The sequence below is a fragment of the Prionailurus bengalensis genome, chromosome A3, assembly GCF_016509475.1.
Source record: "Prionailurus bengalensis isolate Pbe53 chromosome A3, Fcat_Pben_1.1_paternal_pri, whole genome shotgun sequence".
NCBI classification, from domain to species: Eukaryota; Metazoa; Chordata; class Mammalia; order Carnivora; family Felidae; genus Prionailurus; species Prionailurus bengalensis.
Window position 1 is genome coordinate 26136236 of NC_057354.1, and position 58888 is coordinate 26195123.

At 48.6% G+C, this 58888-nt stretch overlaps 1 protein-coding gene across 7 annotated transcripts; it reads right to left on the reverse strand.

Annotated features, from left to right (window-relative positions):
- Nucleotides 1-257: 257 nt before the first annotated feature.
- On the reverse strand, nucleotides 258-42037 carry DNMT3B (DNA methyltransferase 3 beta). Of its 7 annotated transcripts, XM_043602596.1 has the most exons (23): nucleotides 27053-27231; nucleotides 26697-26859; nucleotides 25658-25719; nucleotides 23564-23671; nucleotides 22481-22606; nucleotides 21612-21821; nucleotides 20292-20450; nucleotides 17674-17781; nucleotides 16644-16788; nucleotides 15778-15837; nucleotides 14474-14599; nucleotides 14268-14312; nucleotides 12784-12863; nucleotides 12370-12482; nucleotides 11561-11744; nucleotides 10916-11000; nucleotides 9775-9920; nucleotides 8839-8929; nucleotides 8376-8524; nucleotides 7215-7300; nucleotides 4326-4395; nucleotides 3448-3566; nucleotides 258-1861 (listed from the first exon to the last, which is right to left on the reverse strand). In XM_043602596.1, the coding sequence occupies exons 1-23, from the start codon at nucleotides 27080-27082 to the stop codon at nucleotides 1720-1722; spliced, it is 2607 nt and encodes an 868-aa protein (XP_043458531.1). In that variant the 5' UTR covers nucleotides 27083-27231; the 3' UTR covers nucleotides 258-1719. The 7 variants fall into 7 exon arrangements, with proteins under 7 accessions (XP_043458531.1, XP_043458526.1, XP_043458525.1 ...); XM_043602591.1 differs by lacking the exons at nucleotides 15778-15837; nucleotides 27053-27231 and adding an exon at nucleotides 41864-42037; XM_043602590.1 differs by lacking the exon at nucleotides 15778-15837 and having other exon boundaries at nucleotides 27053-27225.
- Nucleotides 42038-58888: the final 16851 nt, after the last annotated feature.

Sequence of the window (58888 nt, forward strand, 5' to 3'; positions counted from 1 at the left end):
TCCTTTGAGTGTGACTGTTGACTTTGGCTCGGGTCATGATCCCAGAGTACTGGGACTGGGCCCGGCATCAGCAACAGGCTTGAGTGTGGAGCCTGCTTAGGATTCTCTCTCCCACTCTCCCCGGCCTGCATTCACTCTCACTTCTACACTGTGCTTGCTGCGTGAACCAAGGGCCTATTTCGACTCCCACCTATTCCACTGGAATCAGGCCCTCCCACGTCCCACCCATCTGACCTGCAAAAGAAGGGACACCAGACTGTTAGAGAAATACTGATTTTAATTCAACATAAGGTAAACTCTAGGCATCTGTCATTTTTCAGCCTAAAAATTAGCAAGACTGTTGAAACAAGGCACAATTTTCCCCCATACTTGTTACGTGGCTCCAGTTACAAAAAAAAAAACTTTTTATGAAAATGTTAAAACATAAAAATAGAAGTCTGTGATTTAAAAAAAAAAAAGTGTATAAAAAAATTCCCACAAAACCTGTCAACGTTGTTCCTTATTCTACAAAATAGCACCAGTAAGAAGAGTAAAAGGTGTTAAAAACCATTACGACAGCATTTCTGAAATGCAGCTTTCCCGACCTCCCATTCCCCCTAAAAACAACTTCTCATGGAATACAAAAGGACTTTAAAATCTCTGGAAGGAGGGTCGAGCTTTTATTGCAGTTTCCCCCTGCAATCTCTTAGATGAGGGGAGAGTGCAGGGAATGTGCTTGTGCCCCGGCTGTCATTGCTTCTCAGTTTAGAAAAAGGCTGAGGAATTGGGGTATCCTACTTCTAATGTGGAGACCTGTGCCTGCAGAGTAGTCTGGAAGGGTGCATTTTGGGGGTGGGCAGGGATGTCTTACCTAAGCCTACTCCTTTGTTCCCTTCTAGTGGGGAAGAGGGAGATAGCGAGAAGCCATACCTGTCCGCATAATATATGGCAATTTATACCCAGCCCACCCCTTCCTGAGCTCCCCAGAGGGTTCTATTGCAGTCACTGGGAGGGATATCGCTAACGGTGGTCCTCCCTGTGGGTCTGTGGGGGGGAAAATAGCCCTGAATGTGATGATGAGGTCATCCCTGCTGAAATCATCATCATTACAGAAAATACTCTACACGGGCCCTGACAGCAGGTCCCAGCCCTTTATACTGAGGCCAGGGGAATGTGCTAGGGAAAATTCAAGAATGACATAGACGTCATCTCCTCTTCTGCTAGCCCTAGGAAGAAAAACATCCAGGGCCCTTAAAATGTCCCTTAGCTACATGTCTACCACTGCAGTCCTGGGAAACAAGGAGCCGCAGATGTTTTTTTAAAAATCATAGTCTTGGGATAACTGTCTTGGGTGATTTTTCAGCATTAACCTGAGTATTGGAGGGCTGTTGGCACTGTGGTTTTGGTATCTTAGCCATTGTTTCTCTGAGCGGTAAACCCGGGAGGGGAAAAAAAAAAAAAAAACCATCTTACTACCTACTTCAAGTTTTAAAAATTTTAGAAGACAAAACGAGCACCGTGTTTGGCCACTCCTAGCAGCCAGGTCTGAATTGTGCACAAGGAGGCAGCACCTCAGGCTTTCCCTGCCAGGAGGGGGGTCGCATGGCTCTGCTCCTGCCAAGGATAGGTGGCGCAACCCCACAACGCGGAGCAGAGGAAGGGCAGAGCTGAGGCTGTACCTCCTGGGTCCTGGCTCTGCCCCACATGCCCCAGTGCTCCTGGGCTCTGGGTGCCTGGGGGCTATTCACAGGCAAAGTAGTCCTTCAGGGGGGCGAAGAGGTGTCGGATGACAGGCACACTCCAGGACCTCCCAAGCAGCTTCTGGCGGGCACCACGGCCCATGTTGGACACATCCGTGTAGTGTACAGGAAAGCCGAAGATCCTGGCGGGAGGCACCAGAGTACAAAGACAGGGAGTCAGAAGCGCCCCCCTCCACCACGCTTAGCACCTCTGGAAGATCTTAAATGTGAACAGTATGGCACTGTTCTTTCTGCCCTTTATCCCATCAGGCCAACCAGGCCTGCACACGAGCCCTCTCTTGACCCCCAGAGGTCAGGCCCACCGGTTCTTCAGCACATGAGGGCAGGGTTCCTCTATGAGGATGTCTGTTTTGTGCATACCCAAGCCTTAGCACTGTGCTCCTGGCACACAGCTGGTGCTCAGTGGACCTTTCCCATAAGAATGAGTGAATAAATGAATGGATGGATGAGTGAATGCATGCCAAGAAAGCCAGACAGCAAGCAAAGAGACATGTATCTGCCTTCAGACCACAAGATGAGAAAAGTTAGGCAATCTCCCTAATAAGAAATAAGGACACTTCCAGAAATGGATCAGCATGTGCTCAAATAATTAACCGTGACTACATTGACTTATCCTGCATTTTCTTTCTCTCTTCAAAGTCAGTTGTTAGATCAGGGTCCAAGCTGGACGTAACGCAGGTGGCAACCAAATATACCAAGAGCTTCCTCTATGGGATTCTACCAGGCCTGGTGAGAGGCTACAGAAACACTGGACCTCAGTCTTTCCTGGCTTTACAAACTAACCCCTTTAGTGTGCACACCAATGGGCCAATGGCTGAATGGGTTTGAAGAAACCTGCCAGAGATGTAACACCTTAGGCTTCTGTCTTCTTTAGCCTATAAACGACAGCCATCTGCACCAGCCCCCGTATCACAGAGCCAGCCCAGCATGTTAGGTTTAGGTCTCAAAATACAGAATAACCCACGAGATGAATGGCAAGAATACCTACCAGTTTCTTTCTACAAATCAGAACTTAACTTTAAAACTAAGAAAACTATTGTTAAATCAAATTAGAAATAAAACCAGCTGTAGGACCGAACTAACTGGAATACAAGTACTCTTATCAAATCCTTGAGACACAGCCAAAAATGTAAAAAGGAATATTCATAGCCCTTCCTACATTTTGAACAATAAGGGAAAACAAAAGAAAAAAAATTGAAACCATAATAGGAGAATTGAAACCCAAGAGCTAGTTTTTTGAATCAAAATAGTTTAACTACCAACTTAGCCAAGTAAATGGAAGAAGATGACAGACTGTGGCTAAGTAGGAATCAGCTTTAGAACCAACAACTTGGCCGAAGGGATCTTCTCAGAAAGACCAATGGCGAGTCAATGGGGTTTTCTTTAGCTGGTTCCTCATACATTCTGGAACCCCAACATGTTGGGGGAGGCAAATGCCAGGGCAGCACAGCCAGAACACAGAGAGATGGTGCCATCTAATGACCTCATGTTTCAGATTCCTCACCACCACCACCCTTCTGTCATTTCTACCAGGAAAATCAGCACTAACTCTGAAAAGGTATTATTCCCAGCCCCAGGAACATAGGTCAGGGAGACCATGCAGAATTAAGGCAAGCACCTGGCCATTTGTCCTGCCATCCTTAACCACGTATTCTTCCCCTTTCTCTCTGCCTGTGGGATTTCCCTCTTCACGTGCAGCTCTGCTCACCTTTCTAGCTCAGTGCACCACAAAACATCTTCTTTGCCATTCATGACAACAGGGAAAAGTTGGTTTTTCCCCTGTCTGATCGAGTTCGACTTGGTGGTTATTGTCTGTACTTTCTTTAACTGGAGAACAAAACGACATCATGGAGTGAGCACAGAATGAAGGATTGGGGTCAAGTCAAGGCTCAAAAGCACCTAGGGAAGATGCAGGAGGGAAGGCAGGTGTGGGAGATTGGGGGGCAGGGATGGGCTCACAGAGGGAATGAGAAAAGGAGAGCTGGAAGGGCAAGAACATTTTGTGTTTCCCACAAACACCAAGAAGTTAATGAACATGAAGGACCAGCCTCACAGAGAACAGCAGATAAACAAAACAGTGACCATGAATGAGATCACATGGGGGCCATGAAAACAGAGTTATTGACCAAGCAGGATTAAGCAAAAGTAAAAAAACCCACCCAGATTGTAGAGAATGGCCCACTGGGTTTTGAAGGAATGAAACTTAGCTTGATATAAACATTACATTTATGGAGGTCTTGTAATTAACTATGACTTAACAGCAGACATTTTTTTTTTTTTGGCAAAGGTAGAATTACTTGTTTGTTACCAGGAGGACGAGCTGAAATAATCTGTGTCTCTATTCACAATTGGAAAGTCTAGTTGCCTTTTCTCATGGTGATTATTTGTTTATCAAGAACCTCTCCTACCGTTGTGCTTAAAGAGGGGAGGGAGAGAGCAATGACGTGGTGAAAGAGGCCCAGCACCAGGGAGTCATGTGGGGGGCGGGAGGGGAGGGGTGGCAGGAACAAACTGGACACCACGGTCAAGTCCTCGCTTGGAGGTCACCAAGTGTGTTTCCAGAGACCATTTGTTAGAACATCTTACCTTTGCTGTCCTATTGAACTCCAAGCAGTCCTGCAGCTCGAGTTTATCATTCTTTGATGCTATCACGGGCCTGGGAACATCCAAAACCCATTACTTTCTACCAACTACAAAGGGGCCTCGGCTAGGCGCTCCCCAAGGTGGGAGTGAGGGCCAAAGACTGCAAAATGAGCTCTGGCAGTGAACTTGCTACAAATTCCTGATAAAAAAATGAGCCTCGCAAGAGCACATGACTGTGCAACAAAGCTATGGACAGACTAGCCCCTTGAAGAGGCCGCCCAATGTCCCAGAGCAAATGCTCCCCATTTCCAAATTCTAATATTAGGCAGAGCTCTCCCCTGAGAGCAGGATGAGGGAAAGCACACTGGAAAAAGTCAGGAAACCCTTCCAGTCCAGCCTCAACTGTTCACTGGCTGAGTGACCTTGAGCAAGTTAGGCCCCCTGTCTGGGCTTCATCAGGATCTTGGGTTAGGTCTTTGTGGGTCTACTCGTTACAACTAGCACATCAAACCCATGATTTGGTGGCTTACACTGGGGGGTGGATGGGGCCTCCAGAAGCTTTCATGGCTAAAAGGAAGTACAAGTAAGAGAGACAGGAGGTGGGTTCACAATACTACCAATCACTCTTTTAACTTTTACCATTGAAACCTGCAAATGGAGAAAGGCAGACAGATGCCTGAGAAGGGGAAGGGCTAGAAATTGAGGAACCAAGGGGTTAAGCAGTTCCAGAGCAGAAAACCAGCAGAAGGTCTGAATGCACAGAGTTCACGAACACCACAGCAACCCCTGTGTTAGGAACTTCAAGGCCAAAAGGCAATCAGATGTAAGAATGAATATGGTGCCCATAGGAGGGGCCTCTGAATCACACAAAACATTCCCCTAGATTCTGTCAGAGATTCCCTTGACCTCACCTTCCAAGCTTCAAAATGCCTGCCTACCCGAATCTTGAGTCTTCCATGAACCCAAGGGAGTGAAGGCAGCTTGGACTCTACACAACCAAGGTGTGTAGACTAATGGCTGGATTTGGGTCTGTGATCACCAGGTGATGGCTGGGTCACCCCTCCTACAGCCCTGCACAGCACAGCTGTAGCCATTCAGTTCTCACAATTGGGCAGAAAGCTGTGGAGACTGCAGACTCCTTTCATCTGATACCCTACACCCAACGGGTCGGCAAATTCTGTTAGTCCTACCCTCACGTTACCCACAATCTGATCCATCCGTCCTGCCGAATTCCACAGGACTCCACCACCACCCCCCACCCAGAGCCGTACTCACATTGTGTTGAGCATGTATGGGTGGTGCCTCCTGGGGCCCTCCTCTGAACATCCACCCTTACTGGTCTCCCCATTGCTGCCCTCATCCTGCTATTGTCTATCCTTCTATGAGCAAGTACCATGAACATGAGATCCAACTCTCACCTGCTTACAACGGTTCACGAATTTCTATGCGATGACCCAGAAGGGCCACATAACTTGGCCCATACTTATGAGTCCTTTGCCTTACTGCCCCAGCCACTCTGGACCCTGGAACAGTTCTTGAGCCGGTCTTCCAATGCATTCTTCAACATCGCCCCTTCCCCTATTCCTTCTTCCCGGAATGTTTGTCTTTCCCTCTAATAGCCGTGTGGCTCTATTCTTTCATTTAACGCCCTGCCAGAAGGAGAAGCATCCCCACTGGTTCCTACGATGCCCCCACCTCCAGCCATGACTGCAAAATTATTTACTGTCTTCTCTACCCATCTGCCATGAGCACGTCAACTCCATAAGAGCTGCGACTGACATCTAATGTGCATACCACTAAGCTGGCAGCACATACAGCAGTGGCTGGCACAGAGGGCTCAAGTGTTGAGTGAAAGAGCCCACTTAAGGGGCTCCTGGGGGGCTCAGTCGGTTAAGTGTCCGACTTCAGCTCAGGTCATGATCTCGCGGTTGAGTTCAAGCCCCGCGTCAGGCTGTGTGCTGACAGCTCGGAGCCTGGAGCCTGTTTCAGATTCTGTGTCTCCCTCTCTCTCTCTGACCCTCCCCCGTTCATGCTCTGTCTGTCTCTGTCTCAAAAATAAATAAACGTTAAAAAAAAAAAAAAGAAAGAAAGAAAAAGCCCACTTCATCCAGACATGGACATTTTCCATTTCACTGGCTGATCAGCCAAATAAAAACACAGCCTACCCAACAGAAATCCTACAAGCTATTCCAGCACCTTCTCCCCTCTGTTCACACTTTGCTAAATGCCTGAAAGTTATTATGCTTTCAGTCCTTCTTTCTAAAGGAGAAATTTCTTTAAGCTCAACTCATTTGCAAGTCTGGGATGTCACATTAACCATCACATTGTGTATCTTAATCAGCAGGTTGTTCTCCTGGAAACCACACATAGGAGATAACGAATCCTCAGCAATGCCGTTTACTTTGTGGCTTTGAACACGAAAAGATTGATAAAAAGTTGTGAAAACTCTTGATTAAGAAAATCCAAGGGAGACAGGTTAGCACGGTTCTGCCACCTGGCGGGTCACCACAGGCCTCATCCAGGGGTCACTTCATCTAACAATTTACTTTTATTTCCCAATTGGATACCAACTGGGAGAACAGGTGGGGCATTAGCACTCTGCTCTATCCCAGCTCCAGGCACTTTTAAGAACCTGCCCCATGGGCAGAGTGGGAACAAGTCAGAGAAGACTAAGGAATCCTGGCCTCCGATTTCCATGTAGTTGCTGTACTTCCCAACAGGCATCAACCACAACGCCAGTCTGAATCCCAGCTGGGGCCATTTCTCAGCAGATTCGGTGCTTTCTAGAAGGTTTGAATGATTCTCTGGGTCACAAGACTTCACAGTTAGGGCTCACACCATTAGTTACATTTAACTCGGCCGTTACCTGACCCAGCTTGAGCCCCTTGTTACCTGTTCATTCCAGGCAGGTTGCCCCAGAAGTAGCGGGCCCTGTGAGCAGCAGACACTTTGATGGCATCGATCATCACTGGGTTACACTGCAGAGAGAAGGGCAGCAGCTGGGAGCTCATGTCAGTATTCAGGTGTAAGCCAGGGTGGGGCTTGACCGGGGCAGGTGACAGGGCAGCCTCTGCTACAGAAGAGGCATGGTTCCCCTCAGCAAGAGCAAAGACCAATTCCCATCAAGAATCTAGCTGGGTGCGCCTGGGTGGTTCAGTCTATTAAAAGTCTGATTCTTGATTTCAGCTCAGGTCTTGATCTCACAGTTGTGGGATCGAGCCCTGCATCAGGCTCCATGCTGATAGCATGGAGTCTGCTTGGGATTCCTTCTCTCCCTCTCTCCGTCCCTCCCCTGCTCGCGCTCTCTCTCTCTCAAGATAAATAAACTTTAAAAAAATGGTAAGAATCTGGCTGGAAGACAGAAGTGCCCAGATATTAATGGCAAGAGACACCCGACCGGACCTGCAGGTTCTAAGAGAGGATATACCCTCGGACAAGCCAGATAATTACAGAATGTGCTATATGTACAGAGAGTAAAAGTAGCTCAAAACTGAAATCTGTCAAGTTGGAAGGTGGGTGCAGGAATACAGTTTTGGCAAAATATGGCTTCCGTCAGCCCTCTGCCAAGTTCACACACCATGAAGGAACTAAGGAGCCAGTTCTATAACCTCTCTAGCTGACCACAAGCTATAAAGTTTGGAGAAAAGGAATTAAATGCATAAAAAGCATTTACTATAATGCTTGATGATATTGTGTCAATGGACTGCTGGCAGCCCCTTAAAACAGCAGTTCTCAGAACGGTGAGAAGAAAAATGACCCCAGAGTGAAAAACAAAGTTTAGTCAAATCCCCTGAGGCTTCCAAAAGTAGGGAGATGAGGATTTCATCATCAGACTTCAGGGGGATTCAGGGTGAGGTCGAGATCAAACTGTCTTCCATGTACTAAAAAGAATCAACCCACCTGACTCCGTTAGTTTTAGATTTTTGGATTTAGCCATGTCCTCCATCTAGAACCCAAAGTCATTCCCCAAAGCAGAAACACCCAACAACCCCCAATGCCAGCAGGACTCACCCACCCATGCACTCTGGATACTCAGGACCCCAGGTCCCTTACCTCTAGGAAACGAGAGATGTCCCTCTTGTCACCGACCTTCATGGCTACCACATTCTCAAACATCCAGAAGAAGGGCCGGTCGTCACCCTCCTTGGGGCGTGTGTAATTCAGCAGGTGGTAGAACTCAAAGAAGAGCCGGCCGGTGCCCTCTGAGCCCACAAAACAAGATGGCAGAGCCAGGTTCAAATCCTTCAGCCCACCCCTCCATAGTGAGACCAATGGGTTCCCCAGGGATCACCTGACTACAGCTGATACCCTACAGTCTTCCTACCTGCAGTCTTTTGGAATGACTAAGGACATGGGCATCAGCAGTGCAGTATTTACTGGTATCTCTGGGGGACAGGATTTACTATGGACAAGGAAAGAGCCAAGAGGTAAGGTTGGCCAGAAACAAATAGTTCTTTCTTAGACCACTCCTCCTGGACCAGCACTCAGGTGACATAGGGTCAGCTGGGATACTCACCGTACAGGCCTTTCCTGGCTGGGTTCACATTGGAGAGATCATTGCATGGGCTTCCACCAATCACCAAGTCAAAGGGGCCCCATTCTTCAATCTGTGAAAGAAAAACACTCTTAGGGGAGGGATGGAGGTGACGATGGAAGGATGCAGCCTAGGTTCCAAGCAACTATCAAGAAAACCCATTTTTTTTAAGTTTATTTATTTTGATAAAGACAGAAAAGGGCAGAGAGAAAGAAGTAGAGACAGAATTCTAAGCAGACTCCCTGCTGTCAGCACAGACCTGATTTGGGACTCAAACTCATAAACCATGAGATCATGATGTGAGCCACGATCAAGGGTCAGATGCTTAACTGACAGCATCACCCAGGTGCCCTGAGAAAACCCACTTCTAGGGGCACCAGGCTGGCTCAGTCAGTGGAATATGCGATTCTTGATCTCAGGCTTGTGGGTTAAAGCCCCACAAAGGGTGTGGAGCCAGAAAGAAAGAAAGAAAGAAAGAAAGAAAGAAAGAAAGAAAGAAAGAAAGAAAGAAAGGAAGGAAGGAAGGAAGGAAGGAAGGAAGGAAGGAAGGAAGGAAGGAAGGAAGGAAGGAAGGAAGGAAGAAAGAAAGAAAGAAAGAAAGAAAGAAAGAAAGAAAGAAAGAAAGAAAGAACGAACGAACCCACTACTAGAATCTTGTTTGGTCATTTATTTCCCCCAACTCCATTAATGACCCAGGAAGACCTAATGCTCCAGACACACTAAGATCTAAATCTTTATGAATAATTTCCAACTTGTGGATATTGGTACTAGAGCTTGACGTAAGCCCAGGTCCTCTCTTCTACCATAGCCCTGAGCATGGAGAAGGGGACCACATAGCCATAAGGACTTGTGGGGCTCAGTGCTGAAGGAGGAAGAGGGGGTGGGGCAGAGCCCAGCAGGGGTGCAGGCAGCCCTCACGTTTCTCTTTGTGATGTTCCTGACGTCATTCACATATTTGATGTTGCCCTCATGCTTGACAGTTCCAACAGCGATGGATTCTTCACACACTTCGGAGGCGACGTACTTCTCCACTTTGATGCCCAATTCTTTCAGGACCAAGTACCCTACAGGGCGTCAGGGACAGAAACTGCATTAGGGTTGTCCTTCATGGGGCCCTCCCTGCAGTTGATTCTAAGCCATCTCTAGAGCTCAGACCAGACCCGGCAAGGACATGGCTGTCCTCGAGAACTCGGGCGGATGGCACAGAAACCACACACTGGCCACACCGGGCTCCCTGGTTTGTGGAGTTTCATGAAGAAAATGTATGGATAACTGGTGTAACCCACCGGCAGGATCTAGCCAAGACTCCAGTACCTACCACCCAGCACAGTCAAACACAGACACACGGACAGGAATCCTCACCAAAACCATGTTCAGAAAACTCTTAAGGTCTGGTGGCATGGCCAAGGCTCAGTCCTACTATGGGTTATCTGTGCCGACACAAACAAGTCTTTATAAGGCCCAACAGAGTGGAGAAAAGCTACCAGTAATGACCGGACCCAGTCATTAAAAGCTGTCGCTGAGTGAGGAATCTGGACACCAATGTACACACATTAAGTTACAAATGATGCAAACTGCACAGCAGCTCATTTCTACTTCTTCCTGCTCTGGTAATATGGAGATGTTCCTAACAATGCATCACAGGGTGGCTTTGAGGATTAAATGAGTTAAATTGGGCCAACTTTCCAGGACCAACACGCACGTTGGCTTGTGCTTATTCTACACTTGGGCAACCTGGGGATGTGGAAGGGAACCAAGACTACAGATACTCAGAACTGCCTAATTCACCTCCAACAGATCTATGCTTATGGAATGGAAAATCACTGTCCAAGATACTTGTGCATAATACAAAATACAACACAGCTAAGATACACTTGTCTTTGAAAGGCCCAAAGGAGGGCCAGGTAGGTGAAATGGTGGGAGAGGTTTGAGGAGAGAAACAAAGAGTCAGTGGCTTTCTGAGAACAAGTGACCAACAGGTCATCCCAGGGGGTTTTCTTAGCATTGATGACGGGACACCTGGAGCAGGTGAGCATCCCTAGGTGAACTCCAAACTCACCTGTTGCAATTCCATCAAACAGGGATAAGACTCGAATGGGCCGCCTTCGGGCTGCGGGAATCGCAGGGTATAACTTGGGGGCTTCCTGCCAGGTTAAAGAAGGAGGTCATGGAGGTCAAGGTGCAGGGGGAAGACTCAACCTCTGGTGGAGGGGAGGGCTGACCTTCCTCTGAGAGTCACAAGCCCTGTGCTCTGTCTGCAGCTTCTTAGCTGGGATCCCCTCGGGAGCTCTGGCACAGAATGGCCACTCTACCCTTAGACATGAACACAGATGCGACTTTGGTACAGATACACACACACACAGAAACACGTTACCCTATCCAGGAATGACCTGGAGCCTCCCTCCATGGACTGCAGAAAGGAGCCCAGTTCCACTTAGACTTAAGAGTAAGTCACAGGCTTCCCTTCCTTCTTCAGTTCCACTAAGTCTAAGGCTTGGTTAGTTCTATAACCATTCCTTCAATCAATGAGAGGCCACAGAGGAGGGGAGAGAGAGCCCTAGAGAAGCTCGAGAACTGTGCAGAGGATGTGGTCTGAGGCTCTCAAACGCTCGTCCGGACAACGCATCTTTTCCATTAACTCTTGCCGACAGACTTCCAGAGCGCGCTTGGGGTGGGTTGGTGCTGGGGGAAGAAGCCGGCTTACGTATTCGAGCCCCGTGTCGCTGGTGAAGAAGGCCTGCAGGCGCATGTTCCAGTCCTTCCGGCGCCGCAGGACACCGTGACAGCGCTGTGGGAGGCACATGTAGCAGCTCCAGGGCTCCTGCAGCTTCGCATCTGCTGCCGTGCCTGTGCCCACCAGCACCTCCAGGCACTCCACACAGAAGCACCTGTGCCAGGTAGCCAAGGGGGGGCCGCCTTAGCCACCGGGCAGCCCTCCTACATACCCCAACTTCCCTAGAGAGAGCAACGGACTGCCTGAAACCTTCCTGGGGCCCCAGTTGTGCCTCCCTGTGGGTTAGAAGGCACAGGGTCATGATCTGGGCTGCGCTAACCTCTTCCTTGGATGCCCATGCAACCTCAGCCCACAGGTTCTTTGCACAGAAAACCTCCCCACCAGAAATGGCCCATCTCCAGGGGGCCACGCCCACCCTCACAGACCTATGTTTCTTTTCTTTTTAAGGTTTGTTTATATTTGAGGAAGAGACAGCACATGAGTGGGGGTGGAGGAGGGGCAGAGAGAGGGAGACCCAGAATCCGAAGCAGACTCACTACACGGGGCTTGAACTCGCGAGCTGTGGGATCATGACCTGAGCCAAAGATAGACGCCCAACTGACTGAGCCACCCAGGCGCCCCCTCACAGATCTATGTTTCTAAAGCCCATCCCTACATCCCAGTTCTACTTCCAGGACACGATGACCACGGCCCTGTGGGATACCGGCTTGGGCCCAGCACCATGGCCTCAGATCCCTCAGGGCCACAGACCAGGCCCGCAGCCCATGGCCCATGCTCACCGGCAGCAGCTCGTGTTGCTGCACAGAAGCAGCTCACGGCCCTCACAGCACACAGTGCAGTAGGACTGATAGCCATCATCGTCGTACATGTAGAACAGCTCGAGGAACCGGTCCTGGCGGCCAGAGAGAAACGCCCATGAATTCAGAGATCAGGGACCACCAGGTCCTGCTGGCTCACTGGCTGAGGCCCTAGGACGCAGCCACAGAACAGATGACGGGTGGCTTGGTGTCCTGTCCAGGGACCCCAGCAGGGGTCTGCGTGCCGCTGCAGGATGGCCTCCCTCTGCAGCACCTAGCTCAGAGCAGGGGTTGCACCAGAGGCTTCTCTATTGCCAACACGTGGGTGCTTTCCTCTGGGCCAGTACAGGGAAGTGCAGTGGGGAAGGGGCAGGAAAGCCCCAGGTTAGGACTTACCCGGCATGTCTGGCAGAGCCCACCCTCAAAGAGAGGGTGAAAGGACACAGGGTTTTTCCTACCGCAGGACAGACAGCTATCTGTAAGAAAGACAGGGATGCAGCTTTTGGCAAGTAGGGTCACAACAGCACAGTGGAAGCCTGGAGTCTAACCACTCTTGTTACGTACTCCATGCTGGCTAAGTAACTCCTCACGCTTTGTTCCTTTCGGCAACATTTCAAAGTCACAGCGCCCACAGTCCCCGTTCCAGAGATGGGGAGAGGCCAGAACCATAGCCCCAGGCAGGAAGTCCCGTGAGGCGGGCAGAGGCAAGGCCCAAATGGAAGACCTGAGGCAGGACACCGAGCAGGGGCCACTCTAGCAGTGGGATGTTCTTGGGAGGGCCTGGCCTGAAAACTCCCAAGACTCTTTAAAGAGGAACGTGAGGGGCTCTTGGGTGGCTCAATCGGTTAAGCATCTTTTGATTTGGGCTTAGGTCATTATCTCATGGTTTGTGAGATCGACTCTGCGTTGGGGTCAGGCTGGGCACCAACAGCATGGAGTCTGCTTGGGATTCTCCCTCTCCCCTCTGATCCCCTCTCTCAGTTGTGCACGCTTTCTCTGCCCTCTCTCTGCCCTCTCTCTGCCCTCTCTCTGCCCTCTCTCTCTCTCAAAATGAATAATCTTTAAAAAAAAAAAAATGCCCATCGCTTGTCATCTGGTCATGATTTCAGGACATTGGTCCCTTCCCATTAGGATATTCTGCCTTCCCCTCATTTTAGCAGGTCAGGAATGGCCCACATCACTGACCATGTGGGCAGCGTCATGGAAGTCCCTGAGACCAAGCATCCCCAGCCAGGAAGCACAGATGGGTGACAGAGTGTTGGGGGATAGGAGGATGACGGGTCAAGGTTTCCGGGACTGTCAGGGACTGCTCCAAACCTGAGCTCTCCCCAGAGCGCTGTGGGTCAGGAGCGATTGTTTTCCTACCCAGCACTGAGGGAACCACTCAAAAAGTTATTTGCTGACTAACGGACGTCAGGCTGAGGAAGCAAGAGAGAATCCATCCATCCTCACACATTCTGAATTCCTTCAGATACATTCTGGGCAATTCCAGGGGCTCGTTCCCAGCCAGGACAAATGGACCAGAGTTAGCCTGAGAGAGTGATGGCGGTGAAGTCTGTCTGCCTTTTACCTCGAATCCCATTCTGGCTCTTCGCTGAGAAAGACCAAAGATGTCATACGTCATGGTTTCCTTTGGAGTTCCCTGAGGACAAACTGCCAACCCTCCCCTTCCTACATACTCAAGGGGGTAGGAATCAGTCTCTGTGAAAGTCAGACAATTCACTGCATTAAATGTAGCAACTTAAGATGTCCGCACCCCAGCCCAAGGTCAAGGCACAGAGCACTGGGTTAAACTCCCACAGGGCAGATAAACAGGCCAGGGTACATCCTAGCACTACTCAGGGCAAGAAGGAAGACCACTACAAAGGAGAGTACATTACCTTCCAGGCTACCCTTGTTGTTGCTAACATCCAAAGCCATTTGTTCTGTTGAGAAAAAAACAGATGGGACATGGCGTCAGGTAGCCTGTTACTCATCAGCTAAGCCACACTCGCTTGCTGAACGGCCCTCCGTACTGTCCCCACCCCCCCCACCCCCCCAAGTGGGTGAGCTCAGGCCGCCAGCCTCCTCACCGCCCCACAGTCACCTCGACTCTGGTCCTCCTCTCCTCGGTCTTTTCCATTGTTATAGCAGTTTGTCTTGAGGCGCTTGGGTGGGGGGCAGTAGTCCGAGGTGGCCGAGTCATCGGCTGTGCGTCTTCGGGTCTTGTTCTCTGGGAAAGGTGAGGAGATGGCAGCCGTGGCTGGGATGTGGGGGCGAAGGGGGGTGCGGGGAAACCGTGACCCCAGGACAGGACCATGCCTGGGTGCCAGCCGCACCTGGGCCATGACATGGGTCCACACTGCGTGCCCGACCGCCCCTCTATGGACAAGTCAGAGGAATTCAAAATCCCTCACTCTGTATTTATTTACAGGGGTTTAAACAGCCAGGAGTATAAGAGAATACATCCCCATAGACCCAGCACCGGGAACATCAGACAAAGCCTGGCCTCTGATGTGCAGCACGCTGGCTAACAGCCACAGGTAGTGACTGAGCACTTGAGATGTGACTTGTGCTGACTCAGCAAAGGCATTTTATACTTAATTTTGATGTAAATTTAACAACTGCCCATTGAAAAAGCCTGGCTGGCTCAGTAAGAAGGGCACTCTTGATCTCGGGGTCATGGAATCAAGTCCCACACGGGGTGAGAATACTTACATAACTTAAAAGAAAAAAAAAAAACCTGCCCAATTAAGCCAACCAAACAGCTCATTTGGAACTCGGACATCTCTAAAAAATATATCACTTATTTCTAATGAAAAATTCAGCATGCAAATTGAGATATCATAAGACATGTAAAAATATAGATTTAGAAAAATCCAAACTCATAATTTTTATATTGACTTAGAAATGCCAAAATGTTGGAAATATTAGATTAAGTACATGATTTATATTAATTTCACCTGTTTCTTGTATTCTCTCCAACGTTGCTACCAGAACAAATTTAAATTATATTATATGGCCATTGTTTCTGTTTCTATACATTCCTTTTATATTTTTATTCAACCTGTAAATATCTATAAGGAGCATGGTAAAGGAAAATTATAGTCATCAGAAATCGTAAGAACCCTTTAGTGACAAAATTACATTTGACGGTGCACATACCATTAGAGTTGAGAAATTAAGGGAAAGCAGGAATCCAACTAGTGTATAGAAAAGTCTGGGAGGGTGTGCACACCCAACAACGTTAACCTGGAGGGCAGTTGTGAGGGATGGGAGTGAAGGGGTAGGTGTGAGCTCAGGTTGACTTTTTAACAGATTGGATTCGTTCCCAGTGACCACTGTATATGCAAGAAATTGAAAGAAAGTGCAGAGAAAACAGTGCATAGTCAAAATACGGGAAGGGAGTACCGTGTTTCCTCGATTCTAACTTCCCACTGCCTGCACGACGCACCTTCGACTTATTAACCACTTATTTGTGGGGAGAGGGAAACAAAACAAAACAGAAAATACTATGTTAAACGTATGGATTGTTAAGACAAATAAAATCCTGGATTTCAGACATCTGGGATTCCTGGGAGTGACAATGTGAAACCACACCTAGAGAGGAAATACGGTGCCGGTCAAACCTTTAGCATGGATGATGCTGCTTTCTGAATGGAGGTGGCCTGTGGGGTTTGGGGAAGGGTTAGTCTTCCCAAGTTTTCTCCAGTAAGCACAGCTTAATTATTGTTTTCCTTTTTAAACAAAAGGGCACTAATGGGGCAGCTAGGTGGCTCAAATAGTTAAACACCCATTTTGGTATCAGCTCAGGTCATGATCTCAGTTTGTGACATGAAGCCCCAAATGGCGCTCTGTGCTGCCGACAGAGCGGAGCCTGCTTGGGATTCTCTCTCCCTCTCTCTCTGCCCCTCTCACTCTCGCAAGTGTGCTCTCTCTCTCTCAAAATAAATATGCAAAAACTTGTAAGAGAAATTTATAAAAGGGCATCAGTGACAATTCCGTCTTGGCCTTCTATTTACTCAAGTTTCTGCAACAGACTCAATCCCAATTACGCATACTTGACCTTTAGCAAGAAGGGTAACCAGGGAAGCTGGAAAAGGCTGGCCTATTCACTTTTTCAGCTTCCCTGGCGGTTCACAGGGTGAAAATGCTCCAGGGCTGCCAGCTTGCTGGGAAGCCGGGGTAGGGTAGGTGGCAGCAAGGGGTGACTGCATTTCCCAAGACTGTCCCCGCCAGCAGCTGATGGTGGGTGCTGCCCAGGGACCCAATCCCACCTGGTTGCTTGTTGTTGGGTTTGAGGCCCTCAATCCCGGTGGGCTTAAAACCCCCGTGGGCCCACTCCAACATGGGCTTCAGCTGGTCCTCCAAGGAGTCACCAGGATTGCTGGGGAAGGTTTTGCCAGCCCGCACCCTGGCTTTCTGTGGAGATAAAGAAGCGGGATGAACAGGAGGGGTGGATGCTTGCCAGGCCACACCCAGGGATTCACCCAGCGGGGGCCTGCATTCCTCTTCACACTGGCCCCTTTCATAGCCTAGCAGCTGTCCTGGGCTATGGTATGTGACTGGGGTTAGGGCGGGGGGGGGGGGGGGGTGCCTGTGTACGGAGACAGGCAGGAGGCCATGCAGAGAATGAAGTCTCTCCATGCAGGCACCAAAGAGCATCTCTTCCCCATTGGGCTTTGAGTGGTCAGCTCCCTCTCAGAGGCCAGAGGATCAGAATTAGCTCTGTCACTTAGATATAGGAGAGGCATCAGCCACAGCACAGTCTCATTGCCTCTAAGAAAGCTCCAGATTTCCTGTGGTTTTTTTCCCCAAAAGCTGGGGAGACATCAAGTGTTAAGTCCTATTACAGAAGCACTATGATGTTTTACAGGTCATATAAGCACAAAGCCTGGCTCACAAATGCTGGACCGAGGCCACTGGCCATTTTCTTTCCACGTCAAGGTAAAGGGAATGACAGCCTGATGGATCCCCCACAGACAAGGGGAAGAGGCCTCAGCTGCTCTCCAGCAGCTTTTGAGGCTCTGGAAAAGCTCGACAGATAGGAATATGGTCTCCCACCTCCCAGTGCTCTTCCCCCCTCTAGCAGTACACGGAGAAGGGGGCATAGAGCCGGGAAGGCATGGAAGTCTCAAATCCCTTCCTTTTCTTCTCAAGCATCAGGCTACTGTCATATTTGCACGCACTTCATGTGTCCCCTCCGTGCTAGCACTGGCTATGCTGTGGCCTGAGCTGGCTTTCTGTACGTCACTTGCTTTAACTCTGCTCTTGGGTCCAGACCCCCACCACCCACCACCATGTTACCTCCAGAGCATGGTACATGGCCTTCCTGTAAGACACCAGCTTATTGAAGGTCGCCAGGTTAAAGTGCTGGCTGAACAGCCCCAGGGCCACTAGCTTATCTGCAGACACCTGAAAGAGAAAGCCATCATCAACACCCGTCTGCAGCCTGTATCTCTCCCAGGCTTATTCCTGGGGATCATGTTCACAGACTGAAAAGGAGGTTAGAGAAAGTAGAAAACAGAACTGGTACACAGCCTCTGACACACCCTCTTGCCAGAAGCACAGTGAACATGACACTCCAAATGGGAGAAAGTAGGATTCTCCAAATGGAGGATGCGCCCTGTATTTGTGTTATGTTCTGAGACCAAATGACCCACAGGTCCCTTGTGTGGGCCCCATCTCAGTGTTGACATGCACAGTGGACGTTCCAATATTGGTGCTTTTGTACATGTCCTTCCCTCCTTCATGAGCATGACAAATGACAGCTGAGATTAACTATTTAGCCTTTTATTAAGGGAATTTAATGTACATGTTTAGAGAATAGTGTGGCAAAAGTAAGTACTTTCTAGTTATGTTGATTTGTTGATATGTGCCTTCCACTGGGGCTAAATACCCATATATTCCCCAAGTCTCCAGGGCCTGCATGAACTAATCAGGCCGCCAAAAGGAGGGGATGAAACTCCTGTCCTGGGATGCTGATTAGCACTGAAAGACAGGTGATGTCTGGTTCCCCACAGCGCATGCTCTGTCATGCCAACTTCCGTTTTGTGCTTATACCTCTAATCCTGACCTTCCATGGCAGGGAATTGCCACCACGTATAAAAAACTGGCCGGGGGGCGGGGACCGGGGAGGGGGGGGGGAGGCTGCTGAGTGGATCAGTCACCTAAGCGTCCTATTCTTGATTTGGGCTCAGGTCACGATGTCAGTTTTTGAGTTGAGTTCCCCGTCAGGCTCTGTGCTTACACTGCAGAACCTGCCTATGATTCTCTCGCCATCTCTCTTTCTGCCCCTCCCCACTTGAGTTCTCTCTGTCTCAAAATAAGCTTTCAAAAAAAAGCATTTAAAAGAAATTAGGGGTCGGTGTGATTGTACATTGAAAACACCAGTGCTGTTCCCAGTCCTGAACTGCTCTATTGCATGCAATGTGTACCCCAAACACCACGACCTGCACTGCAACCCTATCCTATAATGCTAGTAGCCCCCCCACATCATCTTACTAACATCAGACCAGCCTTGCAAAGCTCAATTTGTGTCTCACTGGGCCAAAGCAGTTACAAACAATCCTTGCTGCTTCATTTCACAGAACTCATAGCCCACATCCTTCAGTTAGAGGCTTCAGGGAGAGCCCAAGCCCAGGACATTTGTTGACCTGCTCCCTCTGCTGGTCAAACAGAGTATCTACGTGTATTCTGCCTACCAGGGGGACTCAAATCCTCCTTGTCCTGCCTATTGGGAATTTCAATGTGTTTATGGCAAATGATCCCGAGGAAGCCCAAATCGTGGGAAAAAACAGAACCTCAACTTGATGCTGAATCACACAGACGTACTGAATGGCCCTCCATTACCACATCTGCCTCCATCCCAGCCCAGTTTGTTGTTCCTCATCTAACCTCTGGACGTGCTGAAGGTTGGACTAACATTTTGAAAAGAGACCATCCCAGGCAAAGTATTGCCTACACTATTCTCATCAAAACCTGAGATCTCATAGTGTGCTTTGGACAGGTAAGAAATCAAAAGTGGCTGATTCATGCCCAACACAGCTATTGTCCCACAGACTCTCATCAAGAAAGAACATAAAGTGGTTAATGTCAGCAACAACAGAGGCGTCTGTGTGGCTCCATAGGTTAAGCATCCGAGTTCCGCTCAGGTCGTGATCTCGCGGTTCGTGGGTTCGAGCCCGTGTCAAGTTCTGCGCTGACAGCTCAGAACCTGGAGCCTGCTTCAGAATCTGCGTCTCCCTCTCTCTCTGCCCCTCCCCTGTTCCCACTCTATCTCTCAAAAATAAAATAAACATTAGATATATATATCAGCAACAAAAAGAACATAATCATGTTAATCATACCAAAATTAGATATATATAATCTATATATATATAACATTAGATGATATATATATCATCAGCAACAAAAAGAACATAATCAACAAACTCTGAAGTCGGTACTCTGAGTTGAACTTTTTCAGAACTGTCACCAGGTGACCCTAGGCCCAGCCAGACATGCTCCTCCCCACATGCCTCCAGGGCTAAATGATACTCAGAGGCAGAGACCACCCTTCCTGTCTCTTCTAAGCTTCTCCAAAGATCTTTGAGGGTGCTTACCCAAGTGTCCATTCCCAATTCCATAGGAATCCACAGAAAGTAAAAAAGAGAGCACAAGTGGCCACAACTGGATTCAGAGAACATTCCAGCTTTTTGTCTCCTAGAAGAGCAGACAGAGCTCTAAGCCCCATGAGACCCTAAATATGTGTTTATGTTATTTAACAAGAAATTTTTATCTTTCCTAGACATACTGAGTCAAATAGCCTCATCCATCTGGAGAAAGCAATCACGGGCCTTTTATCGTAAAACATCAAGCGTACAAGGAAGGGAGGAAAACTCTGCAGGTCTGTGGCCCGGGAGCCTCCCTTGCACCGGACTCACCTCGGAGAATTTGCCGTCACCAAACCACTGGACCCACCGCATGCCGGACATGGCCTGTCGCTTAGAGGTGGCCTTCCATGACACCACCATAGCAGGCCACCAGGAGAAGCCCTTGATCTTTCCCCACACAAGGTCCCCTATTCCAAACTCCTTCCCATCCTAGAAGGAAGAACCATAAGAAAGAATCCCAATGAGACAGATTGCCTGGGCCAAGGAAAAGTCCTGCCCACCCCACTGACCCCAATGGCCACTGCTGAGGGACCAACTTGGGGCTCCCTCCAAAGTGCCCAGCATGGGGGCCCCTGGGAGCCTAGGTACAACCTCAGCTCAGGTCATGATCTCCATCTCCTGGTGACTTGGAGCCCCGCAGGCTCTCTGCTGTCAGCGTGGAACCCACTTTAGATCCTCTGTCCCCCTCTCCCTGACTCTTCCCCCATGCTCTCATGGGGTCTCTCTCAAAAATAAATATTAAAAAACAAGTGCCCAGCTGAGGGGTGCTTGATCTTGAGGCTGTGAGTTTGAACCCCACATTGGGTGCAAGGATTACTTTAAAAAAATTAAAACTGAGTTTGAACCCCTTGAAAATAAGGGACCAGTTTGGTTATGATAGGAACATGGGATTATATTAGATTTACAACATTTCACAAATACATTTAACCTAGTATCTAGGAATGAAAGTTGTCGACTGAAAACTCACAGAACATAACATTAGAGTAAATAATGACAATCACTGGGTATTCCCACCACAGGCCATTACACAGATTATTACAAAGGCATTGAAATGCAAAAAAAAAAAAAAAATATGGACGTTTGCACATAAAAAGCTTATCATAAAATGTGAGATGCCCATGAAAACAAGTTATGGAAATATATCTATAGTCTGATATACATAAGAAAAAAAGGTTATCTACATGATATATGCAGACACGTATGCATACATGCAGCAATGCTGGAGTGAAATAATTGAGCCCAACTGGTTAATTATGAACTATATACCTGATGGGTTATAGACAAGAAAGAAAGTGAGACAACTCCAGTTCCTAATAAGTGAAAATGGCTGGTCTCCAATTGTACGTAAAACAGGACGAACAGAAGCATGTACAAACAGGGTACACTTATTTGGGGGTACAAATGTGATGTTCGGGAAATCAATTAGATGTTTGAATTATGTCTGGCAGATAAGTAGGGTGAAGGAAGGACTGGTGCATATGGAAAAGAAATTTAAATATTAGAATAGATGTGACCAAAAAAAGACGTGGGAGTAGGCTCCTCTGGGTGAGTGGCTGCCCTTCCCTACTACATAGGCCTTCCCAGTGGTACCTGATACTCGGTGTTGTCGGCATCTGTCCCCTCCGCGTCCACCTGCGGGGACTCCAAGCTCTCCTGCTGGCTGTCCTGGGCCAGGCGGGCATAGGGGGTACTGCTGCTCTGGGGCATCACATCATCATCTGTGAGGTCAATGGTGAGGTAGGGGCTGGCGGGGGATGGCCACGGTGTGCCTGCCAAGGATACTGTCCGCCGCCTCAGGGACTGTGGACAGAAGGACACAGATCTTGGGCCACAGCAAACCAGGCAGGTGACCGGAGACTGGTGGTCCCCCCAGTTGGATCCTGGGCAAGCCTGAAGCGTGAAGGTGTGAGTTGAGAACAGACACCACCAAGGACGGTTTTCCAGGAACGAGTGAGCACCCCTTGAGTGGTGGGAAAAAGCAACCTCCATCAGAACAGGGACAGAATCATGACAGATAGGACAAAGGCAGAGTAAGCATGAGTGATGTCTAGAGACTCCAGAGCCAAGCTCAGAGAGGGCCACTGGTTTCCTTAAATGCTTATTGTGTGCCCAGCCTTGCAACAGGAGTGGAGAATTGTTGTGACCACTGGGGTTGCCTCAAGACAGTCAGTGAAGATACTAGCGAGACAAAACAGTTCTGGAGTCAGTGGAGTTGAACTCATTCCCAAGGAGGAGCAAGAACCCAGTCAACAGGGAATTCTCACATTCCACCAGGGTTCCATCCAGGATCAGGCCAGGAGAGAAGCTTACCCAGCACCCGGGAGCGAAAGGAAAGGCAAGACCCTGAAAAGGTGCTGAGTGTGAGGAACAGATATGGGTTAAACGCCGGCTGCTTTCAGTGGCACAGTGACAGAGGCGGATCTTCCACTTAAGAGACTGGGGGTGTCCGGGGAACCAACCCTGGTAGCTGAGAACTCCACGGGGGACTCATCCACGTGACTGCGGCCCTGCCGGCCTCGGGTGGAGCGTGGGGAGGGCCTGTGCCTCTCACGGCTGGAGGCATTGTTGTTATTTCGGGTTCGGACCTGGAAGCAAGAGAGGATAAGCAGGAGGCCTTTGGTGACTACAGGCATGGAGTTTCGGACTTGAGGGGTCGCCTCAAATCCCCAGAAGTGAAGAGGTGGGTAAGCAGGGAAGGACTCTGGGCTGAAAGGATCTCCCCCAGAAACTCCCCTGTTACTGGGGGAAGGGGTAGGGTGCCAGCAGGGCTGCCGATGGTCCACAGCAGATCCCGCACTGCCCGTCAGAGGCAACTGGCACCTGCAGATTGAATGGAAAATAACATCCAGTTTACCCCAAACCAAACATTTTGTCCCCCCAAAGCATTAGAGTGACTGTTGTCTTCTTCTGGAAGGTAGTGGATCAAGCAGCTGGATGAGAAGCCCTTAGGCTCCTTTCTCAAAGTGGCATGAACTTGGGTGGTGCACTCCTGTATTCGAATCCTGCACGCAAGAATCAATGTTTAACCTTGGGTTAGTTACCAGATCCTTCTGTCCTCTGTAATGGGGATGACCTCCATCATATGCTGGAGGAGACTGTAAACTAGACCCGCCACGGTCCTCGAGCGTCAGCCTGTTCTCTAATGGGGTGGGAGGCCACTAGCAACAATCGCCTACCCGTTTCCACACCACACACTAAGTCACAGACTCCACTTACGGAAATGAGTGCCAGAGGGAATAGGCATTTGAGCCATTCACCTACAAACTAGCAGTCTCGGGCACTTGCAGCCAGGAGTGTCCGAAAAGAGCTGAAACACCTGAAACACTACCACGGGAGAGAAGACCTTCACTGACTATCGGTGAGCCTTGCTGTCTGTCATTCTCCACTTTCAAAACATGTATTCACCTCTCTCTCCAAAGTTCTCTCTGGAGGATGCAAGACCGTTTTTTGGTTGTGTGTGTGTGTGTGTGTGTGTGTGTGTGTGTGTTTATGCAGGCCTATGTCTGGTTGGAAGTGCCTGGGCTCAGAAGTGGGGGACTTACAGCTGGGCTTTCAGACCGAGTCCTGGTTTCACGGAAGAGTTTTGGCATCACTGGGGTGTCAGAGCCATCCCCGTCTTCCCCTTCGCCATCTCCATCACCGGTCAGATCCTTTATGAATGAAAGCATTATGAACTTTAAATGTTATCAAAAGGTGACATAACCCCAAACGGTTTTAAGAATGAAAAGTCAATCATACTGAAAACAATACTGGCCCAAGTTACCTGGAAATATTTTCAAAATATTTTGTTCCAATAAGACATTACAGTGGCTTACCCTGGGGATCACAAATTCAAGACATGATCAAAAAAGAAAACCCCTGGGGCGCCTGGGTGGCTCGGTCGGTTGAGTGTCTGACTTCAGCTCAGGTCATGATCTCACGGTCCATGAGTTCAACCCCCATGTCGGGCTCTGTGCTGACAGCTCAGAGCCTGGAGCCTGCTTCAGATTCTCCATCTCCCTCTCTCTCTCTCTCTCTCTGCCCCTCCCCCCTCTTCTCAAAAATAAATACACACTAAAAAACACACACACACACACACAAACAGTGGAATCAGAAAATCTAAGATACAGTATGAATGCAATCGGGATCTGCACCTTGGGGAGACTGATTTGGCTAGGACTAACAGGGAGAGCTGGTCAATTTGCACAATTAAGTGGGAGAAATCAAAGGCTCAAAGGAAATGCTTCCTGATACAAGGACCAGGAAGAAATGGCACCGATGAACCAATGAAGAACCCCTAGAACATGTCCGATGCTACACAGCAAAACCCAAAAACCTGTGCACTGGTAAGCAGCCTGAGTTTTGGATGTAATAGTAAGAACTTGATTTTTTCACTTCACTTGCCAATTTTGAGGCCTTGAGTGAGTCCATTTCACTCTTTAAAACTGTAACAGTACTGGGGCGCCTGGGTGGCTCAGTCGGTTAAGCGGCCGACTTCGGCTCAGGTCATGATCTCGCGGTCCATGGGTTCGAGCCCCGCGTCGGGCTCTGGGCTGACAGCTCAGAGCCTGGAGCCTGTTTCGGATCCTGTGTCTCCCTCTCTCTCTGACCCGCCCCCGTTCATGCTCTGTTTCTCTATGTCTCAAAAATAAACGTTAAAAAAATTTTAAAAACTGTAACAGTACTTTTCTTACAGCACAACAGGAATATAAAGAGAATCAAGCAACGCAGGCCTCACTCAAGGCCAGACTCAGGAAATGCTCAGGCCGGAGGTTCCATTGCCACTCCTGCTGATGGTCCACCGGAGCTAAAACAGGTGTCCTGAGCACCCAGTCCCAAATATCCACGCAGCTCTTATGCTCATCCTCTGGGCGTCCACTGGTTGCCCTCCAGCAGAACAGAAGCCGTGCGAATGTGAATTTACACTTGTCCGTAACTTTGTACCCAACGCTGGACACCAGCTCTTTCAAAAAAGTAACCAAATTGGGAAAAAAAAAAAAAACCCAACTCTACTATGATTAATAAGAACAAGAAAGGCATAAATGATGTCGGGAATAAAAAAAAAATTATGGGAAGACTCTAAGGTGGAAAAAAAATTGATCAAGTAGAAACCTTGACTTTGCAGCAGCCGTTAAAAGACATTGCAATGATTGTTAGAAGTCCCCTAAGGCAAGTTCTTTCCAACGTGAGGGGAAAAAAATCCTTGAGGCCACATAACCCTGAGATCAAAACCAGACACAAATATATTCCAAGAAATAAAAAAAAAAATCACACATCCACTTTATTCACGAATAGATGTGAAAGGAAATCAGATTGAAAACACACCACAAACAAGTTGGGCTCATTCCAGGAATAAAAGGAGCAATTTTACTACATTAAAACTTTATCAATGTAATTGGATCCTCCGGACTGGGAAAATGAGAATTTCAGAAATATGCTGGGAAGCATTTAGTAAAAAAACTTTAAAATGGAGTAAAATTAATGTTTATGATTTAAAAAAAAAGACTTGGCACGTAGCAGAAAATGCCTTCATGCATGAGGTTGTTCAAAGCCCTCTGCGTGCTTAGTAGTTTTCAAATCCGTCAGTCAACAAGTATTTACTGGATGCCACTCAAGGGAATTCCCAAATCCTGCACAAGGGACGAGAGGACACATACCTGAGTATAACTTAGCAGACTGGAGACCTCCCTCTTGGACAGTCGTGAGCTTGATCTTCGGCCTGGAGAAAAGAACCGGTCTTGTCTTTTGTGGAAGGGCCAGCCTCCGGGCCGGGGGGCAGCCGTGTCTTCCCTCGCTGACCTGCTGTCCCCTGTAGTCTCCTCTCTGGGTTGGGGGCAGAGATCTCTCTAGACCCACTGGCATCCTCAGAGGGTTAACTGAGCCCCTCAGGATCTGATTTCCCTTCAATGTATTCATAAGGCAACAGGGCACAGGGCCAGGCACATAATAGGACCCAAAACAATGACTGAAGGTACTCAGCAGGAAAGGCATCAATTTCCTTCCAGAATTATGGCCACCAACTGCAAGTAATGAACAGTCCAGTGCCTGCCATATCGGCCACATTTCAAGTGCTCGCATGTGGCTAGTGGCTATTCTAGCGCACCACGCCGAAACAGAACACTTCACCCTCGTAGAGTGTCCTATTGGACAGCACAGCTCTAGAGGATTTCAACAACAGGATGGGACAATACGGGCGTTTCCAAACCAGCTGGGTCAGGAAATCTCAGTGGGGTGAATCCCAGGTGATGTGATCCAGAACTGTGGAGGGGAGGGGCAGGGAGGGCAGGATGGCAAAGGAAGCAAGACTCAGATCCTCCCCCACATATGTGGCAAGTGTCTTCTTGCCACATAATCACCTGCAAGGGGAGAGGGGTCCCTCTGCAGAAGAGCCAAAGACCCCAGGCTATGCTCCAACCTTCCCCCCCATCATGACTGGAAAAGGACAGGGGTCATCACCCCGGGGTTACCTCCTCAGATTCCCAGCTGAGGGGAGAGGAGAAGGGGGACAAGGGCTGTGGACAGGGATGAGAAACGGGCTGGGCTCTGCCTCCATCCATTTCTCTTTCCTGGGAGATGTGGCGGGGCTTGTCAGAGACCAGAGCCTCTCCCCACAACCTGCCTCGAGCCTGCTCGGAGGCTCATGTCCCAGCTGCAGGGCCTGTCTGTCCCACCCCTCCTCCCCGCTAGCCCGGCCACCTCTGATCTCCGGGGTGCTGATAGCCTCCAGGATGGGGGGTGAGGGCGCATCCTTGGAGTCAGAAGACTGGTCGCTGCAGCCCCCGTTAGTGATGATGGAGTCTTCCCTCCCGCTGGCGTCCTCCTCTCTGTTGAGTTGTCTGGTGTCTCCCTTCATTGTTTCCTGCAGGAGGGCCAGAATAGGTAGGGTAGCAGGGAAACAAGGGCACAAGGGGGCAGCACACCCCAAACCTCCCACCAATGGCTCTACGTCCTCAGGCCAAGGGAGGCCCCTTGACATATTCTCCGGGTGATACTCCTACCCAAGGACCCCACCCAGGCTGCCCCCCCCCCACCCCGTAGCCTGCCCCCCTCACCAAACTCGGAGGCTCAGGACTTGGTTCCATGTGGCCAGGCGGCCCGAAGGCTCAGACACCAGCACCCAGGACAGAGGAGGGGGCTGGGCTGTGGTCTGAGGCTTAGGCTGTTCTGTGCAATTAGCCGGCCACTTCAAACAATGCCATTTAGGACCCGCCTGCCCGGGTCTGCCTGCAGCCAGCCTTGGTCCCCTCTGCCCCTGGCCCCCTCTCCCTGCCCAGCCTCCGCAGGGCCTCAGGAAGCCAGTGCATTATTTTCCCTCCTGACCCCTTTGTTTGCTCTCTCCCTTCCCCTCAATCTCCAGGTCCTCTTCCCACCCGCCCCCTCCTCCCCCACAGAACAGCTTCTCTCCTCTCCATGGCAGCACAAGCCCCGCCCCACCCCAACCTCAGGGGCCCATTGGTCTGCTGGCCTGTCGCTCACTCCCCTCCTCCCTCACCAGCTGGGGCTCAGAGTCCCAAGTTCCCAAGAAGGGAAAGGATGGAGGAGCACAGGCAAAGGACTGGGGCAGTTAACAAGGGGCATGCTCCCCATCTGCTCCAGCCTCACCCCACCTCTGGGCCTTTGTCTCCCCACTGCTGCCCGTCCTGGTAACTGCATCATCACCAGGCTATTCAGCTCAGACCAGCTCAGGCCAGGTCCTCGCTGAAGGTTTGAAGGGCTGTGCGACCTTCATCCTGGTCTTCAACAGATGTTGGCTGCAAGAGCGTGCACCTTTCATTTACGCCTATTAATGTGATTATGGGCCCATTTTATAGAAAAGGAAAACTGACAGACAGGATTAGTCTCCAAGGCCAAAAATCACACCTAAGAGGTAGGGCACCAAGGCAAAACTAGAACCTAGGTAGTAGATGAGGCCCCCAGACACCCATTCCTTACTTCCCCCCAAACTACTCCAGAGGTATTTGCCACCACACCCTATTGCTCTGGACTGAAAAGCTTCCTGAGCTCTTGGGAAAAGCTTCCTGAACAAAAGGCTGCTCATCAGCACTGAGCACTCCCAACCCCTGTGCCCCAACTTGGGAACTCACCGCACCGTACCGTACCAGATGACGCACACTAGCCTCCCAGGGTAGCTTCTAGAAACATCCTCTAGGCTACAGGACGGTGGACTGCAATAGTGATGTGGCACCACATCCACCAGGGGGCGATGTGGGGAGCGGTCTGAATTGGACTGCAGCGCCCCCAGGTGGATGGGCGGTGTGCCCTGGGGTCCCGAAGCCATCCTCTGCACCTGTCTGTCCCCCAGGCCAGGGCATGGGGCCAACTAGACCCCTGCTGTATTTCCCATAAGGCCCAGGGAGCAGCACCTCTGGAAATCACCTGGGAGCTGGTCAGAGCTGCAAAATCTCAGGCACTGGCCCTAGACCTCCTAAGTCAAGACCAACATGTTCGAAAGACCCCTGGGTGATTATGTGCAAGTTAGAGAAGCATTGTTCTGGTTCTAAATGTACACTGATCCATAGCACATGGTGGCATCTACCTACCCCACGTGGTCCAGGGTGTACAGGGCCACACTTCTTGGTCTGTTTTCTCTTGATACATGTTAAGGAACCTCACCAGCCCCACGGAAACAGAGGAATGCCTGACCTGGTCTGATCAGCTGCTCCTCACCCCCATTCACTGCCAAGCCCTGACCCGGAAGAACAGGTTGGCTGACCTACGGCCAGTTCCTGTGAGGCCAAGCTGCCAAAATCCGAGGAAAACTGCTGGAGTGTGGTTCCAAGTAATAATTAATTCCCAGCGTCTTACCCTTGGCCAAGCCAGTGAACTAAATAACCTAGGTAGCCTGACACCAGGAGGGCGTCTGCGTCATGGGGTGTAAGACACTAAAGGGTACACAGAAGCTTGGGGAGGGTGGGAGGGCAGTGAGGCCTTCCAGTCAGAAGCTGGTAACAAGCAGGTCAGAGGCTGAAATTGAGGGCCATTACTTCCCTCTCATCCAGGGTCCAAGATTCCCTCAGACGGCCCTTTACTGTGTCAGTCAGGAGACTCCCTCCTAGACAGGCCCAGGTGGAGCCTGCAGCCAGGAGTGGACAATGATTAACTACCTCGGGCCTTCCCCCAGGGCCTCAGCAGCGCCAACCTGTCCCCCAGTCTACCAAGCATACATGTGAGCAGAGCACCCTTCCCAAAGCCGCATGCCAACATTCAGGAAAAATCTGCCCCTATAAACTAGGCACATGAGGACTGGAGGAAGGTTCAGGGAAGGACACCAACCAGCTCTAAGTGTCCTCAGCTACCTGGGCTAGCCCGGGAAAGCTGTTTTAAGTTCATTTTTAAGAGAAAGAGACAGAGCGTGAGCAGGAGAGGGGCAGAGCGAGAGGGAGGCACAGAATCGTAACCGGGCGCCAGGCTCTGAGCTGTCAGCACAGAGCCGGACGCGGGACTCGAACTCACGAACTGTGAGTTCATGACCTGAGCTGAAGTCAGAGGCTTAACTGACTGAGCCACCCAGGCGCCCCAGCGGGGAAGCTATTTTAAAATACTCCCCCTCTCCCAATGTATAATTCGATTATGTGAGTTGCATCACCCCGGGTGTGCAGTGACATGAACTTGCCTTGCTGTCTTACTGTCACAACACACACCGGCGTCCAGAACCTGCGCAGGCTGAAAGGTGCCCAGCTCAGTGCCTCTCCCTGACCAATTCTACACACAGGATGAATGAAGCGCGCCTCCAGGCATGTGCTACAGCTGCCTCCTCAGCCTGGAAGCCCTCCGCATCTCTACCACATACCTCCCTGTTGTTCAGACTCCAGAACCACATCGTGACAGTCGGGAAGGCTTCTCCCAATACTCCTGCTCCAAAAAGTAATAACCTGGCCCTCCTCACACAAATCCTCTCACCTAAAGATACAGTAATTTTCTTTCAGCGTTTACTACCCTATATGCAACACCCTCTTCGGTGCTCTAGCTGCATCAACTCATTTAATCCTTCAATGTGGTGCATAGTATCCCTATTTTACAGATGGACAAACTGAGGCACAGATTAAGCAACAAAACACACACTTGTTAAGCAACATAATACACACGTGACCAGCGTGACTTGTTAACGTGCTCAAGTCCAGGAAAAGTTAGAGAAGAACACATAAACTTAGCCACATGCTCTTGAGAACAGGAAGAAATTAGTACCAGAGACCGGCGTGTAACAAATGGTAGAGACAAATTACCGTCATCTCTTCCCACCACCTCTTGGATAATGCGGCCCCCAAGACAAGCTGAGTGCTTTACCTAGTGTGATCTTTCTAGCGCTGGAGGATAGCCTGGCTGGGTTACCACCCTGAACGAGATGGCACCTTCCAGAGGGATTTTTCCAGAGTACTTGCTGTGCTAGCCGAACAACCGTGCCTTGCCACCCCACTGTTGTAACAGGGCCCAGGTCCCGACCGTAAAAGCTAAAGGTGGTACAAACCGCTCTCTCAGCCCCCACCAGATCCCGAGGCAGGTCCTGTTATCAACCTGCTTTGGACAGGCTCAGATGAATTAAGTCACCCATCAAGGTGGCAATGCCAAGACTCATGCCTAGGCAGTCCAGGGCACGTGCCTGTAACTGCCGTGCCAAGACACGGCGGCCGAGAATTCTAGTTAGGGACACTGCCTCACCCATCCCAGAGACTGTGGGGAACTTTAGGGCTGAGGGACAGGACCCACCGTGATGCGTGGTGAACTCTGACCCTTTCCCAGAAGCTGGGGTCCAGCACATGATTTGGGGGCGGGCAGCAGCACAGGGTGGGCTCACCCGCAAGGTTCTCCCTCCAAGGCTCTGCCTCATTAGTGCAGGGTGCCTGTGTCCCAACTGAACCAGGTCAGACGTGTCCAAATGCAATGTGGCAGACAGAAGGGTGGGTGGCACCCCCAATTAGACTCAGGGAGGAGGCTCAGGGACTCGTCCCCCCACCCGACCCAGCTATAAGGCTGAGGAGTGATGTCATTCACTTCCTCCAGGCTGGCACCAGCAGCAGTCATTTCACAGCATCTTGTAAATGTTAATTGCATTAATTAAATGCACAATACAGGAAGAGGGGAGGATGGTGGACATGATGGAGAAGTAGGTAGAAGGCGGGGCCACTTGGGCTTCCCTGCCCCACATGAGTCCCCCCAGGGGTTAGAGATCACGTGAAGTAAAAGGGAGGTTGAAAGATATTCCCATTCACCTTTTAAAGAAATTTCGTCTTCTCCACAGCCCCTGGGAGGGAAATCTAGACTCCTGTATCCTCCCCCTCAGCCGCCCAAGTCTTTCTTAGCTGCTTCCCTTGTCGGAGATAACAAAATAGTTGAGATGGAGTAATTACTATGTATCTCACCGAAAAAAGAGAGAGCTTACTCTTATGATGCCCCATTTTGCAGATGAGTAAACTGAAGCTCAGAGGTAACAGATGGGCAGATTCCTTGCCCAGGCTTGCACAGCAGCTAAGTGATAGAGGTTTAGACTTCACTCAGGAGCCAGATCTCAAAGACATTTTAAAACCAATATGCTAAGTATAGTTACAAAAGTGAAACCTGGGTAGGGACACCTCACCCAGGTGAGCAGAGAGAAGGAGGGAAGTGGGAACAATAAGTACAACAGTCTAAGAGGCTGGAAACAGGCTGCCCACCTGGCTGGTGGCAGAGTATGAGGTCACAGAGTTCAAGGTCTTTACCTGACTTTTAGGATATCTTTGCTAAATTCCAGAAATTACCAGATCCATGGAAAGCTGGAATGAAAAAGCCCTCAATGGCTTTCTCAAACCCCAGTTTTATCATTTGTGAAATGAGATGACCTCCCCTAACTCCCTGGGTGGTTGGTGCTAGGGACCCCCAACGTAGAGGATGAAACCTTGAGAAGAACCCGGGGCTTACACATTTCCGTGTGCCATCCTGCCAGACTTTCCAGCTCTGCCTCACAAAAGCATCCCTTCATCCTGGGGCATTCAGAAGGAATGTGGACAACTGCTCCGTGCCTCTAGGCCATGGCTGCAGGCGCCACTTTCGTTGTACAATAAAAACTGAACTTTGGTATATTGATCAGAATTATTAAAATAATTGATCCCAGCAGGGGTCAAATTAGACAAATGCAAAAAAAAAAAATGGCTATAGGAACATGTTCCTTGCAGTACTGCTCATATTAGCAAAATACTCACAAACATCTAGATGTTCTTCAGTGGATGGGAATTAAATTATATACCATTACCCTTATAGATAATTCACAGAAAAAGGAAAAACTGGGGCACCTGGCTGGCTCAGTCCGTGGAGTGTGTGACTTTTCAACTCAGGGTTGTGGGTTTGAGCCCCACTTTGGGTGTAGAAATTCCTTAAAAATAAAATCTTAAACTAAAGAGAGAAAACACAAGGAATGTACAGAAAGATCTGCAAAGAAAAGGCAACTTAAAGCGGAGTTTCGAGTCAAGCTTTTTACCCTATAAACAAACGCAGCCCCCTTCCCCTACAATTATTTGGGAAACCCTTGGAAGGGTGTGCAAATGTGGAGTGGAAACCAATGGTTAACTCTGACAATGATGGGTGGGAAGCAAAGGAGCAAAGGATTCTGGGAGCTGCAGTGCTCGCTCCTATAGTCATGTGTCCCTTAGCAAAGCCAGAGTGGAAGAGCCCACTGCCCTCTCCCCTAAGGCGTAAGTGAAGACCAAATTTCTAAAAAGCCACCACCTTGGGTCTGCCCCTCACAGTAGTCTGCTCCTGCTGCCACACAGCCAATGCCTTAAATCTCAACTGTCCTCTTATGGAGGCAATGGGGATAGAGTGAGCCTTTGAGATGGCAAAATGACAATACCTAAAAATGCCAAATGTTCCATATCCTGTTACACAGGACTCTTCTGCTACAAATCAACCCAGCCCAAAGCTCTTACCAAGACCTGAGTGCAAGCATGGTGTCCCATTTATCATAGCAAAAGCTCCAAACAAATGACTGCCTAAATCCCATGCAGCCATAGTGGGGGATGGTAGTGAGAGGCAATGAATGAGGGAATGACGGGAAGATGAAGCTTTGTCAAGTGACAGTCCGTGCAACACAGTCTCAGTTAATACGCTAGCATATGCATTAAGCCATGTTCCTCCAGCATTTTGTTCTCTAACTGTAAAAAGTCAGGTCTCCTGGGAGGGTAGTTTGTGAGTGAACTACCATATCCTCATGTTACTTTTACAGTCAGATGCTGTCCAAGAAACGTTTCTTTCTTTGAATATGGCCATTCAAGGGGTGTCTGGCTGGCTGAGTTGGTTACATGTCTGACTTCAGCTCAGGTCATCATCTTGCAGTTCATGAGTTCAAGCACCAAGTCAGGCTCTGTGCTGACAGCTCACAGCCTGGAGCCTGCTTCCGGTTCGTTCTCTCTTTCTCTCTCTCTCTCTCTCTCTCTCTCTCTCTGCCCCTTCCCTGCTCGCGCTGTCTCTGTCTCTCAAAAATAAACATTAAAAAAAAGAAGAAAAGAAAATGGCCATACAAGGGGCGCCTGGGTGGCTCACTAAGTTAAGCTTCTGGCTATTTCAGCCAGGTCATGATCCTGGGGTCATAGGATCAAGCCCAGTATTGGGCTCCACACTGGGCAAAGAGCCAGCTTGGGATATTCTCTCTCTCTCTCTCTCTCTCTCTCTCTCTCTCTCTCTCTCTCTCCCCCCCCCCCCCATTCCACCACTGAACCACTACCCCTCTCCCTCGTTGTGCTCTCTCTCTCAAAAAAAAAACCAAACTCTAATGAAAATGGCCATTCAAGTTTAAACAATCTAAATTTACTTGTGTATGGTATGAGGTAGGGATCTCATTTTTCCCTATAAGGAAAGCCAAACACACGTAATGACAAGCATGTCCCAACTCCTCTTCTTTTATAAAGTCCCCCCATGTATGTAGGATGTTTCTGGACTGACTTTTCCCTTTGGCATTTATCCCTTGCCACCCCTTTTAATCATCATAGCTTTACTAATAAGCGCTCCTATGCTAGGGCAAGCCTGCCAACCTTACCGAAAATTTTTGCCAGTTTTCTCCCCTAAAGGTCTTGCACATCCCTTAGTTTACATTTTCTTATTTCTGGTTCCCTCTTCTAGTTAGTCCCCAGGGGATTTTTCTAGGGAGCTTAGCTCTGCACACAAATAAATTTACACAGCACTTCTAGTTGATTCAACATGGGAGGACTTACAGATTACTGCTACCATAAGCAGAAAGTCCTAATATTTATATGTGTGTGTGTTGTGTGTATGTATGTATGTATGTATGTATGTATGTATGTATGTATGTATTCTTTTAGTATATTTTGTAAGACAAAATTTTGGGAGCACCTGGCTGGCTCAGTCAGAAGAGTATGTGCCTCCTGATTTCAGGGTTGTGAATTTGAGCCCATGTTTGGTGTAGAGATGACTTAAAGATGGTCAAAAGGTACAAATAAATCTCTGGGAAGTAATATACAGCACGGCAACTAAAATATTACATTGTATGTTTGAAAGTTGCCAAGACTGCAAACCTTAAAAGTTCTCTGCACAAGAAAAAAAGTATAGGGGCGCCTGGGTGGCTCAGTCAGTTAAGCCTCCCACTTCAGCTCGGGTCATGATCTCGTGGTTCACTAGTTCAAGCCCCCATAGGCCTCTGCGCTGATACTCGGAGCCTGGAGCCTGCTTTAGATTCTGTGTCTCCCTCGCTCTCGGCCCCTTCCCCACTCCCGCTCTGCCTCTCTCTCTCAAAAATAAACATTAAAAGAAATTTTAGGGGTGCCTGGGTGGCTCAGTCAGTTGAGCAACTGACCTCAGCTCAAGTTATCATCTCAGGGTTCATGAGCTCAAGCCCCGTGTCCAGCTCTCTGCTCTCAGCTCAGAGCTAGCTTTGGATCCTCTGTCTCCCTCTCTGCCCCTCCTGTGCAGGCACTGCTTGCTCTCTGACAAAAATAAACATTAAAAAAAAAAAAAAAAGCCTATGTCCCACATAAACCACTTTTTTCAAAAACTAGCTACAATTACCTGGTATGGGCAAGGGTCTGCCAGTCTCAACAGTGGTGAAGCAGGCCTGCAGGCAAAGAGCGGGCTGTAGCGGGCACTCCTGAGTATCTTAACCCGACACATCTGTGCATCCTGCCAGTTCTGTGGGTCCAAGCCAGGTGGGGACAAAGGTCTCAAAGAAATGCAACAGCATTGCCATCCACATTCTACTCCCTGCTAGCTGTGTGGCCTTAGGTAATGGTGACAATCAAGCTTAATATTGAGCAATCACTCTGTCCGGCGCTTACCCAGAACTTCCCAAGACAGATCAGCACGCTGGCAAAGGCCACTCTCCTACAAGCATCAGACAGGAGCTCCCCCGGGCTTCAGGAGCCATGCTCGGCACTGAGAAGCACAGGCAGACAACGGCCAACAGCTCATCCTCACGGAGCCCACAGCTGGTTCAGGAGAGGGTGGTAGGACAAAGCCAGGTGGTGGAGGAGACAATAACAAGGTTGGTTCACCCCAAAATCTACACTGCTCTCCCAATATAATTAAGACCCTTTTACAAGAGCACAACAGGACAGATTTTGTCCACACCTCTATGCAGATTTGCTCAGAGTTTTCCAAACCCTTCCACCCAGTGTCGCACACTGCCTCTTGCATAACCCAGGACGACCCAGAAGATCTTTGTCACAGTACCTGCCTGTTCAGGCTTCTAGCCTAGTTAATACTCCGTTTCTCACCACATCCCGGGTGAGCCAGCTTCCTTCTGCTTCTTTCTGCTCCTCTCTCCTCTAGATTCTAGTGCTGCAGCCACAAAACTCAGGCAGAGCAATGCTTCAGTCAAGCCGAACAGCGCACATTCATGGAGCCAGGGGCCCAGCACTGTGCTGGCTGCACCAACTGACCGAGAAAGCATCGTCCCTTCTCCTAGAGCTGGAAGCCTGGGTTCCAGCCCCAGCTGTGGCCCAAGTGTGTCCACTTCCAACAGCAAACAAATGCTGCTTAGGAATAGACCCAATTAGCCTCAGAAGATGGGACTGCAGGGTGGAAGGTAAAGAAATATTTTGGTATCCCCCTGGGTCAGCCTGTTCTGTAGGCCATGCTCCTCCTCCAGCCAGAGGCTTACACAGGATCCCTGAGACTGAGAACCACATTCTCTGCAGCCAGGCCTGTGCCTCTCAGGCAGGACACTAGGAGATCACTCTCCTCTGGTGACAGACCCAAGGGCAGAGAACATCGTTCCTATTTGGGGAGACCCATAGGGATGTGCAAGTCATTGTCCCACAGAGAAATAAATGCTCCGGTTCAAGTCTCAGATGACTTTCATCCTTCTCAATCATGAAGATCAAGCTCAAAACTTAAATAATTAAAAATGAAAACTGTAGGGGCACCTGGGTGGCTCAGTCGGTTGAGCACCTGGCTTCTGCTCAGGTCATGATCTTGCGTTTCTGGAGTTCAAGCCCCACACTGGGCTCGCTGCTGTCAGCAGAGTCTGCTTCAGATCCTCTGTCTCCCTCTCTCTCGGCCTCTTCCCCGCCTGCACTCTCACAAAGGAGAAAAGAGGAGAGGAGAGAAGAGAAGAGAAAAGGGGTGCCTGGGTGGCTCAGTGGGTTAAGTGTCCAACTCCTGCTCAGGTCATGATCTTGTAGTGAGTTGGAGTCCCGGGTCGGGCTCTGTGCTGACAGCTCAGATCCTAGAGCCTACTTTGGATTCTGTGTCTCCCTCTCTCTGTCCCTCCCCTGCTTGCTCTGTCTCTGCCTCTCACTCAAAAATAATAAACATTAAAAAAAAAAGCCTTTAAAAAAAAAGAAAAGAAAAAGTAAACAGAAAAAAACCCTCAGAAATAAATATTGGAATGAGCACTAAACAGAGAACAATACTCTCAGGGAGATAAAAGATGGATGAGGACTCCATTACACATGGAATTTCTGGGACAAGAACACTTCAAAACAAAAGACAAAAGTTAAAATATTAGGACTTGGAAGCTGAGGACCATCTCCCAAAAAGCGGAACATAAGAACAAATGGTCAAAGACAATTCCACCAGGCCAGGAGACTTAAGAGTTATAGAATGAGAGGAGAAAAAAACTAGGGAGGTGATGATCCAAGAAATGTATTCCCTCAACCTTAGGAGCCCCCAGCCACCTTGGGCCTCTTCCCATCCCACACCTGCTCAGTATCCACCTGCCCCCAAAAGGTAATGTATTGGTTAAGAACCTTTATCCACTGACAACTGCTTACTCTCCCACCCATCAATTCTCGGTCATTTTTGAAAGTGCATTTCTAAATCTCCTGTAGTCTTTCTATGGCTACCGCTCTTCACACATTTCAAAGGCTATAAAAAGACAATTTTCTGCAAAAGTTGAGTTTGATCCCTGAGTCACAGAACTAAAGCAGACAGAGGGAAGGTAGAGGGCACACAGGGGTTTGAGCTAGGGCAGAGCCCACAGACCACAGTTTTAATGAATGAAATCTCTGTGGGTGAAGTGACAGGCAACTTTGACCAGGCAAGCTAATAATAAAAACAAAATTAAAAAAAAAAACAACACAACAGAATCCAGTGGTGGCAGATTCCAGAGACTCTGTTCCCCCTGATCCCCAAAACTATTCTCCATCTGCTTGCAAAGGCCAGCCCCAATGGTGACCACAGTGCCCTCTAAGGCCTTCACCAATTGAGCCGCCTTTCCTTGCCAGTCTGTACTCCTTGGATCCAGGTCCCTTAGAAAGGCCTCCTGGTCCTATCTACATAGAAATGGAGGCCCCCAAATAAAAGCAAAACGTTGATTACCTTGGCATTGTGAAAGTACAGGTGATGACTAGTTTCTTCTTGGCATCTGAAGATGGTAAATTTGATTTTCACTTGTATGAAGCATTTTTTGAAGTACTTCCATTCCCTACACAAAACAGGTCCTCCTAAATCTTTGCTTATTCCCTGGAAGAAAACTGAGGAGACTGTGCGAACTGGGACTGTGTTTCCCTCCTGGAGTAAAGAATAACCACTTGCCAATATTTGAGTGTTTACTACATAACATGCATTTTTTCAAGTTTATTTTTTAAGTAGTCTCTACACCCAACATAGGCCTTAAACTCACAAACCGGGATTAAGAGCCGCATGTTCTTCCAACTGAGCCATCCAGAGGCCCCCGTAACATGCAACATTTACTCAATATTTAAGCTATAGCAACTCAACAGACTTAAACATCCCCTGCAATTAGCCAACCATTCTTGGACTATTTTACAGATGGAGAAATTGAGGCTCAAGCCAGTGACTTATAAATGGAGTGAACAGGTATATAAATCCAGACTTGATTCTAATGCCCAGGCCCCTTTATTGCCTCAGACTAATAATATGACCCAATGGATAACAGGCTTTTTTACAATACACTTGACCCTGAAAAATGTGGGCTTGAACTAAAGGTGTCATATATGCTGATTTTTTTCAAGAAATATATTGAAAAAAAGTTTGGAAATGTACAACAATTTGAAAAAAAAAAGATTTAACTGCATAACCTAGCAATACTAGGGAAAAAATTAAATTTTTTACATTTATTTATTTTAAGAGACAGAAAGGACCAGTGGGGGGAGGGGCGGGGAGGGGGGACAGAGGATCTAAAGCAGGCTCTGTGCCACAGCAGATGGTGACCTGAGCCGAAGTCTAACACTTAAGCAACTGAGCCACCTAGGTGCCCTGAAAAAACTTAAGTTAGGTATTATTGGAAGAAGAATAAATTATACAATACATGTAACATACAAAGTATGTGTTAATAGACTGTTTATGTTCTCAGTAAGGTTTCCCATCAACAGTAGGCCATTAAGTTTTGGAGGAGTCAAGTTATACATGGATTTTCCAGTGCGTGGAGGCAGAGGGGTCGGTGCCCATAACCCCTGGTCCCATCAGCTACAAAAGGGATCTGATGAGATCAGCCCCCACAAAAAGTTAGACAAATCAGCCCCTCACTTTGCAAAGATAAGAATGGTCTGAAAATGCAATGAGGAATTCTGTACTTCTCCGATCCAGCAACCTGAATTCACAATTAAAAAATAACTCACAAGAACGGGCCAGAGCTGAGGCCCTGTACCTATCAAGTGCTGGAGGAAGGTGGGGGCATTTGTCATGATATAGGACCCAGGAGGAGTTAGAGATTTAAAATGGACTAGCCCAGGGTGGCTCAGTCAGTTAAGCAAGCGTCCCACTTGGGCTCAGGTCATGATCTCAAAGTTGATGGGTTCGAGGCCCTGCATTGGGTTCTACATTAACAGTGCAGAGCCTGCTTTGGATCCTCTGTCTCCCTCTTTCTGCCCCTCCCCAGCTCTCACTTTCTCTCAAAAATAAAATTAAAACCATAAAAGTAAAGTAAAATAAAATAAAATAAAATAAAATAAAATAATAAAATGCACCACCTCAGATGAAATTGGAAAAGGTGTCTGAGCAAGATGGCTTGCATGAGAGCTGGTCTGAGACAAAGGAATCACAAGGTAAGTTTTCCTGGAAAAACTTTCCCAAATCGGAAACGGGTCCCTGGGGCTGCAGTGAGGGGTGACAGGCACCGTTGGGTCGCAGGCCCCACGTGGCTGAAGGAAGGAAAGGAAGGCAAGGTACTTCCCCCAACCCTACCTCCCTTTGCTCCTCCCTTTCACCCCCTGCAGCTCCCAGATACTCTCCTCCCCTTCTAGGGTTTGAAGGAGGGGCAGGTAATGCCTATGCTTTAGGCGCAAGATGCAGCCAGGCCCAACCCCTTTGTCTTGGCCCTCTTTACCCCAAGGAGGAAAGGTAAAGGATCTCACTTAGCTCTGCCATTATGCCTCCAAGGTAGGCCTCAAACTTTTGGGGGACGGATGGTAAAAGCGGCCCCAACCCGCCAAAAACCCTGGCTCCTTTCAAAAAGTAACAAAGGCGTTCCTTCCTGCCAACTCCCAACAGGAGTTGGGAAAGCTTTGGAAGGATTTGGAAAAGCTTTCCTAACTGAAAGGAATAGGGTACCTTGGTGGAATACAGGATAGGTAGGGCCAGCAGAGGTCCCTCCCTTCATCCCCATTTCTCATTAGTGGCTGCCCTAAAAAGAGGGGCTATTGTTTAACTATTTCAGATGTCAACATTCATCACCTGCTATGCCAAGCACTATCCCATCGAGCCCTTTCCCCAAGCCCAGTGTGGAAGGAGCTATTGACACCCATCAGACATCTGAGGAACATAGAGGGTTAAATGTTAAATCGTGCATAAAACTGGTTTCATTCTTACACAACCTAGGGTTATTAGTAACACTGTTCCTATTTCACAGATGTAATAACTAAGGCACAGAGGGAAATGGAGTTGCTGGGACAGATTTAAATGCACGCCAAAGACTTTTGTGTGCCGCTAAAGAGGGCAGCCAGCTTACCCCACATGCTAGCTAAGGATGCCAACAGTAGCAGACTTTTATTGAGTAATTACTGTATACCAGCCCTATAAAATAGGTATCATCAATTCAACCCTGGAAAAATAGAGGCAGTCTTGGAATCCATGGTGGGGGCGCAAGAAGCCAGAGCAGGTGTTGGGGAGGAGGGCAGGGGTAGGTCAGGGTTCTGAGCCCTCCACCTGAGAGCAGCAGAAGGGTTACCCCTCCTCGGGAAAATTTCCGTCAGTCTAAACCCACAGCATCCAGAAGTCAGGAAGCGGTCCAAATTCACTGTCCGTAATTCTCATTAATGCATGCACTCTCTCAGCTGGGGGCGGGGGTAGGGCGTCGGGGGGGGGGGGGCGTTGGGGGGCGGGAGGCGCGAGGGAAGTGGGGAGATGGGGAAACACAGGAGCCCAGTCTCTCAGGCCAGATGATAAGGGGAAAGGGCAGACTGGAGGCACAGGCCTGGGGCTGGGCCCAGAAAGGCTGCCCTTCTTTGCCACAGGTGAGTAAATCCAGCAGGAAAGCCCGAGCCCAAGAGCGGCTCCCTGCTGCTAACTTGCTAAGTCCCCCCCGCAGTCTTTCCTGGTTTCCACTTTCTCTCCTACGAAGTGGGACTCAACACCTACTCTCCCTCGTCGAACACTCACACTAGCAGGGAAGCCGGTATCGGGGAGGTGCTACTAAAGGTTTTGAGACCTCGGTTTGCGGAGTTTGGGAAGTGGGACCGGCTTCATCCCGGAAGAGGGGAAAAATGGAAAGTGAGCCCCCAGGGCAGGCAGCGTGGCCGGGGCAGGGTGGCGCCGCCCCAGCCGGGCTCCTCCCCGGCCAGGTGTGCAAAGGGGAGAGGGCAGCCCCTCCCGAGGACGTCCCGGCAGCCCCGCTGTGCCTCGCCCCGGTGGCTCATCTAGAGAGGACCTCGGGAGGCCACCCCCCTGGTGCACACCCTGGCCCACCTGCTCGCCCGCACTCACACCCATTACTTTTCTTCCATCCCTGCGAGGGGGTTAAACGGGTTTCGCCCGAAACCCTCTAGTCCAAGCCTTAAGGGACGGACGCCCACCTTCCTGGCTGAACTCTCTCCTCTTTCCCCCGCCCCTAATGAGGCTCCCTCTGAAGCCGAGGCCAGGTAAGGACTCCCCCTCCTGATGACCAAGACCCCTTCTTGCTCCACTTTTCTCCGGAGGAACACGTCCTCCCTTCCAGTCTAGACCCCAGGAAGGCCACCCCATCTTCCCTCCCTGAAGACAAACCTCTCTCCCCGGGGTCTTGGGACTACAGCAAGATTATCCCTGCAAGACATAGCACCCCCCCCCCCCGCCCTATTTTTCCTTCTTGTTCCAGGTGGTCCAGTGGTCCTCTCCTCCCCTACCAAGCCGGGTCTCTAGACGGATGGGAGCCGCTCCCCCGGACGTCCCGAAGAGAGGGTCCCTCCTGCCAGTCCCGGGACCCCTCTGTTGTCTCTTCCCTCCCCCCACCCCAGCCCCCGGAGCCCCCGGACTGGCGAGCCTCCCCCGGACCACGGGGCGCTCACCTGCCGAGAGCCTGGCTCGGGCGCCGCTCCGCGGTCGAACCGCGGGTCGGGACAGGCTGGCGGGAGGCCGGCGGGCGGCCGCGCAGGGCGCTCGGCTCGCGAATCTCCGGCGCCGATCACCGAGCTACGTTTACTTGGGCCACTTAACCCCCGCGCTGCCGGCCGGGCGCGGCGGCCGCCCGCTCGCCGGCCTGCCAGTGGGCCGGTGGCGTCCGTCGGGGGGCGCTAGGGGCGTCCACGCGGGCCGGGTCCGCGGGGCTGGGGGGCGGCTGCGGCGCGGAGGCAGCGCAGGCCGGACCAGGCAGCTGGAGTGGGTGGGGAGGGGGCGGTGCCGAGGCCCCTTGTAACCCTGGCCCGGCGCTCGCCCCGCCCCCGCCCGGGGGCGCCCCCGCCGCAGCCACTCAGAGCGGGCCCCGGGCGCGAGCGGGGGGAGCCGGGGGTGGGGACGAGGGAAATTTGAAATCACTCCGGAGCCTCCCCTCCGCCCCTCCTCCACAGGCACCGCCTCCTGTTCCCCCCCACCTTACCCCTGGCCTGTTAAATTACCCACCCCTCCAACCGGCCCTGATGGGGAGCTCGCAGGCATCCCCCCAACTCCGGGACTCCACCGGGAGCCCTGCTTCCCCGCCCCCACCCCACCCCCACCCCAAGCTGGCACGCGCCGGTCTGGATGCAGGGCCCAGAGAGGGAAGCGCCCCCACTGGAGTCACACAGCAGTTGAGTCTTCCCTCTACCCCCACCTCAGCCGCAATGCTACCAGGGCGCTGCCGTGCCCCCGCCAGTCAGTCACCCCCTCTGGACCCTCGGACCAGTCCTTCCTTCCTTCCTCCCACCCTGCTGGGCCTTTGTCAGCCATCTTGAGGGGAGGGGAGGGGAGAGGAGAGCAGACAGGGAAGGCAGTCAGGTCCTTGGCTGCCTGGGTTCTCTGGTCCCGCAGGCCTCACCAGCAGAAGGAGAAGCCCCACTCTGTTAGGTTTTTCCACTGCCTCTGCCCTTAAAGGGCGTTGAACTTTTGGAAAACAGCTCTCTTACTAACATTTATCGCACCCTGGTATTTATATTCATATATTTATTTGCCTGCTTATTGTGCGTGTCTCTCCACACTTTAGACTGTGAGGGCAGGATGGATCTCCGGGTATCTTAGCACACAGTAGATGCTTAATAAATATGTATTGAATGAATGAGTGAAAGAACAAATGGATGATAACATGATGGCCTGCAAGGCCCTATAGGAGCTGGCTCCTGCCTGCCTTTCCCTGCATTTCCTAGCCTCCTCACCCCCCCCCACCCCCCACTTTCGGCAGCCTTCTCACCACTCTGCTCTGAAACGCATTGAGCATGTTCCTGGACATTCCTTGTTCAGAGATCTCTACATGGCCAGTCTTTCACCCTTCTGTTCTCTGCCAAAAGGTCATCTTCTAGAGAGGCCTTCCCACTCTGCCGCCGATCACCCCACATAACAGTCTCCCCTCTCCATCCCTCCTATTTCATTCCCTAGATAGCACTCTGAGCTCTTTCACATTGTTTTGCCAACTTCCTTGTTTACATCTTTCTTTTTCTTGTTTTTTTCTTGTGACACAGGTACTATAAACTATCCTCCGTGAGGGCAGAAACCACATCTATCTTGCTCCAAGCTGGATGTCTAGTGCCCACAGGAGGCATTCAGTGCAAGTTTGTTGAATGAATGAATGAACACAGGTTTCCAGCCTCCAGGGCTCCAGATCTCTGAGTAAAACCACAGCTTTCTCCCTTCATCTCTTACCAGGCCTTTGCAAATTACTACATGGCAAACTCTGTAGAAGCTACAAACATTTCTAAACCTATTGGATCTTGTTCTACCTAGGAACCTGGATGGAGGTTGAGGAAATATGAAAGTGAAATGGGAGAGCCTCCCGTGAAGGAGCAGCGAGATCTTCTTGGCCTCTGGCCCAAACATCCAAAATTGGCTTCCAGTCAGTTGGTGTAGGAAGAATGGGATCTCTCAAAGGACCTGGGGCTTGGCCCCCATCTGAGGTATGCCATTAGTGGAAAGAAATATATAAGCTGGTGGACCTTTGGGGAGGGCTGGTGGGCCCATTTTCTGATCCATAAACCAAGATCTGCCACATGGAAAAAGATGTCTGTACCACCAGGAGTGCCTGGGAGGCCTAGGTTAGGTGCCAAAGGGGTGGTTTTCCGGAACATGCAGACATCTCTGGCAAAAGCAGACCACCTAACTTCAGAAAAAAAGTAGAGGATCCGAACGAGCAAGTGTTGACTCCTATCATCTGGAAAGGAAGGAATGCCAGAATGGGTGAAGGAAAAATGGCAGGACGTCTCCCTAGGGCACAGCACTTTATAATTTGCAAAGTTCATTGGTCATGGTCACCACCTCATTTGAACTTCACAGCCACTCCATGAGGAGTCAGGGCAAGGAGAATCAGGCACCCCATTTCAGATGAGGGGTCTGAGGCCCAGAGAAGAGATGGACCCACTTGTGCAAAGTGGGTCAGCCAGGCAGCCTGACCTTGACTGAGCACCTGCTATGTGGCAGGTGGCTGGCTAGGAATTGAGACAAGAAAGCCCATAGCTTACCTGCTGGGTAGAGAGCATCAGAAAATGAACACATATAAGGAAATAAGAGAATAAGATCAACCTGGGAAGAAGATAAAATGGAGACAAGACTGATGTAGCCAGGGGAAGACCTAGGTCAGGATTCAGCTTGTGGACAGCATGTGGTAGGGACAAGCAGGACACCAGTGTGGCCAGAGCTGAGGGAGTGAGGAGGGGAGAAATAATAGGGGGCCAGGTCTTGTGGGACCTAGTAAGCCATGGCAGGGGATTTGGATGTCACCATTTGAGCCACGATCTGACTCAGATGTTTAAAACACATCCAGGTGGGGAGATGGACAGGGAAGGGACCTGGTCTGGAAAACTGAGGATGGTAGCCTGGACCACGGTGGGAGCAGAGGAGGTGGAGAGAAGGGACTGAATTTGGGATAGGGTGTGGGGATTGGGGCAGGTAGTGCTGATGGCAGGTAGAGGAAAGGATGGCATCACGGATGGCCCCTAGAATTTCAGCCTGAGCACCTGGGTGAAGGGTGGTGCATTTACCTAAAGGAGGAAGGTTTACATAATGTGGATTTGAAAGGGAGCTCAGCAAGTCTGCCTTGGCCTTGGCTGCACGAATGTGGAGTCACACTGTGGTCTGGGCTGCTACCCAGGTCCCCTGACTGTGTCCAGTGCTCCTCTCACTGTCTGAGTGGTAGGGCATGCCATCTACATCTCCCACACCACACCCCTCCTCCAGGGTGGTGGACCCGTTCTCGGAAGGATGGACCCACGTGTCCTAGAAAGGGATTTTTCATCACAGACTGTGGTTGGGATCCCACCTCCAAAGTTGCCTGAATCTGATAAATCACCTGGTCTCTCTGAGCCTCGGTTTCCCCAGCCAGAGAGAGAAAATACTTCATTGGCACAGGGAGCATTAAATGACCTTAAATGAAAACATTGATGCTAGATTACCCAGTTGGGCAGACAAGGCTCCAGGCCCCAAAGAAATATTTTTATGAAAGATTTTTCTTTCTTCCCCCAGACTCCCCAAGATTTTGCTTTTTGATGTTTAAAAAACCATGTAGCTAGGGTGCCTGGCTGGCTCAGTCGGTGGAGCATTTGAATCTTAATCTCTGGTTGTGGGTTCGAGCCCCACATTGGGTATAGAGATTACTCAAGAATAAAATCTCTAAGGGGCTCCTGGGTGGCTCAGTTGGTTAAGCAACAGACTCTTGATTTCAGCTCAGGTCATGATTTCACGGTTTGAGCCTTACGATGGGCTGCCACGCTGACAGGATCAGCACAGAGCCTGCTTTGGATTCTCTCTCCCTCCCTCTCTCTGCCCCTCCCCTGCTCACTTGCTCTCTCTTTGTCTCAAAATATAAATACATAAACTTTAAAAAAAAATCTTTAAAAATAGGGGCGCCTGGCTGGGTCAGTCGGTTAAGTGTCTGACTTCAGCTCAGGTCATGATCTCATGGTTTGTGGGTTCGAGCCCCGGGACAGGCTCTGTGCTGACAGCTCAGAGCCTGGAGCCTGTTTCAGATTCTGTGTCTCCCTCTCTCCCTGCCCTTCCCCCACTCACGCTCTGTCTCTCTCTGTCTCAAAAATAAATAAACATTAAAAAAATTTTTTTAATCTTTAAAAATAGTAATAAGAATAAAAAAATAAAATCTTTAAAAATAAATAGTAAGTAAAAATAAAAATTTATCTAAGCAGATCACAATTATACTCACGATGGTAATCAATGTTTATGAGGAAACAACAAAAATTCTGTGATTAAAGGTCATTTGTTTCGTCATCTGAAAAAACACATAGATAAGGGAATGTCCTTGCTCTTAGGAAATAAACACTAAAGTATTTAGAGGTAAAGGGGCACAATATCACCAATTTGCTCTTAGATGGTTCAGAAACAATAATATGCGTATATTTACGCATAAAGCAAATGGAGCAAAATGTAAACAAATGGAAAATCTAGCTAAGGCATTCATTCATGAGTTCCTTGTACTAGTCTTACAACTCTTCTGTAAACTAGAGCTTATGCAAATAAAAAGATGCCCCCCAAAAATTAGCGTTAAAAAAATGAACCAGGGGTGCCTGGGTGGCTCAGTTGGTTACGGATCTAACTGCAGCTCAGGTGAGGTCAAGCCCCGCACTGGGTGAGCTCCAGTCCCAGTTTTGGGCTCCTTACTGTGCAGAGCCTGCTTGGGATTCTCTCTCTCCCTCTCCCTCTCTGCCCCTTATGGGATTCTCTCTCTCTTCCTCTCTCTCTGCCCCTCACTCACTCATGCTCTCTCTCTCTCAAAAATTAATTAATTTAAATTAAATTAAAAACTAAAATATAAAAAGAAACCACACAGGGGCACCTGGCTGGCTCAGTGGGTAGAGCATGTGACTCTAGATCTAGGGGCCTTGAGGTCAAGCCCCACAGTGGGTGTAGAGATTACTTAAATAAATTTTTTTAAAAAGCACACACAGGGGCGCCTGGGTGGCGCAGTCGGTTAAGCGTCCGACTTCAGCCAGGTCACGATCTCGCGGCCCGTGAGTTCGAGCCCCGTGTCAGGCTCTGGGCTGATGGCTCAGAGCCTGGAGCCTGTTTCCGATTCTGTGTCTCCCTCTCTCTCTGCCCCTCCCCCGTTCATGCTCTGTCTCTCTCTGTCCCAAAAATAAATAAATGTTGAAAAAAAAATTTTTTTTTTAAAAAAAGCACACACAAAGGGGCCCCTAGGTGGCTAAGTCGGATGAGCATCTGACTTCGGCTCAGGTCATGATCTCTGTGTTTGTGGGTTCGAGTTCTGCATCGGGCTCTGTGCTGACAGCTCGGAGCCTGGAGCCCGTTTCGGATTCTGTGTCTCCCTCTCTCTGTCCCTCCCCCACTCATGCGCTGTCTCTCTCTCTCTGTCTCTCAAAATAAATAAACGTTGAAAAAAAATTTTTTTTCAACGTTTATTTATTTTTGGGACAGAGAGAGACAGCGCATGAACGGGGGAGGGGCAGAGAGAGGGAGACACAGAATCGGAAACAGGCTCCAGGCTCTGAGCCATCAGCCCAGAGCCTGACGCGGGGCTCGAACTCACGGACCGCGAGATCGTGACCTGGCTGAAGTCGGACGCTTAACCGACTGCGCCACCCAGGCGCCCCGAAAAAAAAATTTTTTTAAAGCACACGTAAATATCATGCTAATCAACACATTGATGGGTTTACACTTAAGTTGTGGTTAAATATGGTACTTGTGTTGAATTCTACCACTGTTTTCTCAACTCTCAAAGCAGCTACAGGTTTTTAATAACATACAAAGTGCTAAGCACTGTGCTTGTTGCATAATAGGTTTTTCACATGTGGTAGGTATTTTTATGAGCAAGTGACTTCATCTCTCTATGCCTCGATTTCATCACCTATAAAATGGAGGTAATAAGAGCACTTCATAGGATTGTCATGAGAACCATATAAGTTAATATATAGAGGGCATTTTGAACCATAACAACCATAAACATGCTTAGTAAATTTAAAAAATACATTGTTATTTTTTTCATGTTTATTTTTATTTTTGAGAGGCGGGGGAGGGACAGAGAGAGAGGGAGACAGAGGATCTCAAGCCGGCTCCACGCTGACAGCAGAGAGCCTGATGCAGGGCTCAAACCCACGAACCCATGGGATCACGACCTGAACCGAAATCACACTTAACCAACTGAGCCACCCAGGCGCCTCCCAAAATACATGAATTCATGCTGCTCCTCTCCCCTGCTGTCCCAGCTCTTGGCAGGTGCAGAGAAAAAAGCTCTAGCTGCCTCCCCAGCATCACATAGCCCTGTCCCTTGGTTCCAGGCTGCCAAGGCAAACCCAGTTCACCGCTGGATCCACAAGCAGTGGCTAGTATGATGAGCCCCATATAATAGTTGAGGAAACTGAGGCTGTGCAAGGTAAGGAGGTTTGCCTGAAAGCCATAACTGGCCGGTGGCAGAGCTGGAACTAGACTCCCAGCTCAACCCCCACCCTGTGCGCTGCCCCCCCCCCCCACCTTGTGTGCTATGCTAAGGAGTTTGAGCCTCAGTCAACTCCCAGTCTGATTGGAATAATAATAATAGTAATGACTGCTTCCTGGAGTGACTGCCGGCATTCTCTGAGCCCAGGTATGTGAAAGAACTCTATTGTAAACTACTCAGTCTCAATTGTAGTGTCATTAAAGGCCACCTTCATTTGCAAAGTGGGTTCCTCACCTTTCATTTTCTGCTGGAACACCCAGATTTCTCTCTGCCCCAGTCGACCCACAGAAGGAATTCTTTTATGCCTTTCAAACCTAAAAATGGGCCATTGAAATATCTGCTTTAAATATACCTGCCTAGACAGGTACACAGAGTCTGGCCAGGTATTATTCATTAGTTATTATTAACTAAGCATGCTAGTCACAGCCATCAAGGGAATAACCCTGTGCCAGGCACTGGGCTGAGTGTTTTTACACATATTATTACACACTGATGCTTGCGTCCCCTTTACGAAGTAGAAAGCGGTGTTATCTCCATGTGACACACGGGGAAACTGAGGGCCACAGAGGCAGAATAATTATTCCAGGTCGTACTGCCAGGAAGTGTGCTGAGAGCCGAGATTAAATTCTAAGCCGTGGTCTTAACCACTTTGCTACCCTGTAAAAGTTTTAGCATGATGCCTATGAGGTGGCACTGGTGAGCAGGTGAAGGGACCCTGCATCTCCCGAAGAGCCCCTCGCTCCCTGCACAGCCCCATTGACTTTCCTTTGCCCGGGGAAGTGAGTCCGCCCGTGCCTTCTCAGCCAGGGAAACTCTGTCCTGAGGCTCTGCTCCTGGCATCTTCCTTCTCCTCCTCCTTTCCCTCCTTCAAAACAGAGAAATGCCCTGGGGTGGGCATGGAAGTTAGGATAGGAAGTAGGCCACTCTTCCTCTCTCCATTCCTTACAGAAGCAGTTTTCTCCTCGCTGCTGTCACTGAGGCCCATGCCTTGGTGGAGGAGGGTGTAGATATCTATGGAATGGGTGGGAAGGGCTGGGGGCAAAGCACACAACAAAAATGGACTCAGTCCTGGTTCTGCCCTCCCGGAGCTTACAACCAAGTAGGGAAACAGACACTAATTCAATTTATCTCCTAAACAATTAGGAGGTTACAGCTGTGTTAAATACTAAGAAGACAAAGACACGGTGAATAAGAGGAAACGTTTTCGGTTTTAGGGCCTGAGAAATCTTCCCTGAGAAAGTGATGGTCCAACAGCGCTCTGAGGGGATGCAGGCTACAAGGTGGAGGGAAATGTGTGTGCGTTCTGGGCACTGGGAGTAGCACTTGCTAAGATCCTGGAACACAGAGAACTGAGAGGAGGCCGTATGTGGCTCGAGCAAGCAACTGGAGAGAAAGAATCCGGTGAAGAGGGCAGGGCCAGATCACGAGACCTTAAGCAATGAAATCATTGGAGGGTTTTCAGCAGACAGATTAGTAATGTGATCAGATGTAAATAGAGCATTTTGCATCGTGTCTGGCACAATGGTAGCTAATAGAAAGCAAAAAAGCCCTCCCTTCATTCTGCAAGTTTCTGTACCTGTAGGTAATATTTTATCCCAATTTCTCCAGACATCAAATGAATGAATGCTCAAGTTATTTATCATCATTATTATTCATAGTGGTAACAATATTACTCCTAATTTGCTTCCCCTGAATTGCCTAAGGAGATGATTTTTTAAAAGGTATGAGACACAGTTAGGAGAACACAGCCCTGGGGCACCTGGCTGGCTCAGTCAGGAGAGCAAGTGACTCTTGATCGCGGAATTGTGAGTTGGCAGCCCCATATTGGCTGTAGAGGCTACATACGTACCCATGGATGTACATACATACACAAACTTGAAAAAAAAAGAAAAGGAAAGAAAACACAACACTATTGCCCACCACTGCCCTGAAACACACCCCTCAGAATGGCCCTTTTAAGAAGAGGCCCCACTGCAAAATAGTCCATGATCCATTTTTGGCTTTTGACCTGGGTCCCAGGTGTGAACCACTTACTGCTTTCCCCATCCTGAGCCTTAAAACAGATAGCATGCCTTACTTTTGAGAGAACGTCCCTCCATTTTTTGTGACGATCATGAAATAAGGTATTCACCCATACTTGATCGGTTTCTAACTTTCGGAAGTTCTTTGAGTAAGTCTTGCTTCTGCCACTTGTTACCCAGCAGAGCCACCTCGCCTGGCTGAGCTTTACCGTCTCCATCTGTAACGTGTGGTATGGTGAGTGTTGAAAGGAATGACGCATGCCCTCATGTCTGTCCTCGTGCACATTGGCACAGACTTGAGCCTGGAGATTTTCCTGAAGACACATCAGCTGGGCTGGTGGTAGAGATGGTGACAGGGAAATACAGGTGCCCAGTAACCAGGCCATGTTTACCTTTACAAGTTTTAGGCCCCAGGCCCACCCCAGTTCTGTTTCTGTTCTCAGGGCCTCCGAGAGACCTCAGTCCACCTTCCAGGTTTCAGGGTTCCACCTGAAGTTCTTGTCTGTTACACCCAGGTGGATGCCCAAAGGATCTTACATTATAAGGTCTTTTTCATCCCCCTACTCCAGTGCCCTCAAGCTTCTGCTTAAAACCCTGACACAGGTCACTCCTGATGCAAAACCCAGAGTCCTGGAGGTAGGATTGAGGCCACGTAATGTTTATGTGTGTAACATCTTGTCCTTTCCTCGGCCAATCCATATGGACAAAATGTCCATGTCAACACATATGACTGTCATTCTTTGTAACTGCTTCACAGAATCCCACAGGATGAATGAACTGCAGTTTATTTCACAACGGATCCTGCTCATGGACAATTCATCTGTTTACAAGTTTTTCCCATTACAATCCTGGTTACCAAGAACATTCCTCTATATTTCCTCTTCATATGTATATACACTTCTAGTTTTATAGTTACTGTTCAATTGTCCAAGATGACTATGGAACAATTTATTAGTTACTTTTATAATTTTCCAACATTTTATTATGGAAAATATTCTAACATTCAGCAAAGTTGAAAGAATTTATGGGGAACACTCTTATACCTCCACCCAGATTTTGCTGTTAACATTTTATCCACCCAGCCATCCATCTTACTTTTTGAAGCATTTCAAAGTAAGTTGCAGACATCAGTACACTTCCTTCTAAACATTTCAAAATGCATTTCATTAACTAGAGTTTAACATTTGTTTACACTTTTTTGTCTTCAAGGTAAGATTTGCATAAAAGACAGGAACACATCTCAAGTGCACATTCCCTGAACACTTATATGCACATATACACAGGTGTGTGCTTGTGTAACCCAAACCCCTATGAAGATACAGAACATCATCATCACCTTGGAAAGTTCTTTTGGCCTTTCCAGGCAATCTCTGCCCCAACTCTTGCAGAGACCATTGGTGTTCGAATTTTTTCCACCACTGATTGCCTGTTCTAGGTCTTTATGTTTTTTAATGAGTGTGGGGATGGGGGGGGGGGAACACTCCCTACCTACAATTTTTTTCTTCCTTTTATTTTAATGGGAGAAAAAAAGTATCTCACCTCCTCTTCAACGCCTAAAGGAATTTCTTCCTGGTCAGATAAGTTCTATTCCTTCTTTGAGTTCCAATAAGCAATTAACTTCTCATTCCCTGGGACACATGTATTCAGGCTCTGAGCTACCCTAGTGTAGGGACCACAGTTACCCGACAACAGGTGCTCAATAAATGTTTCTTCCCTTGAAACCCTAACTTATTTTTCTCTTACTTTCAGACACACCATAAGGTACCTGTGGGTTTTCCTTTATTTCTGGAAGCTCAAGTTTGACTCCTGAGGGGGGTAGGATGGTAAAGGGAAGAGGGTCAGCAGCCTGGTCTCATTCTTCCATCAACCCACTGAGTGACCCTGTGCAAATGTTTTCCCCAGTCTGGGCACTGGCTTCCCACACTGTCAAACAAGGAAGATGGGACGGTGTGGAATGGGGCCAAAAACCTTAGTGTCATTCTTCACACCTTTCTCTCATGTTTCCACACAGGATCTACCAGCATATCTGACAGTTTTTCCTTCAGCTCTGATACCAAATCTGACCCTCACCACTCTTCCAGTGCCAGCACCGTGGTACAAGCTACGGTCCTCACTCCACCAGAATCCTGCACCGAGCCTACTCACTGAGCCCCTAGCTTCCACCCTTGCCCACTCCTGTCTGCTCTTCCAGAGCAGCCAGGCCAGTCTTTGTCCAAAGCCCTCCTGTGACTCCCCATCCCACTGGGAGCAAAAGCCAAAGTCTTTCCAAGGGCCCCCATGACCTTGACCCAATCCCACCTCCTACCATCTTCAGTTCTCACCACACTGACCTCTGCTTTTCCTTGAGCATGCCAAGCATACTCTGACCTCAGGGCCTTTGCATTTACTTTTCCCTCTACCTGGAATTCTTCCCCCCAGATACTTGCATGGCTCATTTCTTCACTACCGTCAGGTCTTTGCTCAAATGACACTTTATCAAAGATGCCTTCACTCACCTGCCTATTAAAGAGCAAGCCTTCACCTTCCTCCTCCAGCACTCCCCATCTCCACTTACCATCGTCCAATGTGCTGTGTATTCACTTACTTATTACTGCCTGTCTACCTGACTCGAATGTAAGCTCCATGAGGGACAGCTTATTTATCTGTTTTGACCACTGCTATATTTTGTTCACTGTGCACCTAGAAGAGGGCCTAGTTCATAGTAAGTGCTCAGTAAATATGTGGGGGAGTCAGGGAACATGGGTTTGGGACTTAACTCTAGCAATGATCTTTTCTAAGGCTTGGATTCTTCCCTTTAAAAAGGCTCTCAATGTTTTCCTCGTTGTGTTGTTGTGAAATATAACATGTTTCCATGTTATAGAGTGCTGCCCAATTAAGAGTGAAGAGGCCTTATGACTTAGGGCACTGGCTTCCAACACTAGGTCACTCAGGTTCCCTGGCCCTTCTAGTACTTGCTTCAGAAGTTTCCTGAGGGTTATACAAGAAGCCATGAGGAAAGTGCTTAACACAGTGTCTGATATAGTAATAACAACCGTCCTTGTTGAGGGACTGGAAAAGAAGGATTCTAGTTCCCGGGATTTGCTCTGGATCTGGACTCTGCCTCCTCTTTTGTTTTGGGATAAACAGACCTGTCCAGACCCATCCTTATCTCCTCTGGGCAGGCCCTCTCCCTCCAAGCTTCAGGAAGTCCATATACACAGACTACAGATAACCCTGCCTGCAGGCTGGGCTCTGGAAAGTGCTTACTGAGTCATGCTGACCTGGGGAGGAGCCGGAGAAGGCAGGGTGGCAAGCCCCAAACCCTAGGGTTTCCCCCTTGGTTGTTAGGTTTATGCCCACGGCCGGTCAGAGGTGGAGGACTTAGTCGCCTTAACCTTCATTCGTCTTTCAGGTCTACCCACAGATGGCTTACCCCCACGGACGCTTCACCCCCATTGAACCTGCTCACAACCTCCCCTCCTTCCTAGAATTTACCGCTTTGCAATGTCTTTGAGCGACTTTCTAAATGCAGTGGGTCTCTCCCATCAGATTGTGAGCTGCTGGGGGGAAGGGGGAAGGGGGGCGGGGCAGTAATCTGTCTTGGTCACCACTGTGTCCCCAGCACCTAGCACAGGGCCTGGGACACAGAAAGTATTCCGTAAATACCTGCTGCCAGAATGACTGAGTGGACTTTTCCATCTTTCAGATGAGAAAGATGGTCTAGAAGCGAAAGTTCCCCTGGTAACTCCTCCAAGGTTACACCCAGGCAGTGTTCTCGGCACCCTGCGGCCATTTGCATTGCAGTCCTACCTCAGGCGAGGCCAGGCATTCATTTTATAATTGTCCTGAGGAGAAAAACAAAACAGACAATAGAGATCCGAGGCCTCATTTTCTCAGGCAAAGAGATTCCAACCATGAATTTGAAATAAGGAGTGAGATTCTCCTAAAGTAGAGGCATTATCACCCCCACCCTCAAAACTAGGAACTTCCCAAGGGTCCTTTAAAAAGCAAATTTCTAAAAAGAAAAAGAAAAAAAATACACACACATATATATACATATATATATGTACACACATATATATATGTATATATATATTAAATAAAAAGCACATTTCTAGAGGGACCGTTTAAAAGTCTATTGGAGCTTAGGCCAAGGGTCTTAAAAAGGCTTCACCTTTATCCTAGGAGTTCCACTTCTAAAATTTACGTCAAAGAAAAATCTTGAGATTGAGGGAGGTTTTCGAACAGGTGAGCAACTTCTTCTCTACATCCTATTAAAAAATCAGAGTTGGAACTGTCCTAGAAGTCCAACAATAGAGGAATGTTTACATTAATGTGCAAGTATAAGGATAGAAAGCTAAAAAGGAAATGACCCCTCTCCCCACAGCTTTCAGCAAGCTCAGAGCCAATTTGAAGCCTAGTCAATAATTTCTCTACTGCTCCACATGTTGGTGAGTTTGCACCCTACCTGGTCCTGATTTACGTGTGTTTTTTTTGTTTTTTGTTTTTGGTTTTGGGGTTGTTGTTTTTTTTAACCCTCCTACTTTAAGTGGCTCATTTCTTCAGCCAGTAACAGCCTCCCAACAGGGGAGTTTTGTCTGGTTCACTGCTCTGTCCCAGCACCCAGCATGATTCTCAGTAAAGACATGTTGCATGAATGGACAGATATATCCACAGGGTTGACTTCAAATCTTGGGCAATTTTGCAACTCCTACCCGAATGAAAGGGGCCAACCCAGCAATTCCATTGTAAGACCCAGGAATGCCATTCATAAGATATCTGTTTGCATGGATACCTCTGTATATGAAAAGGCAAGATGCTGAAGAGTGTAGTAGTGTATGTAGGAGTCCATGGTGCGAACCAAAAATAATAACTCAGAGAAAGAAGTCTCAGCCATTCTAGAATGATCCTAAAAGCACTTTTGGGAAGTTCAGATCTCAGTCCTGCCCCTAACCAGCCTGGGACCTTGGATAGCACCTTTCCTCCCTAGGCCCCAACCCCCTGCCCCCAAAAAACAAGGATAAGAGTTAAGACCTCCTGGTGGGGTTACTGAGAGGATTAAGGAAGAAAATGCAGGTAAACGCCCAGCACCTCTCCCGGAGTGAGTACTCAGATATATTAGTTCAAGTAGAAATTTATTTCCCTTGTGACAGGATGGGAACAAAGATCATTTAACTTCTTTTCACTCCTTTAAAAATGTATTCTGTAAATAAGTTCAAATTGATGAAAGGGTTTCAAGAATACAAAGACTACCCATACACCCTACCCAGAGTCAACAACTGTTCATCTTTGCCATATTTGTGCTTGTAACCGCCTCTCCGGGTTTTTTTCTTGAACCATTTCATCCCTCTGTACCTTACTTTCAGCATGTAATTCTGAAGGACAGAAACATTCTCCTGCATAACCAAAGTACAAAGGAAGTTGAACATTGATACGATAGGATTATCTACTTTAAAATCATCTTCAAATTTCATCAATTGTCCCAAATGAATTGTCCCATGACAATTTCATCAATTGTCCCAAATTGTCCAAACGAATCAAATTTCATCATAATGTCCTTTTTTAAATTTGTGGTTAAAAAAAAATAAAACCTGCGTAACATAAAATTTACCATCTTAACCATTTCTAAGCATACAGTTCAGTAATGTTAAGTATATTCACGTTGTTGTGCCAATAACATATTTTATGGCAATTGCTTACCTCCATCCAAGACCACACATTGGATTTAGTTGTCTTGTCTTTTTTTTTTTTTTCTTTTAATCTGGAACAATTCCCCAACATTCCTTTTTTGATGACTTTCATGACATAGGTGTTTTGAAGAGTCTAGGCCAACTATAATTTTGCATTCCGTTATGTGCTTTTATTTTTTTATTTTTTTTTAATTTTTTTTTCAACATTTATTTATTTTTGGGACAGAGAGAGACAGAGCATGAACGGGGGAGGGGCAGAGAGAGAGGGAGACACAGAATCGGAAACAGGCTCCAGGCTCTGATCCGTCAGCCCAGAGCCTGACGCGGGGCTCGAACTCACGGACCGCGAGATCGTGACCTGGCTGAAGTCGGACGCTTAACCGACTGCGCCACCCAGGCGCCCCCGTTATGTGCTTTTATAATAAAGGAGCTAGTATTGGAATAATAAATGGAAACACGAAAATGTCCATAGTATTTTTCTCCCCCAGTTTTTGGTAGGAGGAGGACCTGGAGTCTGTCCCTTCTGTTATAAGGCCCTTGGGTGACACGCCAGATCCTAATGGTGATGGAAATGTTCTGCATCTCCTACCAGTGTTAGTATTTTGCTTTAGAAGATAGGATCTGTACGTGGAGGGAAGCTGGGTGAAGGTATAATGGATCTATTGTTTCTTACAACTGTACATAAATCTACAATTGTCACAGAATTAAAAATTTAATTTTTTAAAAATGCTTTTTGGCATTTCAGAGCAGGAAGGGTCAACCCTTCTCCCAGGAAGGACCTGGCCCTGTGGTGGAATTCCCAGCGGGAATCCTCGTGCCTGAGAAAGGACTTCTTAATGAGCTCCTTTCACTTGCAGGGGTGGGGGGAGGGCGCCTCCTTTGCCCTCCACAGGGACATTTTAAAGTGAATGAAGGGAGCAAGGTCTCTCATTAAGGCTGAAATGGGAGCTGCTGGGGGCGGGGGTTTTCTAGAAAGGAGGCCTGGCCCCAGGTCTGCATTTCCTGCGACAAAGTTATGGCATTAACAATAATCACCACTCCTGCAACCAAGAATGGACTGTGAAGGGTAACACTTGGAAAGGCCATTTTACCTATTATTTTCATTAACTGCCAAGTACTTAATAAAATTGAAAAATTGTAAAGCCCTAAATAGGCACCCTTGGGGATTAGTTATGAGCATTATATTCTCGCTCAGAAGAATAGTAGGCAGCATCTAATAGCATTTATAGTTGAAGCCAAGAATGGCATTGTCTGAGATCTTGAGGTTTTTTTTTAGAGGATTTGGAATTTTCCTCAAGACTGAGGGAAGCTGGGTTGGAAGAAGAGCGAGATGCTCTTAAAGCATCATCAGGGTAAACGAAACTACCCCCGGATCCCTGTTTAGGGTGAAATGCTAATTTCTGAGATCAGTCATGGTCTCTCCCTACCTAGAAAATTTGGCCATTTTCTTGCTGTTTAGAACCCAGAAAGTCTGAACATAACATTCCTTGACCCTCATAGGAATTTCTCATAAATAAATCATCAGAGGTGGGGGAAAATGCTTATTGCCATATTTCTGTAAGATTAAAAAATTGGAATAATAATAACAAGCATTTGTTGAGCACCTACCATGGGCCAGTTGCTGTGCTGTTTCATGAACTTTGTCTCATTTCATTCTTTCAAGTAGGTTCTATTTTTGTCTCCATTCTTACAAATGAAAAAAGACATGGAGGCACAAAAAGCTTAGTATTTTGCCCAAGACAACATTATTAGTAAGTGAGGGAGACAGATGTGCAAATGACAGCAATAATGCAACGTGATAAACTTTAAAATAGAAACAATATGAGCGACTATACGTAGACGATGTTACGTGTTGTCCACTCGGGTGTTTCAGGTAAAGCCTAGCACATGGTAAGCATCTAAAAATGGCTGTTATTATTTATACTTCAAACTTGAATGTGCCCAGGAATCACCTGGAGATCTTGTTAAAATGCAGATCCTGAATCTGCAGCAGGTCTGGAGGTGGGGGACGGGTGCGAAGAGTCTGCATTTCTAACAAATTCCCAGTTGGTGTCCATGTCATTCAAGGATCACACTTTGACTATCAGAGAGTAAATAGGTTGGGGAAGTGGGAAGTGCTGAATATTTAAAAACAAAACAAATCACAGAAGCCTCAAGGACCTGTGATGTGGGAGAAAACTGGAAAGTAAGACAGTCATTGTGTTACTACAGTGTTGGACAGCAGCTTTGAGTGGATTTCTTTCCCTCTATTTTCTTTTCTTTTCTTTATTTATTTTGAGGGAGAGAGAGAGAGCACACATGTGAAAGGGGTAGAGAGACAAGGAGAGAGAGAGAGAGTCCCAAGCAGGCTCGCACTGTCAGCTCAGAGCCCGAGGCAGGGCTTAAACCCAGACACTGTGAGATCATGAGGTAAGCTGAAATCAAGAGTTGGATGCTTAACTGATGGAGGCACTCAGGTGTCCCCCCCTTTTGTCTATTTTCGGTCACATGGGTTAATTCAATTCCATAAATATTTATTGAGTGCTTCAGCACCAGTCACTGTGGGAGCAGAAATGAAAGAAATCCAATGGTTTCCTTAAGAATTTTTTTAAGTTAAAAATAATTTAGGGGTGCCTGGGTGGCTGGCTCAGTCAGTTAAGCATCTGACTTTGGCCCAGGTCATGATACCACGGTTTGTGAGTCGGGCTCCAGGCTGACAGCTCAGAGCCTGGAGCCTGCTTCGGATTCTGTCTCCCTCTCTCTCTGCCCCTACCCCACTCATGCACTGTCTCTCTCTCTCTCTGAAATATAAATAAACATTAGGGGCGCCTGGGTGGCTCA

Excerpts from the sequence above, each read along its gene's own strand:
- DNMT3B (XM_043602596.1), bottom strand. The coding sequence starts at position 27,082 with ATGGAACCAAGTCCTGAGCCTCCGAGTTTG. Across the intron at positions 21,822-22,480 it reads TGGAGTTCTCAGCTACCAGG|TCCCTGAGGCGGCGGACAGT; the intron begins GTTGGTTCCCCG and ends TTCTGTCCACAG. Across the intron at positions 9,921-10,915 it reads GTTTGATGGAATTGCAACAG|GGTACTTGGTCCTGAAAGAA; the intron begins GTGAGTTTGGAG and ends GACGCCCTGTAG.